The sequence below is a fragment of the Hibiscus syriacus genome, unplaced genomic scaffold (assembly GCF_006381635.1).
Source record: "Hibiscus syriacus cultivar Baekdansim isolate YM2019G1 unplaced genomic scaffold, ASM638163v2 tig00110387_pilon, whole genome shotgun sequence".
NCBI lineage: Eukaryota > Viridiplantae > Streptophyta > Magnoliopsida > Malvales > Malvaceae > Hibiscus > Hibiscus syriacus.
The window spans coordinates 3,725,218-3,797,306 of NW_024062717.1; the positions used below are offsets into that span (position 1 = coordinate 3,725,218).

The 72,089-nt window shown below is 33.9% G+C and overlaps 5 protein-coding genes and 2 pseudogenes across 9 annotated transcripts in view; 4 read left to right on the forward strand and 3 right to left on the reverse strand.

Annotated features, from left to right (window-relative positions):
* Positions 1-8,399: 8,399 nt before the first annotated feature.
* LOC120122428 (O-fucosyltransferase 39-like) lies at positions 8,400-12,094 on the forward strand. Its single transcript, XM_039141559.1, has 11 exons — positions 8,400-8,811; positions 9,419-9,481; positions 9,615-9,696; positions 9,791-9,861; positions 9,988-10,076; positions 10,193-10,396; positions 10,595-10,865; positions 10,965-11,192; positions 11,303-11,500; positions 11,648-11,878; positions 12,008-12,094. Exons 1-10 carry the CDS (start codon positions 8,671-8,673, stop codon positions 11,855-11,857), a joined length of 1,557 nt encoding a protein of 518 aa, XP_038997490.1. The 5' UTR covers positions 8,400-8,670; the 3' UTR covers positions 11,858-11,878; positions 12,008-12,094.
* Positions 12,095-13,045: 951 nt separating this feature from the next.
* LOC120122431 lies at positions 13,046-17,041 on the reverse strand (annotated as a pseudogene).
* Positions 17,042-22,928: 5,887 nt separating this feature from the next.
* LOC120122430 lies at positions 22,929-34,634 on the forward strand. Of its 2 annotated transcripts, XM_039141561.1 has the most exons (4): positions 22,936-23,242; positions 23,282-23,640; positions 24,623-24,691; positions 34,603-34,634. In XM_039141561.1, the coding sequence occupies exons 1-3, from the start codon at positions 23,130-23,132 to the stop codon at positions 24,670-24,672; spliced, it is 522 nt and encodes a 173-aa protein (XP_038997492.1). In that variant the 5' UTR covers positions 22,936-23,129; the 3' UTR covers positions 24,673-24,691; positions 34,603-34,634. The 2 variants fall into 2 exon arrangements, with proteins under 2 accessions (XP_038997491.1, XP_038997492.1); XM_039141560.1 differs by lacking the exon at positions 34,603-34,634 and having other exon boundaries at positions 22,929-23,242; positions 24,619-24,915.
* Positions 27,962-31,137, forward strand: LOC120122426 (protein NETWORKED 2D-like). Its single transcript, XM_039141556.1, has 2 exons — positions 27,962-28,086; positions 28,228-31,137. The coding sequence occupies exons 1-2, from the start codon at positions 27,993-27,995 to the stop codon at positions 30,987-30,989; spliced, it is 2,856 nt and encodes a 951-aa protein (XP_038997487.1). The 5' UTR covers positions 27,962-27,992; the 3' UTR covers positions 30,990-31,137.
* Positions 31,206-32,555, reverse strand: LOC120122432 (annotated as a pseudogene).
* Positions 33,758-37,061, reverse strand: LOC120122427 (protein ecdysoneless homolog). Of its 2 annotated transcripts, XM_039141558.1 has the most exons (6): positions 35,965-37,061; positions 35,878-35,934; positions 35,468-35,800; positions 35,235-35,362; positions 34,345-34,499; positions 33,758-34,059 (listed from the first exon to the last, which is right to left on the reverse strand). In XM_039141558.1, exons 1-6 carry the CDS (start codon positions 36,975-36,977, stop codon positions 33,880-33,882), a joined length of 1,866 nt encoding a protein of 621 aa, XP_038997489.1. In that variant the 5' UTR covers positions 36,978-37,061; the 3' UTR covers positions 33,758-33,879. The 2 variants fall into 2 exon arrangements, with proteins under 2 accessions (XP_038997489.1, XP_038997488.1); XM_039141557.1 differs by having other exon boundaries at positions 33,759-34,059; positions 35,878-37,060.
* Positions 37,062-70,605: 33,544 nt separating this feature from the next.
* The window catches only part of LOC120122667 (protein SKIP34-like), a 1,637-nt gene continuing 153 nt past the window's right edge, over positions 70,606-72,089 (forward strand). Inside the window, exons 1-2 of one of the 3 annotated variants that reach the window (XM_039141787.1) lie at positions 70,606-71,553; positions 71,865-72,089. The exon at positions 71,865-72,089 is cut by the window's right edge and continues 10 nt beyond it. In XM_039141787.1, the coding sequence (XP_038997718.1) occupies positions 70,680-70,952 (273 nt within the window). In that variant the 5' untranslated portion in view covers positions 70,606-70,679 and the 3' untranslated portion in view covers positions 70,953-71,553; positions 71,865-72,089. The other 2 variants (XM_039141788.1, XM_039141786.1) reach the window with 2 other exon arrangements.

The window sequence follows — 72,089 nt, forward strand, 5'->3', positions numbered from 1 at the left end:
GTAAAATCTGAGAAGACACTTGACCTGAAAATATTCGAATAATGAGTAAATACTTGAAGAGTAATTTATCGGGGGTATTCTGCTATCAGAATGGTTCGAAAGGACTGAAGTAAATGATAATATTGAATTAAATAATAAGACCAGATGGCAGGAAAAGATTGAAATACCGTAGATCTGTAAAATGACCAAAATACCCCTGTAATAGAAATGACCCAAGATTATCACCAAGCTCAGGAATGATTGGATATCCTCGAGCTCTGAAATAAATGGAATAAAACTAAATACCAAAATTACCAAAATACCCTCATGACCTATACCAAGTAAATGCCTTGGATTAATTAAGGAATCCAAATAAACATAGGTATTGGCATACCTTTAAAAGTAATGGAAAACAATTTAAGTGAGTAGATCAACCCTAAATCTATATCAATACCTGAATGGCATAGATATTACTGGAATGCGTGTTCGTCTTCTTAAGTTTGGCTCGATGATAATTTTGGAAGTATTCAACTCAACTCAACTCTAGATCGTATTCAGTACTTTGAATTGGACGTTTGTTAGTCAAATCAACCATGAAGACCAAATCGAATGGAATGGAAGTACAACATGTATCTAAATTTCAGTAACGTCTAAATTAATCTGAAAAACCCTGAAGTAACTGGAATGGATTTGACTGCTAAATAAGCTAAGTAACCTCAATGATCAAGGATTAAGTAAGTGAATTGGATAAGTCTGGAAATTCTGATGAGTTTATAAGATGTATTGTCCTTATGGAACATGAACTACAAATCAAGCACGTCAGTATTTCATGATATCGTGGAAGTTTGGAAATGAAATAAAGATCATTGGAAGATCTATTCAGCGATGATTCTGAAGGTGATCTATGAACAAGAATTTGTGGTATTAAAAAGTAAATACCCTGGAAGGGAAATGAATTGACCAGTGGATATAAATTGTTAAGGTTCTGAATCTTCGTTATCAAGTTGTTCGATTATCCGATCAATTGACATGGATACAAAGGATTCTGAATACCCTTCTGATTACGTACAACTTCTGAAAACTGTCCGAATAAGATATGATCCTGATAATTCACATTCTGAATAATTGATGATTCTGTCAGTTAATGAACTCTTCCAATAGTGATTCTAAATTTCAACATTCTATCGGTAAACAAAGATTTGTGTTTCTCTGCCCGATAAGATTATCCTGTATCTCTAAATAATATCTGGAAACTCTAGTGTGTTCCTTACTTATATGAATATTTTATCTAATTTCTGATTTGAATTATGTTTTGACATCTGATCTGAAATCTGTTCTGATTCCTAACCTGGATTCTGTTCTGATATCTGATCTGAATTATGTTTTGATTTCTGATATCTCCGTTTATCGACGAAGAAATGTTTTATCTGGGGGTTTATTGTTGGAGGAAGATTATCTGTAGACTCCTCAACTTTGTGCTCAGGGTCTAAATGGCATGTGCGGTTGGGTGTATGGTTCTGGGGAACCTATACATTTATGATGTGAATGGATGGGGTATATATATATATGTTTTAAAAGATCTGTATCTTTTTACTGAATTTTTCGGGAACACACTAGAAAACCTATTCTGAACTCCTGAACTCAATCATCCGAATTATTTATCTGAACTGAAAGCTCATTGTCCGTTAGCACCTGAAATATCAGTAGGATCCCTGCTCAGTATAAAAATCTGTAAATATCTGAACCGATAAGGAAAATATGTTTATCTGTATCTGCACGTTTTTCAGTATAATCTGGTAGTTCTGTATTACTGAGCTTTTCGAAGCTCATTCTATTACTCACCTTTTCAGGTTAAAAGAATTGTACCAGTGCATCTATCGACTTCAGTAAGGGAGTTCTTTCGGCGTTGTTGCAGAGTATGATACATGTGATTAGGGGGCATGTAATTGTATTTTGATTTATATATGAGTCTGAAAATCTGTTTTATTTTTAAATAGCGACAAATGATTTTACAAGTTTGCATGTTCTGATAAAAAGTTTTAAATTTTCTGCTATTTTTACAGTGGGTCACTCCGGTGGCCCTAATGTGACACCCCGGATCGGATTTGGTTACCCTTATCGGTCTGTGGGGTTACATTCAGTGGTATCAGAGCTATGGTTTGAGTTAAAATTTTTCAAGATAGACCGGCCGGTCGAATGTCAAAATATGTCTGGTCAGTATATGCCCCTAGACTGCAATCGTTCCTCTCTGAGCTGGATCTCCAAGGCTGAGTCCCTATCTATAACCAGTAAACCGAAGTTTCTATCCGTTAAGGCTATACTCGCACAAAAAGGAATACCAGTAACGTCTGTCTAAACGCTATGAAGTACCTCACGAGCCGTGTGAGGGTTATTCATCTGAGAAATTCTGACTCGACTCTGGAAATAAAATTGGGATATGCTACTACTCTATGAGCCTATTCACGTAGCCAAGGCTGAATTGATTTCACAAGGATAAAGTTGTTTTGATTATTTACTTGGACTGAGGGAGAATTCTGAAGAGATTGATTACTCGAGAAAATTTTCGTTCAGATTCTTTTATTGAAATGAGGAAAAGTTCTGATAAGAATATATACTCAACTGGTTAAGGATTAGTGAAGGATCTGTGTTTCTATAAAAGCAACATGAAAGATATGAAAGAACTGATGGAAGTTTCATTTCTACAATTATGTGACATTAATGAATTTCGAGGACGAAATTCTTTTAAGGAGGGGAGAATTGTAACACCCCAATTTAGGGGCTAAAATTTAGAAATTATAAAGTGGTGGATTTAATTTGGTATTTTAAAAGAAACAGGGGATTAAATTGTAAGATTTCAAAGTTGGCATACCATTTTAAGAAGTGTAGGAAATTCAGTGGCTAAACCTATGATTTAACCATTTTTATTTTGGAGAGAATTATAAATCTCTCCCCCGTATGTTTTCTGGAAATTTTCCAGTTTTCCCCTCTCCAACAACCCAACTTCCAACTCCGATCTACTCGCCGTCCGACCTCCAAACGTCGAGCTGAAACCACCATCGTGTTCGTTGTCAACCGAGGAACAAAACCCCTCAAACTTTTCGTCGTGAATCATCGCCGTTTGTCGTGAATTTCAGTCGGAAGTATCGTCGGTAATAACTCGATTTTAGTTGGTTTTTCATCGATTCACGACGATCGGGTCATCCGTTTATGACACCTCCCGCACCATCGTGTTCGTTACATCGTTCCGAGTTTGACGGTGTCATCCTTGGTCTCCGTCGACGGCGGCGCGTGAGGAGGTAAAGCGGTCAAAGTTTCATATTTGTTGAAATCGAGCTCTCTGCCGTTCAAAATTGTGAACCGAGCTTTGTAAGTATCTCGAAATCGCTCAAAATAATTTTTAGAAATTTTTTCGGGATTTTAGCACTGTTCACGCGCCGCCACTGCGCGTGGGGAAGGAAAAAGTGACCGGTTTGACCGGTTTTGGAACTGTTTTGACCGGTTTGACCGGTCACAACCCGACCCGACCCGTTGACCCGACCCGACCCGACCCGTTTACCCGACCTGTTGACCGTTGACCCGTTGACCGGAGTTGACCACTGTTGACCAAAACTTTGACCGGCTTTGACCGGGCATTAAACGACCTTTGACTTCGACCGAGTATACCTATCCTGACATTTTTCGACGTTCTAAATCCGATTCCACTGTCCGTTTTTCAAAATTCGAACTCGAAGGTCTCGAAATTACCGGTCAAACCCGTTGACTTTGATTTTGACCGAAAATTCCAAATTTCTGAAAGGTCATATTTTATGCTTTCGACGTCCTGAATCCGAATCTGAAGTCCGTTTCGCCAAATTCGAACCCGGTAAGCCATCTTTCACTGATTTATCACCCGATTCGATCCGTTTATCGCAATTAAGCTCCGTTTCTGATATAATTTATGGTGATATGTATCTGAGGTATTATTGGAAGTTGAATTGAAGATCAATGGCGTTCGAATGGAATTTTTATGGTCGATCAGTATTGCACGAAAATCGAGGTAATACTTTACTACCTCTTTATGCTTTATGAAACATGTAAATATTGGTAAATGCATGATTAAGATAACGTTGGTCTCATTTGTGTAGTTAATTAGTTTCTACACTCGATATGAATGTGGTAGAAATTCGGTATCTGAATACGGATCGAATGATTAATATAAGAGATTGAAGGGTTAGAATTAAATTATCAGTTATGTGCTTATTGATAAAGAACTCAACATGGATCTGTAATTTATAATTTATTTCATCAAAGGTCATATGTTAAAGGTACTTGGATGGGAAATTATGAGAATATTCCCGTATGGTAAAATTACGAAAATACCCTTATGTTATAAAAAGACAAGATTTGACTATGGAAGTTGAATAAGAGGGTTTTAAAGACATATTGATATGATGAAACTATTGATGTGCAAAAGAAATACTAGTTTTGCTTAGAAAATATAGATAACCGGTTTTTAACCCAAGAGGAGTTGAACAAGATGCTAGAAGTCTGTTAAGGAATCTTTTCAAGATCAGAGAATATTGGAGAAAGCAATTAACCATAGGATCTTTAATTATAATTATTTTCGTGAAGAGCTAATAGCGAAATTATTTGGTTAAGAAATAACGAAAATGCCCTTGAGAGATAAAATAGTCTGAATTGACCTTGAATGAGAAAGTACTTTGAGGATTTGTACTCAACTCGATTAAGTAAGAATTTAATTGTTAAGATCCTGTCTTTGTATAGAAAAATTCATGATATTCCGTTTGTAAAATCTGAGAAGACACTTGACCCGAAAATATTCAAATAATGAGTAAATACTTGAAGAGTAATTTATCGGGGGTATTCTGCTGTCAGAATTGTTCGAAATGACTGAAGTAAATGATAATATTGAATTAAATAATAAGACCAGATGGCAGGAAAAGATTGAAATACCGTAGATCTGTAAAATGACCAAAATACCCCTATAATGGAAATGACCCAAGATTATCACCAAGCTCAGGAATGATTGGATATCCTCGAGCTCTGAAATAAATGGAATAAAACTAAATACCAAAATTACCAAAATACCCTCATGACCTATACCAAGTAAATGTCTTGGATTAATTAAGGAATCCAAATAAACATAGGTATTGGCATACCTTTAAAAGAAATGGAAAACAATTTAAGTGAGTAGATCAACCCTAAATCTATGTCAATACCTGAATGGCATAGATATTACTGGAATGCGTGTTCGTCTTCTTAAGTTTGGCTCGATGATAATTTTGGAAGTATTCAACTCAACTCAACTCTAGATCGCATTCAGTACTATGAATTGGACGTTTGTTAGTCAAATCAACCATGAAGACCAAATCGAATGGAATGGAAGTACAACATGTATCTAAAATTCAGTAACGTCTAAATTAATCTGAAAAACCCCGAAGTAACTGGAATGGATTTGACTGCTAAATAAGCTAAGTAACCTCAATGATCGAGGATTAAGTAAGTGAATTGGATAAGTCTGGAAATTCTGATGAGTTTATAAGATGTACTGTCCTTATGGAACATGAACTACAAATCAAGCACGTCAGTATTTCATGATATCGTGGAAGTTTGGAAATGAAATAAAGATCATTGGAAGATCTATTCAGCGATGATTCTGAAGGTGATCTATGAACAAGAATTTGTGGTATTAAAAAGTAAATACCCTGGAAGGGAAATGAATTGACCAGTGGATATAAATTGTTAAGGTTCTGAATCTTCGTTATCAAGTTGTTCGATTATCCGATCAATTGACATGGATACAAAGGATTCTGAATACCCTTCTGATTACGTACAACTTCTGAAAACTGTCCGAATAAGATATGATCCTGATAATTCACATTCTGAATAATTGATGATTCTGTCAGTTAATGAACTCTTCCAATAGTGATTCTAAATTTCAACATTCTATCGGTAAACTAAAGATTTGTGTTTCTCTGCCCGATAAGATTATCATGTATCTCTAAATAATATCTGGAAACTCTAGTGTGTTCCTTACTTATATGAATATTTTATCTGATTTCTGATTTGAATTATGTTTTGACATCTGATCTGAAATCTGTTCTGATTCCTAACCTGGATTCTGTTCTGATATCTGATCTGAATTATGTTTTGATTTCTGATATCTCCGTTTACCGACGGAGAAATGTTTTATCTGGGGGTTTATTGTTGGAGGAAGATTATCTGCAGACTCCTCGGCTTTGTGCTCAGGGTCTAAATGGCATGTGCGGTTGGGTGTATGGTTCTGGGGAACCTACACATTTATGATGTGAACGGATGGGGGTATATATATATATATGTTTTAAAAGATCTGTATCTTTTTACTGAATTTTTCAGGAACACACTAGAAAACCTATTCTGAACTCCTGAACTCAATCATCCGAATTATTTATCTGAACTGAAAGCTCATTGTCCGTTAGCACCTGAAATATCAGTAGGATCCCTGCTCAGTATAAAAATCTGTAAATATCTGAACCAATAAGGAAAATATGTTTATCTGTATCTGCACGTTTTTCAGTATAATCTGGTAGTTCTGTATTACTGAGCTTTTCGAAGCTCATTCTATTACTCACCTTTTCAGGTTAAAAGAATTGTACTAGTGCATCTATCGACTTCAGTAAGGGAGTTCTTTCGGCGTTGTTGCAGAGTATGGTACATGTGATTAGGGGGCATGTAATTGTATTTTGATTTATATATGAGTCTGAAAATCTGTTTTATTTTTAAATAGCGACAAATGATTTTATAAGTTTGCATGTTCTGATAAAAAGTTTTAAATTTTCTGCTATTTTTACAGTGGGTCGCTCCGGTGGTCCTAATGTGACACCCCGGATCGGATTTGGTTACCCTTATCGGTCTGTGGGGTTACAGAGGATGAGAAATGTAATTTTATCATAGGATGATTAAAATGCTTTCCAATTAGTTATTAGAGAAAGCGAATGTGCCACTTTTAAACAACAAAATAAACACCCAGAGATAGAGGATGGCCAAAACGATGCTTCTTTTTTATCAATATACCACATATTTTTTTGGGTAAACTACACTTTTAGTACTCCAATTATGTTTGTTTCATGTTGGTCATTCAACTATATTTTTTGTTTCAAAATCATACTTAACTTTATGTTTTAGTTTCATTTTGATCACCCACCGTTAAAAAATTAAAGGTGATGATGTGTCACCATGAGATAAAGTCATGTCATCATTGAAAAAGTAAAAAAAAAATGCCATGTCAGTACTTATGTTACTCTTTTAACTACATGTAATTAAAAAAAATCAAAACGTAAAGTTAGATATGATTTTTTTAAAAAAAAACAATAGTTGAAAGATCAAAACGGAACAAAAGTGAAATTTGGGATACTAAACTTGTAGTTTACCCTATTTTTTCACTTCCATTTTAGACAAAACTGAAAATTTGATTTAGAGAAGCGTTGGGGACCAGATCATTATATCACAACCGCATTTATATATAAACCTTAAAGACTTCAACAGTTTCATCAGTGCCGGTGGTCTGCTTCTGATCACGTTATTTATCACCATTCAAAGATAAAAAAGATGGAAACTTTAATCGAAAGTATCAAAACCCCACCTCACCATACTGTATATTTTTTTTTTCACAAACCTTTAAAGGAAAAAATGTATAAAAAAAAAGATATTTACAATTTCTTTCACAGATTCCAATTATTATGTATAATGTCATACAACAAATTTACCATTTTTTGTTGGTTCTCTTGTTTTTACATGCACATGCATAGAAGCTTTATACTTTTATCTACGGTTTGTATATTTTTTTATAAGGACTCTATATAAAGGACACGGTTTTTCGGCAAAACTTTCGAGATAATATTCTGAAAGAAATTAATTCACGAGATAATGTACTCCCAAGATTAATTGCTCAAATAGGGTGAAATTCACAGTGTTGGCCGTAGGTCGCCATACACTCCTGGCGACCTATCGCCATGCACTCCGGGCGACCTACACTTGCTCAAACAGAGAGAAAACGTGTTGAATGGCACATGCACGTCCCAACACATAGGTCGCCATGCCCTCCGGACGACCTACCCTCGCTTGGCTTCCCTCGAATTCCCTCGCATAGCTCGCTCGGTTGCCCTCGGATGCCCTCGCATAGCTCGTTCGGATGGCCTCGGATGCTCTCAGATAGCCTCGGTCGGATGGCCTCAGATGCCCAGCGTGTTGGGGCGTGCATGGCACATGCAATCTCTTATAGCTCGCCGGGAAGACATAGCGACTTAATAGGTCGCCCGGAAGGCATGGCTACGGCCAATACTGTAGATTTCATCTTATTTAAACAATTAATCTTGAAAGTGCTTTATCTCGTGAATTAATTTATTTCATAACATTATCTCGAAAGTTTTGCCTAATTTTATTATCGAAGCTAATACAGGTGTCCAGAAAGTCAGAAAGTTAGAAAAGAGCAGGAAATAAAAGAGAATTCATGTGATGTTGGGTGCTTGAGTTGAGCTTCCTATTGGCTGTTGATTAAATTTTGTTTCCGTTGCTTGTTTTAGTGCTTATCACTATCGACCAATATCAAAGACAACTACAAAGAAGAAGCAAAAGGAAAAAAAAAGGAGAGATCAGAAAACTGGGGAAAGTGATCGTTTTGGAGATCTGGGTTTTCAAGGTTTAATAGGGAAAATGATGAGGTTTCAGCATCAGAATTATTATTATCAGCCTCTTAGAAGAGAAGCAATTGCTGGGTTATTTGTGTTGCTTTTCCCAGTTTTTTGGCTTTGTTTGTTTACTTCATTCAGCAATGCTTCCTCTTCTACGTTCTCGGTATGCTCCTCTCTCTCTCTCTCTCTCTCTATATATATATATATATGTATACATTCCTTAGCAGAATTTTCCTTTTTTTCAATTGAAAATGTTGGTTCTAATTTTCTTTGTGGAAAATTCATGGAAATGAAAAATGGGAAATTTGAGATTTTTCAATGAAAAGTTTGCAGTTCATTAAAAATGAAAAGTAAGGGTTAGTTTTAAGTTTGTTTTGCCGACAGAAGTTTATTGGGAAGCGGCAGGCTTATGCAGCTAAGTGTCTGGTAATCATATTGCATTATTGAAAATTATCCCAAATTATAATTCTCTGTCTTGGTAGTATATGGTTAGTTTGCTTGAACTGGAAATTTGTAAAATGGTGGCCTGCAATTCAGCTTTTCTTCCATTCTTGTAAATTTTCTTTAGCCTCTCCAAGTATTTCTATTCTCTTGATTAAATTCCCCCACAAAATTCACAAAAAATATAAAGGTAACATATTTTATTTATGCAGTTCTCTTGAGTGTTTAGCTTGATAAATGCTCGTACTTTGGGGAGGAAATGGAACTTCAGGTTTGTTTTAGTATTGCTTTGTTTGGGAAAGGTAATTAACCTTTGGTGCTCATTGCAGGAGTCGAATGTCATGAAACCTCGACATTTACCTTTACTCACAAGCGCCTTACAACGTGAAAGTGTGAGTGGATGTCCATCCTGCAGCATTTTTCGCTTCTGTGTGCCTCCATGTGCATATATATGTTATGCTTTCCTTTTATGACTGTATATTGACTTGTAATTTTGCTGCTTGATTTTGTATGTTTTGTATTCAGTCCAATGGAGAAGCATCTGATCTCTGGTCTCCTTTGGCTGACCAAGGGTGGAGACCATGTCTTGAATCCGTAAATGCCCCATGTGAGTGGTCTGCAATGCTATTTCCAGTTTTTGTTTCATTCCATTGTCAATACTTACATTTTCTTGGATTTTGCTCTTCAATTGGTTTGAGCAGCGTTGCCCCTGAAATCTGAAGGATATCTTCAGGTCTTTCTTGATGGTGGACTCAACCAGCAAAGAATGGGGGTAGGTCTCATTTTCATTTTACGTACTCTAGAGTTGTCGAAAATTGCAAAACATCCAACAATTCTACGTCTCTTGATTAAACATTCAACCTGATTGTCAGATATTAAATTCCTTTTTGCTTCATAGATATGTGATGCTGTTGCAGTTGCTAAAGTACTGAATGCAACACTTGTGATCCCACATCTTGAAGTAAATCTGGTTTGGCAAGATTCAAGGTACTTATGTGTGGAAAAAAAGATCATCCTTTCAAGTTCTTATTCTGAGTGGAAATTAGTTTTCGCCCCGGTTTAAGGAGGCATATTTTTCTCTGAAGTAACTGTTTTCCCTGCAGCTCATTCATGGATATATTTGATGTGGATCACTTTATCAATGTATTGAAGGATGATGTAATGATTGTCAAAGAGCTGCCTGATGAATTCTCTTGGAGCGCAAGAGAGTATTATGCCACTGCTATTCGAGCCACCAGAATTAAACGAGCACCTGTTCATGCATCTGCAAATTGGTACCTCGAGAACGTCTTGCCTGTACTTAAGAGGTTGGTTGCAACTCTAACGATTTGATTTGTATGCATATTTTCGATGCTTTTGATAGTTTTCAGACATACAAGTACTCTCTAGTGTCATTGGACATTAGACATAAACGTGCACTGTGTGATCTGTTTAAATTCATAGCCAGTGTGCGTACGGTGCAGATTTCACTGTACTCTAATAAAAATGTTCTGTTAATTTTACTGCTATGGGATTGCTGCAATTTCTCCATTCTCTCACCGTCTGTCTTTTGACAACTTGCCAAGTGAAATCCAGAAACTGCGTTGTAAAGTCAACTTTAAAGCAATTGTTTTTGTTCCACACATTCGTGCACTTGGAGATGCCCTTGTCTATCGCCTCAGGTACCCTCCGGTTGAGAGTCAAGCACTTGCCATTGACGATCTTACAGGAAACACTCGTCAAAATGACAAACAAAGACCACAGAAATTTGTAGTAGCACACCTTCGGTTTGATAAGGTATATAACTGGCTTGTACTGTAGATTAATATCCTAGTATCCGTGGCATTGTTTAGAAATACATTGAGCATATTAAAAGATATCATTGTTTCTATGCAGGATATGGCTGCTCATTCGGCCTGTGATTTTGGTGGAGGTAAAGCTGAAAAGTTAGCTCTGGCCAAGTACAGACAAACGATTTGGGGAGGGAGGGTTCTCAACTCTCAGTTTACTGATGAAGAGTTGAAAAGTCAGGGTCGTTGTCCATTGACTCCTGAAGAAATCGGACTGCTGCTAGCAGCTTTAGGTTTCGATAATAATTCCCGTCTTTATCTTGCTTCCCACAAGGTACTTCGGCTTAGGAATTCTGGTTTTGCAATGTTATCATTTCACTTGAAATATTTTTCAAATACATCAATTTATTTACGCTGCATTCATCAAATGGTCATATATTTCAGGTATACGGAGGCGAAGCCAGGATTGCCACCCTACGTGGGCTGTTTCCGTTGATGGAAAGCAAAAAGAACCTGGCCTCATCGGAGGAAAGAGTCTGTATAAAAGGAAAGGCTTCGTTGTTAGCAGCGGTTGATTACTATGTGGGTTTGCATAGTGACATCTTTGTCTCAGCTTCTCCTGGGAATATGCACAATGCGTTGGTGAGTATTTCTGGAAAAATGCGTTTATGAGTTTACATGCTTATTTTAAGTTTATTTACTTTTGAAATCTATAATGTTGAGTGAATCCTGCAACTGCAATGCTTTTGTAACTGTGGTCTTCTTTGTTTGGCAATGATATGTGAACAGATGGGACATCGAACGTTCAAGAACATGAAGACGATAAGGCCAAACATGGCTTTGTTGGGCCAACTCTTCCTTAATAAAAACATGACTTGGTTGGAATTCCGTCAGGCAGTGGTTGAAGGGCATCAAAATAGACAAGGGCAACTGCGGTTGAGGAAACTGAAACAGTCCATATATACATATCCGGCTCCCGATTGCATGTGCCCAGCTTAATCCCTATATCTCATTTTATTGGTATGCTTACCCTTACTACAACTATTATTTGTTGCCTGTATACTTGGTATCAGAAATAAGATTACAATCCCATTTCTCCCACTAATAAAAATATCAGATCTACTGTTCTTTGTTAGTATTGTGTAGTAGCTTGTTGCATCCACCATAGTATTTATATCGAGAATGGGGTTGTCAACATCAAATTGTCTCGTGTATGGACTGCGGAGTGGAGTATGCATAGCTCGATTCGTTTGTTGCATGGCTCTGCCAGTGAAGCTGTCTGTACAACTTTTATTTTTTCTTACAGGAAACAACTTTTTGTGCAAGTGTATTACACGAAACATCTATGTTTCGAGCAAAGAGATTTCAGTTTTTACTTTGCAGTTGACAACATTTTATCTGATTCAATATACTTATAATGAAAGTTATGTATAAGTCTTAAGACATAAGATCCATTCAAATATATCATGCTTAAGATTGATGCAAGCTGGGCTGGGTGATGGCTGATGAGATCTAAAAGTATAGCTTCCTGCATCATCAACAACAAATAAGATCCATTCAAATATATCATACTTATTGCGTAAAAAAGAACATTCAATTTCCTACTTTCATCCTCTTTCTTTTATTTTCTAAAATTGGCATGCAATTTGTTTTTTTTTTTTTGTTAATAAATTATCTATTGATTTGAACGGTCACTAAATTATCTATTGATTCAAGGAAGATGATTGACAGTGTTAAATTCTGTAGTAGTCTCTACATGTTGACGGGAAACTCTCCTCTAAATGAAGTTTATTCAAGTTGTGTTTCAAAGTTTGTTTCTCTACATCTTCTCTTAATTCTACTATTTTAGATCCAGTTATGTTATGACATTTTTACCTTGTCCAAACTTTGATTATCTTATAAAGATATTTCCTCATTTGTTTATTAAAAAAAACATTGATCATATGAATCAACTTACCTCAGTAATTAAAGAAATCATTATTATTCATAGAGGTCATAGGTTTGAGCACCAACGATTGCAAGGGTAATTGAAGTTCATTGTCAAATAGTTAAAAATACTTAGAACATATACTAATTTGTAATTACTTTTTTTTTTCAAAATAATAATTTTAAAATAAATAATGAATTTATATATATATTTTTTTGGAATACTGCTTAGAAACTTTTCTCCCAGTAAACTGTCCAGAGCCCTTATTATTCGGAATGTCTGAAGGGAATTACAAGAGAAACTTGTTGTCTGGCTATTCAAAATGAAACATTGAATCATATGTGGTAAACTTGTTCAATGGTCGTACAACAAATGCTAATGCAGATATGGTCTGTCAATATAAAGCTGAAAAGGATATGAACACCATGCTTCATGCACAAGCTTTAACAGAATAAATAAATAAAGAGGAAAATTAATAGCTTTCGTACTTGAGTAGCAGTTAGTTGAGTTGTGTTAATGGTGATCTTTCCTCGATAGCGAAATGGGGTATATTCGTTGATGGAGAAGAAAGAAGACTATTCTTGTTCTCTTTTAGAGAGTCAAAGAGTTCATCGCTTCCTTTAATGTCTGAAGGATTATTGTCAAAAGACTGCACTATCCTTCCCAAGAATACTATCAGCTGTGCATCTTCAGTGGTGTATTCGCTGATCCTTTCATTTAGGCCCTCAATGAATCCAAGTAAAAGTTCCCTATCCATTGACAACTTCATGATGTCTTCGAGCAAATTTGTTTTTTCACTCTTAAGCTCATCGATTGAAGCTTCTGATGCTTTCAGCCTTGCCTCCATATGATCACAGCCTTTAAAATCTGAAGGGTTATTATTATCAAAAGACTGCACTATCCTTTCCAAGAATCCCATCAGCTGCGCGTCTTCCCTGGAGAACTCACTGATCCTGTCACCTAGGCCCTCAATGAATCCAGACAGATTTTCCCTATGCATTGACAGCTTCATGATATCTTCGAGCAAATTTTTCTTTTCATTCTTAAGATTATCAACCAAATCCTCTGATGTTCTCAGCCTTGCCTCCATCTGATCAGTCAAATTCTTCATTTCCAGATGCTTTGCTTCCAGTTCAGCTTCGGTAGTCAATACTAGCTTTTTAGAATCAGAAAGGGACTTTTCCTGCAGTAACAGTTTCTCCTGTATATTATGAATGTCATCCTCCAACTCCTTAATCATTAATTTTTTCTCTTCCATTTCTAACTTCGCCAAAATATCATCTGTCACAATCTTCTCCCAAGCTTCATGGACCGTATTAATTTCTGTCTGCTTCTCAGCAAGCTGTGAGGAAAAGGAATTCAATGAGCTATTAAAATCTTCTTCCATTGACCTCACAACCTGCATGAGACCATTTATTCTATGATCTTTGTCCTTTACAAGCTGCAACAGATTGTCCTTCTCATGGTCAAATTTTCTCTCTGCACCTATATGCACAAATGCAACACCTTCCAGTTCCTGTCTCAATGATTCTTCTTCGAGCAACCCAATCTCTTTCTGAAGATCCTCTATGATCTTGTTATGTTCTCTTGCGATTTGAAGAATGCTCTCCTCTGCAAAACTCTTTGCTTCTAATTCCCTTGTTTTGAACTCTTTCTCTAGTGTCACTATCTGCTGTTGGAGAATAACTGTTCTCCGTTCTTTCTCTTGGATTATACGGACAAGTTCATCCTTCTCTTGCTTGGAAGTTTTTCCAACCTCCACTTGCGCAAGAAGAGAAGTTTCTAATTCTTTACACAATTCATGCCTTTCTTCTAAGTCTACTTTTAACTGTTCAGCAATAGATTTCCATATGCATAGTTCAAATTCAATTTCTTGTCCTTCACAAATTTTCACCTTCAATTCAGAATTTTCCTTTTCCAAAGCATTGCAATTCTTTTTCAGTTCACTGTTTTGCTCTTGTAATCGAAGTTGGCACCTAGATGACTCCTCAAACATTTCCTTGTACCTGTCTAGTTCTTCCTGCCTCAGGACACACTGTACTTCCAAGTGCTCTGATAATTCAAGCCTCTTAAATAAAGAAGTTGTCCTCTCACGTTCTTCAACCAGTTCAAGGTTAGCAGTTTCTAAAGCATCACATCTCTCTCGAAGTTTCTCCTCGAATTCATTTTTCATAAGTGCAGTTTGTTCTTCTAACCGACATTGGCTCATAGATGCTTCCTTGTACCTCTCAAGCTCTTTAAATGTCTGGAGCCACTGCTCTTCAATGCGATCCAAAGACTCAACCCTCTTAGTCAAAGAAGCTGTTCTCTCTCGTTCTTCAGTCAAGTCAGATTTTGTTTTATCTAAAGCTTTACAAACTTGATTAAGTTTCTCTCTAGATTTACTTTCCATCTTCAAAGTTTGCTCTTCCAAGTGTGCTTGATATCTAGATGCTTCCTCAAGCCTTTCTTTATAACTCTCAAGTTCTTTCTGTGTCATGAACCACTGTCTTTCAATCGAATCTAAGGATTCAATTCTGCTTAACAAAGATGCTACCTTCTCCCGTTCTTCTGCCAGTTCAGAATTGGTCACATCTAAAGCATCACATACTTCTCTAATTTTCTCTTTTGAATCATTGTCCACCTGCAAACAATGCTCTTTTAACCGGAGTTGACACCTAGATGATTCCTCAAGCATTTCTTTACATCTACTGAACTCTTTCTGTATAAACTGATGCTTATCCTCAAGTTGCTCTAAGGTTTCAACCCTCTTGGATACAACTGCCGTCCTCTCACGTTCTTCTGCGATGTCTCTCCGAGCCTTGGCCAGGGCAGTATTTTTCATTTCCAGCTGCTGCCTCAGGATAGAAATATTTTCTACCCTCTCTTTCTCATGGAGGCCGAGTTCAGCCTCAACATTTGCAAGTTTTGGTTGGGCCTCTGAGATTCCTGATTTTAACAGCAATAATATAACAGAAACCTCCTCATGCTGCAATTTCAACTGTACAGCTGAAGAAAGGTATTCTTCATGTTCCATCTCAAGAACTTTGAGATAAGCTTCTTTACTCTCTAACCGAGAGCTGTAATTGTTTAATTTCCTAGCCATTTCCTCCCGCTGAGACTTCCATTCAGCTTCTTTAGCCTGGAGATGTACTGAACACTCCTTGTGTATCTGCTCCACACTTTTGAGCTTGTTTTTTAGTTTCAAAAGTGAAGAGGAACTTCTAGCTTCCTGAATTCTAGCTTCCTGGAGTTCTTTGAGGGACGCCAACAACTCTTCATTTTCTTTCTCCAGTTTTCCTGCTCGATATTCCGTTTCCTTATAGAACGACTCCTTTGTTCCCAATAAATGTCTCAGAGTTGTGACTTCATTTTCTCTCTGCAAGTTCAAGCGATCCAATTGTGACTTTGCATCCTGGCATTCAGAAAAAATATTTCCAAATCGTGTTTTTGAACTCTGAAATTTCAGCTTCCAGGTACTTTCTTTGAATTTCTTCATGAACTAAGGCTTGGTTGCACATTTTTAGACGGTTTTCAAGATCTGTTGTAATTCGAATCTGAGAATCTAATCTTGTCTGCAGTGAAGAAACATCATCGAGCAACGTAGATTTTTCCTGTTCCCATTCATTCTTACTTATCTCGAACTGGTCCCGAAGCTTGTCATGGGCTTCTTCTAGGTGTTTGAACTGTTCCTTCTTCCATTTTAGCTGATCTTCAACTTTCCTCCTGCCTTCCTCTACCTTGGCGACCAAATCATCCGTTTCTTTTAGCTCTTCGGGATTTTTGGCCTTTTTTTCATCCTCTGAACACTTGCTCTGTGAAACTGTCAGGTGAGCTTTTAGACCTTTAATCTCTTCCCTGAGAACATTAATTTTTTGCTCTAGATCTACGTTCTTCTCATTTGCCTCATCTAAAGCCAGTACCAGGCGTCTATTTTCCAGTTCCGATTTCTGATTATTTTCGTCACGCTCGACTCTCATCTTATCGTTGGCCGCATTCAAATGCCTGACGATGGTTTCTTTGTCACACAGACTGTGTTTAAGATCTTCATTCGCTTGCTTCACCACCGAGATTTCTTCTTCTTTTTCAAGAAGTTGTTCCGCTTGCTTCTCGATTTTTGAACTCGCTTCTTGGATCCTTGTTGACAGCTCATTCTGGATGTTCTTCAAGTGCTCACATAATTCAGCTTTGCTTTTGATATCAGCCCTTAGCTTCTCGTTCTCAACTTTGACTTCATCTAGCTCTTCATAAACCTTCCCCATTGTCATTGCCATATTTCCCTGAAAATATGCTAAAAAAATTAGACCTATTTGTAAACTCTTGTATAAAGAAAGAATCGAGACCTATTTTCGATTTCACTTCTATGTTTTTTTTGGGGGGAAATTAACAAACGGACGGTCGCAAACACCAGATTTAACAAAACAAACAAAAGGTGAAAACATTAGTAAATAACTAAACTCTAAAGGCACAAAATAAAACATGAAAACTATATTCTTAAATGACGAATTGACAATGCAATGAATTAGTAATTAACGCAGGAAGCAAAAAAAAATATATATATCTAGTTATCAATTTTCTTGGAGTTCCTCAGTTAACAAGCAGAAAAATAAGGAGAAAGAGAAGAAAGATCCGGAAAAGTACCTGGTTTTCTGATGATCGGAAGGAACTCCTGCAAGAGAAAAATATGCAAAAATCTAAAAGGAAGAGAAGGAAACAAAGAGAAAATAAAGGAGGCCTGGGTTGTTGTTCGAAAAGGGAGAGCGGGGTAGTCGAAATTTTTAAAAATTTTAACTTGACGGCGTTAGCATTGGATCCATTATCCGTTTCTCTCTACTCCTCTCCCAAAAGTTCGGCCATGAAAGTTGGGCTAAGGTGGGTAATTTAATATGGGCCGAAAGCATTTAGCTGCTATATATAACCACTTTTTTAAAATAATAATATTCAAGATATTTAAAAGTAAGAATTATTGCATGACCCAAGCGACCTAAGTGATAAAAAAAATGTTATTGTTCCTTGAGGTTCCATATTCAAGCATTATGAATGTTAGGGATGTGATGTAAGTGTTCAATGTTAGATGGTTTAGAGTTATCTTCGAACAAATATTGTCATATACTTATCACAAGTTAATAAAAAATAACAAATAAACGCCATCTTTTACGAAGAAAATAAATTTTTTTATTGATATCAAATAATAATTACAGAACTAAATTATCATTTTTTTTATAATTTTTGTTTTCATATATCAAACAAATTATCATTTTTTTTATATATCAAACAATAATAATGCAACTAAATATTCATTTTTTATAATTTTTATTTTAAAATTATGATCCTTTATAAAGAAAATAAATTTGTTCTTTTCTCAGTACTTCCATTTTTATGAAGAAAGTTTGTGTGCTAATATCATATTTTTCCTCATAAGATATTTCGATTGGTTATGAAAAAATCTTATAATAAAAAAGTTGGAGATGTGATCTTTCTTTTAATTATATCTTTTCAGAAACTTTGAAGGTCTCATTCTTAAATCTCATAGACTATGATGATCATTGATTAAAGTTGTACCCTTTAGAATCTAAGGCTTTTAAATTTGGTACTATGTCTATTATTTTACTTTCATGACCATGTGAGTTCGTCTCTATAATAAGAATATGATGTAAGGGTCTATTGTTTATAAGTTTTTCTCCATATTTAAAAAATATATATATAATTAATACAACTAACATATATGTGTGCATTTATCAAAATATTTAAAATGTAATATTAGCACAAGAATATTACATTTCATAAGAAATATGTCGTAATGACATTCGCATTGATATTCTCAGACAATAAGTATTATTGATAATGTACCATTTTTCATCCGATAATAACATTAGAAAGTGAACATGACAATGATATTCCTCCAACAAGCCTCTTTGGGGTCGAGGAGGTTAAAGCAATGTTGGGATCGGTTTTGATTTTGTTCATGTGCTGGGACACGAGTAGTTTGAAACCACATGCTGTGGCTCTTTGCCACTTCGGAAACAAAAACGCTTGTTGTTTAGCTCATCTCGCTTGATATCGACACAAGAGTTTCTTGTGTTTCTTATAGACAAAAATCAAGTTTGGGAACAATGTACAAGTTAAGGTCGTTGCAAATTAATCGTCGCTTCCAACTCAATCCTCAAATTTCACCGCTTTATATTTTGGGTGCGATTCGTTCACGGAATGTAAGATTATCGGCGGGAATAAGATTATCGGAGGGAATAAGATTACTGGGAATGTTGTATTTTGTGTTTGGTTCGTTTAGTAAATGTAAGATTACAGTGTTTGGGTAAATGAATAAAAGATTATTAGAATGTATATTTTACCAAATTGTCCTTATTATATATTTGTTTTTTTAACAAGTTGAATTATACCATAATATTATTATAATTAATTTATATATATTCTTTAAAAATTTTAAATTCATAAAATTTATATAATTTTTTTACAAAATTAAAAAGATAAATATGTTTAATGAAAGGGTAAAATTTTATTTTAACCCCTGAACTTCATATAAAATTCTAATTATGGATTTTTTTGTAAATCTAAAATAGTTAAAGGATAAATTTGTAATTTAACATTCGTAGAATTTTTTTATTCAACGACAGAAGAATGATATTTTTGGGGAAAAAATTAAGGACATTTTATTTCAAAATGTCGGGAATGTAATAATATCTAAGGGAAGAAAGTAATCACGTTCCTGGTAATATACCCCAAAATACTACTGCTGGGAATAACTTATTACTGGGGGCTGAGAATGTTTGCCAACCAAACGGGGAATGACATTACATTTCTCCGGTAATGTGAGATACCCTGAACCAAATGCCCCCTTAGGGGTTCTGTTTGTTTTCTTTTTGAATAGTATGAGATGATTACAATGAAGTATATGTTTAAAAAAAAATTAACCTATTGACAACACACGTTCTATAGATACGACTACTCTAACCCAATACCTATAAGGATAATAACTTTTCTTTTGACCACCGAAAGCATTTGATGAGTTTAGAAGTCTTCGTCTCCTCATTTATAAAATAGAATACAAATATCTAAAAGCTTATTCAAATATTAGAACTGATTAATAGGAGGAGCATCCTTAACGATTGCTTAGGGCCTCAAATTTACTTTTGGGAAATCAGGTGGAGCATAGAGGCCTGATATCCAAATAAAACCCAAGGACATGTTTGATGATTGATAAATTTCATTATTACATGATCTCATCCTTTGCGGCGGAGAGGGGTAGCGATGTAAATGAAACGAGTTATATAGCGAGTTATTTGAGATTGATTCAATTAAAATTTGATAAATACTCGACTCTAATAGTCTCAACTCGAGCTCGAGTTTTTAACGAGCTGAAACGAGCTATTTCATATTAGACTCGAAAAGCTCACTAGCTACTCAAAAAATAATATACTCAAATTTTATTTTTTAAAAAATATAAAATATTAATATTTATGTGTTGATTTTTTAAAAAAATACAATATAAATGTATTTAAGATTTAGGTTGAATTCAAGTTTTAGTTTTAACCGGATTAATTTTAAGATTTTTTTATTTTGAGCCTTTTTGAGCTTCGATTCATGATTTTGAGTTCAAGTCGAACTTGAAAATTTTAGGCTCGCGAGTTTTCGAGTCGAGTCGAGCTTCATTTCAGAGTTTTCAAGTCGAGTCGAGTTCAGCAATACTCGAACTCGATTTGACTCGTTTACAAACCTAGAGAGGATATCAATATCTTCAACAAAAACATTGCATACAATTAGCGTAGTAAATAAGACAAGATAAATAGTGAGTTATTTGAAATTGATTCGATTAAAATTTGATCAATATTTGATTTGAATTAACTCAAGCTTGAAATCAACTCAAATTTTTAACGAGCTGAAACGAGTTATTTGATAGTCAATTCGAAAATCTCCAAATAATTAGAAAAATAATATATTAAATTTTTAGATTTTTATAGTTATTTTAAATAATAATATAATATGACAATAAGGGTGCGTTTAGTTCACGGAATGTAAGATTACCGGTGGGAATAAAAGATTACCAGAGAATAGGATTACTAGAATGTTGTATTTTGTGTTTGGTTGGTTTAACAGGAATGTAAGATTACCGTGTTTGGTTAAAGGAATAAAAGATTATTGAAATGTATATTTGACCAAATTGTCCTTATTATATATTTGTTTTTTTAACAAGTTGAATTCTACTATAATATTACTATAAAATATTTATATATTTTCTTTAAAAAATTTAAATTCATAAAATTTATATATATATATATTTTTTTTACAAAATTGAAAATATAAAAAAGGTTTAATGAGAGGGTAAAATTTTATTTTAACTTCTGAACTTCATATAAAATTTTAATTATAGATTTTTTTTGTAAATCTAAAATAGTTTAAGGATAAATTTGTAACGTAATATTCGTTGAATTTTTATTATTCAATGAAAGAATAATGATATTTTTGAAAAAAAATTAAAGGCATTTTAGTCAAAAACACCGGTAATCTAACAATACATAAGGGAATGAGGTAATGACATTTCCGATAATATACCTAAAAAAATTTACTGTTGGTAATAAAATATTATCGAGAATAAAATTATTGACAACCAAACGAGAGAAGGTGAATTTCATTCTTCCGGTGATCCCTAACTTGAATGTCATTGTGAATTTTAATGGTGTAATATTATTAAATTTGAAGTACGATGAAATTGATTAGGAAATACGGTTAAAGAGTAAAATTTAATTGAAAAAACAATAATCAAATTGATAAACGATGTAAGCTTTCATTATATACCTATTTAGTATTCGATAAACCCAGGGGATGAGCTGTTGGAAGCTTAAACACTCAATGATTGGAATTTACGGTACCCACGTCAGCAAATCTGGACATTCCTCACTCCACTTTTCGCTCAATCAACGTTCAAAATATATATTTTATATTTTAAGTTAAAAGTACACAAATGATCAATCGACTATAAGATATAATTTTATTGAGTATATAGACTATTAAAGTTATAATATGATCAATCGACTATAAAGAGTTGTTTTATTGAATCTCTCGATTATTAAAAGTTACAAAATGTTTATCAAATTATTCATTATGTTCCAACTCATTCTTTTCTGTTTAAAAATTAACGATCGTCTAAGTTAAACGTTAACATACGAATTGAGATATGATAATAATTTTAGTTTGAGATTATGAGATTATATTTTGTTATATATTAGTCAACAAGTTAACTTCCTACTTATACTGACGTTAATTTTTTTTAATAAAAATGATAAGTTTGAAACATAATAAATAGTCAGATAATCATTTTCTAACTTTTAATAATCGAGTGACTCAACAAAATAACTCTCTATAATTAAGAAGTTAATTTGTAATTTTTTAATAATTAAAAGACTTAATAAACTAGTATATAGTAGTATGTTTTACCCTATATTTTAATATATAAAAAAAACCTTTAATCATCAACTTCAATCATTGCATCTTGACCGTTGGATGCATTTTTCTATTTTTTTCACCATTTAAAATAGTATCTATGAACTCAAGGAGAAGACTACATTTATCGGTTAAGAGGAACCTTTTGAGGGAAAGAAATGGGAAAAAATGCAGATGAGTGAGAGACCGTAAAATTTAGGGTTTTCTATTTTCCCTTTTAGTTATTCATTGGTTAATGAAATCTCTCTCCTCCTCCGATATGTTTAATTCTACCTTTTTTTACCAGTGATTTTTACATGCTTTTCGAAAAGCTTCGGTTTTTCTTATCCACTCGATCAAAAGCCTAAGTTTTTTTCCGGTGAAATTCTTTTCTCCCAGTTCTTATTTCATTTGGCAATCATGGATTATTTCGATTTTCTTTGGAAGATCTTTTTTGAATCAAAATCGAACCACATGTTTTAAAAAATTTGAGCTTTGAACAATTTTTTTATATATAAAAAAACTAAAAGGAACTGTTTTTTTAAGGTGGAAGTTGTAAATTTGTGGTGTTCTGTGTTTTTGACGACTCTAGCTGAACACCTTTTGAGCTAAGAAAAATAAGGTTCATGAACGGTGGACTTTTAAGGGGAAAACAATTGGTGTTAGAAAAAGACCCGTTTCACTGGATAATTTTGTTTTGCTTTAAACAAAAGAAAAAAGAATCAGTAGAGCAGACAGTTTCCTAGAGCCATAATTACAAGTTTTTTACTTCAATTATGATTGAAAAAATATTGGATTCATTTAATATCTTTCCAAGTTTTGTTCTAATTTTGAACTAGATTGATGGCTTAATTGATTGTCTTACTCCAAGAAAGCTAACCATTTAAACTTTTAAAAAAAGTGATTATGGAGTTTTAATGTTGTTAAAAGATGGCAGTTTCTTTTCCCGGTTTTCCATGGTGGTTTTGGGGTGGTGGAAATAAGGAGAAACAGCCTGTTTCAAATGGTTCTTCTTTAAATCCTCTGAATTCTTCTTCTTCTTCTTCTTCTTCTTCTTCTTCTTCTTCTTCTTCTTCTTCTTGTGACTGGGGATTGGGCTTGAGAGAGTCTGAAACTGTTAAATTCCAAACAAAGATATCCCAAAGGAAAGGAAAGGCAAAGTGGCAAGGCAACGAGGAGAGGAGGGTGATAGATAAAGAATGCGATGTTGTGGTGATTCCATCAGATGGTGTACATTTGTCTGGATATGACTCAGAAGGTCCGGAATGGTCCATTGGGTGGGAAGAACCACATGGTCCTGGTTTTCAAAGCCACGATGAAGATGATGGTGGGTTTGCTGTTCTGGTTCCATCTTATAGATCTGGTTGCAAGGAACTCGTTGAAAGCCCCAATAACCAGCTCTTGAATGCAATCGAGAACCTCCCTACTGGATTCTCTTCTGGTGAGAACTTAATCCTGCACTTATCGTTCCTTATACCTGTTTGTGCTTTGACTGTAAGCTTTTGCTGTCTCTACTTCACAGTTATATCACTATTCTGTAGTTTGAAACAATTGAGAGAGCAGTTCGACCCGAAATTTTCTTTGTTTCTAGAACGTCGGGTTGCTTAAAACCTAGTTTACTAGGTAACATCATGAAATAAGTTCTACGTTTTTTTGCAGCCTGTGTAGCTGCTTGCATGGTCACAGCACATAATTCTTGCAGCATCCATTTTTCAATTTATTGAAAGCTGTGATGGAACATACATTCAAGTGGAATAAAAGCTTCACACAAGTTGTTTTGAACTTAGTGAATGGTGGAGAGCAGCCTCTAGTGTTAAAAGTGACTATTTTAGTTCCTTTAAATATGGGAAAAGTATAAACAGAAACTGTTGCATCCTTTATCCCCTTTTTTTATTGTTGGATGTCTTATTTGTTTGCATGTTAGAGTGAGATTTGGGGGGAAAGTGTTGGGATAGTATGAAGTATCTACAATTTTGAGATAATTGGTTGGTAATCATTGATGAACTTGTCCAAATGTCTCAAGTGAACTTTGCATTATCTCAATTTTCAGAGTGAATTATTAATGTTGCAGCCCTGCTGTCGTTCTTCCTTCCAATGTATTTGTTGCTAGCTTCAAACTTGAGTGACCTTTTATAGTTTAGGTGTCAATTAATGTTAGACCTTAATTCAGCTTGCATGCTTATAAGTATATCTAGAGCTGCTTGGTATTGTGCCTCTTAAACATTCATATTTAATTGCCTATATGAATAATTTTCTATGGCATAGAGTGAGGCTTTGAACTTATCATCTTATCTCCTCAATGTGGTGGATTCCATATTGCAGTTCTTGTTATTTGTGACTTGTGGATGTTTCTGAGCTGTTAAAAGATGTACATGTTCTCTTTCCTATAACATTTTTCTTTGCATTTTGGCTAAAACATGCAGAGGGAAGCAACTCGGTGCAGCCGTGGTTTTCATCCTTCCCGAACTTCTGAACTGACCAACAGTCTGATGGTGAAGTTTCTATAAATGATTCAGCGGAAGGTTAACAGCCATGGAGGATGGATATATTTCCATGATCTCACTCTGTTTTGGTTAGTCATCCTCCCTGCTTGCGGTTGAAATGACCCGCTGAAACACAAAAGATGAACTCCTGTTGTTTGTTCTGTAAATAATATTAATGTGAATACGCAAGAAATGATCCTTGCTATCACAGCTCACTTCTACTGTGTATAATTTTGATATTTCCCCTATAGTAATATATCATCATATCAATTTTGTAAATACTATTTTCTCTACTATGAACAGTTGAAATCCCTGCTTCACACATCTACTCATTTGCATGATTGACCTCCCTTCAATCTTTATATATCTTCCCTGCTACAATAGATAAAAATATTGGTGATGCTTGCACGAAGATCCTGCAGATGTTTTTGCCATAAAAAGCTTCGAGAATGAGTTGTTGAGAAGGTGCGTTTGGTATACGCTGATCTTATAAGTCTCAAGTTTTGACCCTCTCTAAACCCCACATAACGTTAGCATTGGCAATGACGCCCAATGGCTTTTAACCGAAGCAATGATCCAAAAAATGGCTGATAAAAAGTGATCTTTAAGTTAAAATTCTTGCTTTCGTATGCAAACAAAAGCTTTCCTTAGGGGTTGCCGGTTAAGGCTCCAAGCAACTTTCTATTGTTTGCGTGTTGTAGTAGCTGAATAAGTCTTGAGCTTTATTTCTTTTTTTAAAAGCGTTTATGCTAATGAATAGACGGCGGTGCTTCTGCGGTGATCATGTTGTAGAGGGCTTTGTTACTTAAGACTTGCATAGGAATGCTGTTCTAACCGTTATTTTGGCATGTATTAGATCTAGGTGAATGATTTGCGAACTAGGTGGAGTCATTTCTATGCTTGTGTATATTTTATTTTCAGCGGATGGTGCTCAATGTTTGTGAGATGTTTGAATAAACTCAAGGATGTGTGTGATGCCTCAGTATGTATTCCATGCTGAGGGTCTCAACGTTTTGGGGGATGTTTTAGTTAGTATGGTCGGAATCTTTTCTCTAATTATGTGTGTATATATATATATTTATAGAAGATTCTCAACGTTTTATCGACGATAGCCAACATAGGAGACAACTTAACACCTTCGGAGGAATCCGATTAATGGGCAAAAACTTCTTTGTCATGGTATGGGTAACAAGGGAGGTTTTTGTTTCCCCTTATTGTGGCAATTCTATCTCTATGCTTATAGTGGCAATCAAAATTTTCTTTTAGTTAGGCAGAGACATCCTATATTCTTTGGAAGTTCGATGAATTATGGGATAACTTATTCCTGGTATAACATCGTGAGTGATGCAGAGATGGCTCGACGCATTTCGGGTAGAGACAACTCTATGCCCTATGTAAGTGTCGCTAGAATAATTCGAATTACCAGGATAAAGACATCTTAGCTTTTTAGACCATTATTTTTAAGGAGAAGCAGCGAAGTAATTATCTTGAACCAGGAGAAAAGGCAACTTGACGTCTTCAGAGACATCTTTGCTCGACGGATGAAGGGTTTTTTTTCTTTTTTTTTGTAGGAGCAGTGAGGAATTGTTTACTCTTTAAGTGCTAGGACAAATGCATCTCAACGATCATAAATAAAGCAAGTCCTGATGCCAAGCGAAGGCATCCAACACTCTTAGACGAACTCGCAAGACTAAGATAATTAGAGTGCATGACAACTCCTTCCTGATACGAGTTAGACAAGTATTGTACTAGCTATTAGTCAACTAATGATTTTCATTTGACATAAATTATTTTTACTAAAATTTGAAATGTTAAAGACTAAGATGTCTTAAATTGTCACTTAAACCCCTATTTCTTCTTAGCACAATAGAATAATTAACTGCAAATGCTGAAAATTAGTTCTTCAAATAATTTCTAAAAATAATTAAATACCCGATACATCGTTTCCTAACTTTGATCTTAAACGCTATTAAAAGATCTTTTTCAAATTGAAATTATGCCTGTAAATAAATCGAATGTTAAGCAAATCGTTCGTGAACCGTTTGGTGGGAAGTTCGTTTATTTATTAAACGAACGAACATGAACAATATTTTATGCTCGTTTAATTAAATGAACGAACATAAACAGAAGGTTCGTTCGTTTATTTACGTTCGTAAACGTTCGGTAATATGTTCGTTCATTTATGTTCGTTCGTTTATGTGCATTCATTTATGTTTAGCTCAATCTCTCTAGACCCGTTTAAAATATTAAAGCCCAATAAATTTTAATCTGATACCCATAAATATTTTAAATTCAATTAATTTTAAATACAAATAAAAAAAAATTAAAAACAATTAAATAAAATATAATCCTACAATTGTTAGGAAAGAAAAAAAATCTATTTTCATTTATGTTCGTTTACGTTCATTTATGTTCATTATTGTGTTCGTTTACGTCCGTTCATTTGTGTTCGTTTACATACGTTCGTTTATGTCCGTTCATTTGTGTTTGTTTATCATTTAAATGAAAGAACACGAACAAGCTACATTCCTTAACGAACGATCACAAACAATAAATTTTTCGTTCGTTTATGTTCGTGTTCTTTCATTTGTTCAATTAAAGTTAAACGAACGAACATGAACATACCCCGTTCGTGTTCGTTCGATTCGGTGCCTAGTTGAAATTAATAAAGGAATTCAACCTTTTACCATCACATTCCAAGTCTGCGGTGGACTGATCAATATGCAAGTATTTGGTCAGCTCGGAAATATTTTTTTATAACTAAATGGGTCTTCTATTATCAAAATATGGAAGCATTAATATCTTACATGAAATAATTAATTTTTTAAAATTGAATTTTGAATAATTATGAACAGAACCAAATTGAATTAGTTCAAAACAAAAAGTTCCATTAATCGAGTGTAACCGAAGCCATTAATAGACTTAGTTTAGCTTAAACAACTTACATTTCTAATAAAATTGATTGTTTCTTCGACACTTCGGAAAACTAAATATCATAACTAAATTAGAAAAAATGGGTTAAATCGAGGCAAGCATGCCACGGGAGGTATGCTACTGGCTAAAACGTTTGAACTGATTTTTTATGGCACAATGCGGCTTATTTGAAAATAAATAAATAAAGAAGAAAGCTTCATTGCTTTCAGAATACAAAGATTCAATAAAAAGAACACAACTTGTAAGAGAAAAACACCGAGTTCTGCATACTTTTGGGGCTCTTATAACAGTTAGCAGAAACTCAGGAAAGACGATCTTTTTCTTGCATGCATTTTGGTGTTTTGAGACAGAAGAAAAGTAAGGAATTTGAAAAAAGATGTTGCAAAGAGCTGCTAGCAATGCATATTCATGGTGGTGGGCTAGCCATGTCAGAACAAAGCAGTCAAAATGGTTGGAACGTAATCTTCAAGGTATTTTATACGTTTATATTTCCCTTACCCTGCTTTAAATCATAAAGATTCCTGTTTTTTTTTTTTAAATTATGAAAATTTATATCAGTTGAATCTATATATAGTGGGAAAATCTCTGAGAAAATGCTATGAAATTTGCAGAGATGGAGGAAAAGGTAAAATCTGTGCTTAAACTCATTGAAGAAGACGGAGACACCTTTGCGATAAGAGCAGAAATGTACTTCAAAAAGAGGCCAGAATTGATTCGTTTCGTGGAAGAATCTTACAAAGCTTACCGTGCGTTGGCCGAGCGGTACGATCACTTATCAGCTGACCTGCAAACTGCCAACACCACAATTGCTTCCGTTTGTCCCGATCAAATCCAGTTCTCTATGGACTACGATGGCGAGTATGGCTCCTCGAGGTCCCCGGTCGAGTCTCCGGAAAACTTCATAGGCAATATCTCCATGGTTCCGGAGCTACCTGTCAAGGGTTTAATAACAGCAGCTACCAAGAAAATGCAACATAAGAAATCATCAAAAGATGCTACCATTGCAGTTGCTAAATCTGGATCGATGAAAGCGGAGGGAATCGAAGAGATTGATAGGCTTCATAAACAAGTCCTGGCATTGCAAACCGAGAAAGAGTTTGCCAAGAGTTGTTATGAGAGTGGATTGGCGAAGTATTGGGAATTAGATAATGAGATAAACCAAATGCAACAGAAAATTTGTGGTTTGGAAGATGAATTTGGTGAAGGTAGAGTCATTGAAGACAATGAGGCTCGAAATGTTATGGCCGAAACAGCTTTAAGATCATGCGAAGAGACATTGGTTCGGATGCAGGAGAAACATGAAAGATCGGTTACGGAAACCAAAGTGGAGAAGAAAAGGATTGAGGATGCCAGGGAGAAGTTGTTTGTACTCAAGAACAAGTTTGTCTTAAACGAATTCGGCCTGGAAAATCCATCTGCCGCAGAAGATGGGGAGTGTGAAGGTACCAAAAAGAGAATGGACATGGAGTCCTTAGTGGATAAGATGAAAGAGAAGTTTGAGGTTGGCCTCGGTGAATCTTTGAGTGTTGCAGAAATGGAGGACAAGATTGATGAACTTGTGAACAACGTGCTCAACTTAGAAACTGCGGTCTCATCTCAGTCGGCTCTTATCGAGAGACTAAGGGTAGAAACTGATGAACTTCAAGCCCAGATTCAGGCTTTAGATGTTGATAAATGCAGCCTTGCTGATGGAAAAATCCACTTGATGAACAAGTTAAGGAAGATGGAAGAGAAGTTGCATTGGGTTCAGGACTTGAAACAGATTGTAGAAGACCGAAACAATGAGCTCCAAACTCAATTTACTGAAGCACGTTGTAATATAGATCGCCTTTCGGTGCAAATGCATAATGTCAAAATCGACGAGATCGAATCATCAGAGAACAAGATCAATGATTGTGACAAGATGCCGAAGAAGGTGAATGCAGGCCAGGAGTCTGAGGTTGCTGATGTATCAGAAAGGGAGAACTCTCCAGCTGATGTCAAATCCGAATTGGATACTGAAAAGCAAAAGGACATGAACCAGCAAGCAAGTGATGGATGTGGAATTTTACCGATTGTGAAACTGGAGATGGCTGCGGTCTCTGTTCCATCACGAAAAGAAGAGGACACTCTTGTTTCTGCCAATGAAGGCAGTGTTAGTCATGAAACTTCTAAGCCTTCAGAGAAATATGAATACCAGATAAAAGAGCAAGCTTCTTCAATGACAGTGCGGACTCTTGCCGAAAATGAATCGAAAGAACCCAAACGAGGGCCCGAGGAGGAGCCATATTGGAAGCAGTTATTCTTGGAAAGTATGGACAACAGAGAGAAGAATATATTGATGGAACTCATTACAATGCTTAGGAACTACAAGGATACCAAGAAAAAGCTCATGGAAGTAGAGACGAATAGCCAGAAGAGCCTGTCTGATATTATGTTGCAGCTAAAGGAACTGAAGAACATTAATGCAATGAAAGACGAAGAGATTCTATCCTTGCGTCAGGAATTAAACCTTTCTCGAACAGGTCTCGGTGAAAACAACAATACTGATCAGTATGCTGAACCTAGAGTAAGTACTGAGAAATCGATGGTGGTTGAAACCTCACTGGTTTCACCATCCGAAGAGGAAGTAAGAGAAGACATTGGGGAGATGCTCCATAATCAATCTCAAACTCTTTCAGAAATAGAAGAAAAGTTCCGTATGAAAATCGATGAACTGCTAAATGAGAACTTGGATTGCTGGTTCAGATTCAACACTGCAGTCCAAGAGGTACTGAAGTTTGAGAATGGAGTGAAGCGTATACAGGTTGAGGTATTGAAACTCGATGAGCGAAAAAAGAAGGATGAAAGTGGCACAGTGAAGTCTCCATTAATATCGGACGTGCAACCATTGTACCAACACCTGACAGAAGTTCAGACAGAACTGAATACTTGGGTTGAAAGAAGCTTATTACTGAAAGATGAACTGAAGAACCGATTTTCATCTTTGTGTGACATTCAAGAAGAGATAACAAAGGAATCGAAAGCAAGTGCTGCAGATGATGATTTCAGGCTCACAAGTTACCAAGCGGCGAAATTCCTAGGAGAGATTTCGAACATGAAAAAAGAGAATAACAAAGTTGCTGAAGAACTCCAAGCTGGTTTAGATATTGCAAGAACACTGCAGCTTGAAGTTGAGAGGACTTTGGCAAAGTTGACTGAAGATTTGGAACTTCCAGGATCCAAGAACAATCGAAGTGGCCAACAACACTCGGATACTAGGAATAGAATTCCTTTGAGGTCATTTATCTTTGGTGTCAAACCGAAAAAGCAAAAGACATCGATATTCGACTGCGTACACCCTGCACTGCATCGAAAATACATTGGTCTAAGATCGTTTTATAGTAGCAAATAGGTAAGCTGTTTCATTGTGTTTGTTAGCTTCAAAGATGCTTTCTTCGCTTTTATCAATACTCTCGCAGAAGACCACACTTTTTCCTTTTCTCATTTTCTGTGTGAACTGGAAGAGCATGTTTTCTGTTGGCTAAATATGTCTATCTGTAATTACCAGCATGAGATGAATATTTGTATAATTTCACTGGTTATCTCAGTGCAAATTCACATATAATACACATGGAGTCTTATAGAGCAGCAAAAGAGACCTCAGATACAATCTTAGCTCCCCTACTTTTTTCCATGTATAGACCTATGTGATGCATCAGATCCTGCCGAAGAACAATATTTCAAGGAGTTTTTTTTTATCAATTTGAACCTAAAAATAAGGATTAAAGTCTCAAAACTTATAATCCATGGTTCTTTAAGTACCTGAGGATGAGCCAGGGCGTCACTGATATTTCTGGCTACATGAACAGGAAGATCGAAAGTTGCACAAGCACTGGAGTAGATGATCACATCCTCGAGAGGGGTCAGAATCTGACGATTTCGAGCAGACAATGTCGAAGATACGAAATCCAGTACACATATATCTGTGCATATTCCTACAACCAGTATCTTCAAGATCCAGAAAAAGGAAATGTGAGACTGAACTATAAAAAGAACAATCAAAACTTAACTGTCTGTTATGATCATGGGAAAAATATACTTACAGATTTAATCTGATTATTCTTAATCCAGCCTACAAACAAATTGGAACCATCTTTCTCAATAGAACCAAGGAAACCATCAATGCAGTCTTTGCATCTGAGGGTTGCATTCGGCTCATTTTCCTGCCACTGTAGAGCTAGTATGTATAAACATACATGTCATTGAATTCATCCAATGAAAAGGAACAAATTAATGAATAAATAAGAATCATAAGCAGTCATATAAAGTACCGGGGACCAATCTGGATTCATCAGTTCCAGCAATGCAATGAGGAGGGGATGGAGGCTCGGGAATATCAGGATGATGGGAATCAAGGAAAGCAAAAACAGGCCATTTTCTCTCACAGAATATCCTAGCTAGTCTCTCAGATTCCTCAACCATATCGGATATCTGTTTATCAGGTTTTATCGGAGCCTGTATAAACAAGAGAGAATACAAGAACCCAGATTACCATTTGTCCAAAATATAACAGAAGTTATTGATTTAGATCATTAAAAGCCTGAAGAAACTACATGTTGTTCAGGTTTATAAGCAGACAGCAATGGAAAGACGTGTTTGAGGGGGAAAGAAAGTTTGGTAGAGTTCAATTTACCAGATTTCCAGCTCCATTAGTACAGAAGCCATTAACAAAGAACAAGACCAGTCTTAACATCCTGAGAAAGAACCAAAGAGCCTTCTTCCAATGGAAGTTCTTCCTTCAAGTGGTCAATAGTCGTCTGCACCATCTCCTGTTCTTTGCTTAAAAACCCAAAAGAGAAAATGGAACAGGATTAAAAGAGTCACTAGTCAATGTAAAAGGACACAGATAATTAGTTCAAATGAATGTTTGCACGACTGATTCAATGAGAACAGTTGAATCAGACATGAACCTGTTTGTTATTAGACGACAACCGTTCCTTTGTTTCAAAGTTGGATTCCTTGGAGTACTAATTGATTGGTGGTGAACTGGTGACAGGGTTTCTAAGGATGAGTCAATGTCTTGAAGAATAAAATATAGAAATGAGCTCAAAATAGACAACAACAAGAATCACGAGACAGATCCCATTTTGTAGATCTCGGTCACACACAGACACTGACATCTTCTCCATGGATTTTTTTTAGTTTTTCTTATTCCATTAACAGCATTCGCCTTAAACGCATTTAGTAGTGTATGGGCTAATTTATGGGAATAACCCCATTTTAAATATAATTATCAAAATAATACTCCAAACAACATTAATCTTAAAAATTATATCACGACCAATAGATTACACCTTTACTCTGGTAACCAGACATGTCATACGAGTGTTTTCTGCATTGTTGGTGAGGGACGGTGTGTTGCTATTCGCTCCTCTCATTCAAGATATTTTCTAATCAAGATATATTCGATTTAAGTTATTTTTAATTCGATTCCATATAGATCCAGCTAAAATTCAAGTCAAATTTAAATTGATTCTCTTTGTTTTAAGTTTTAAATCATTTTGAATCATCATACTTGAACTTATATAAAGTATCAAATCATATAAATCAATTTAAATAATCAAATTCAAATCATATTTGTCAGATATACATTTATCAAATGAGCTTATGGAATTAAGGTTCCATTTAGGTCTATATTTATATTTGTTCTACATTTATATTTATTTTTAATTACGCAAAATAAAAATTAATAAACACCAACAATTAATTAGTTTAATGAAACAAGACATTACATTTCTTAAATATCATGAATTTGAGTTTTGGTAATTGCAAACAAAACAAACTAGATTGGAAAAGTCATTCTTATAATAGACCTCTACAAAATTTTGTTTGTTTGTCATTCTTTGTAGTTTTTGGATCAATGAAGCAAATTGCCCAAATTTTCACAAATAAGAAGACCTGCTCTCCTTCCTTGAGACATCACCCCATAAAGTGCTAAAAGCACATCGTCTGCTGCATTAGTTTATCGTTAAAAAGCTCCGACACCCAGCTTTGTTAAAACCGGATTCCATCTCTTTTAGAAAGGTGGGGTAACCCATAAACCCATGTTCAAGTCATATGCACCTTTTGAACTTGTCAAATTATACAGCGAAAAAATGAAGACTCTAATCCTACGACTGAAGCACAGGTTGAAAATTGCGGTGGATTCTAGATATAAAATTTTCATAGCTACTTGCTGCATTTTAGGTTAAGCGGCAACTACACATAAATACAATGGATATCTAATATTTCCGGGTACAATCTCATTTTCCCTTACTGTCATCCTTAGGAAGCTTTACGCCCATCAGCCCAAGCAAATTGGAAGTTGGACCAGGAAGTCCTTGTTGACAAGAAAATGAGTCTAGCAGATTTTTAACAAGGTTGACATCCACATCCACAGGACTAAACTCTTCCTCCATATCTTCTGTTGCATTGGATGTTCCCTGAAACAATATATACTCGCACATTAAGGACCATGCTGCAGTCAACAAACTGAGACCGAAATATGTTGGCCAACAGAAAACATAAGCAAAGCCTAGATTTACAATGTCTCTGTGTTTCAGTCGTCTAAAGCAAAGTCATTCACACTTCTGTCAAACATATAGTTCCAATCACAGATTCTCTATAGCAGCAGAATTCATGAATTACAAATGGTAAAACATTGGGAATTTGGGATGTGTCATGTTGAAGTCCAATATAGTATCCCTATGCAAAAGGCAAAAATATACCTCATTCTTATTGGAGGTCTGCTCATTTGCATGAACGAAGCTTTTCTTGAGGGTAGTACTCTTCAGTTCATCATTCATAACATCAGAATAAGAATGCATGAAGGAATCCTCTCCGTCCTCACGATCAGACATGTCACTTCCATCCTCAGATTCATCTGAAAGTTCCATTAATAAATTTCAATCAGTCCCTAAAATATTTAGAGAGGAACATTTAATTCCCTGATCATCTGCTAAAGCACTTCTGCACCTGTTTATTAGACTAATGTATATACAGTAGGGAAAGGGAAGTGAGAAGCCTCGATAAAAATGGCCAACAGCCCCCTCACCAACAAAGAAAAGGGACAACTTTTTGAGAAGTTGTTTTTAGGAGAAGACAAATGGTTGAATCTAAAAGCACTAAATTTTTTATAAAACGATTGCTTTAAACTATGAACTACAAAATATAAACCACTTTCCATATCCCAAGTCATAAAAAAATTGCCTTTCAACTTCAGTAATATAATTCCAAACGGGCAAATATAAAACAAGGAATCAAATTTCACCCATTCCCTAGTTGCACAAAGTGATGTCTCTCAGATATCTAAATCATATACATTCAGACATATGTTGAGAAAATTAAGGTGTTGTAGACATGAAAATAACCGAATCTAAATTATAAATGATAATCCAGAGTTTCAGGCCAAAAAAAGTGTAAGTATGCATATCACTGAAAATGGATGACTATTATTCAAGTAACTTATGGGAAATTAACTGTTTCACGAAGGTCATGAACAGAGCAATTATGTATGTGTCCTGTTTGCAAGAGATAATAGTTTTTGTGTGTGACATATTTAATTAGCCAATCCTATAATAATGCAAACTGTCACTTTCCAGTTACACAGAGTTCTTACCAAAGTCCATGTCTGAAGTTCCTTCCTCATCCACATCACCAGTCAAATTTTCATCACCTTGGTATTTTATTACCGATTCCACGTCCTTCATAAAGCTCTCTACATCAAGTTCCACTTCTTTAGGATCCCTGCAAATGGAGGTAAAAATATGATAATGAAAATTTATTATACACAGATCAAATTAGGAACAAATTTCATAAGCAGAATTAGCTTAGATTAAAAGGTCCACCAACCTGTCTACAGGAACCTCAGCTCCCTCATAGCTTGACACCTTATGGATAAAGCCCTGCATAGTTTTCACAAGCTCACTAAGATCAAAATCTTCACCTTTTGAGCTGGATGATGCATCAGTACCCTGCTGCTCTTTTGACTTCTTTTTGTGTTTAAGCTCATAAAGTTCCATCTCCTTTTGCCTATCCAGGAGAACAGAGTTCAACTCCTCCTCTCCACTGTAAAGCCAGGAATCATCATCGGAATGTGGAATATCCTTATTCTTAAAATCATCCGCTGAATATGGTAAAGAAAGAATCTCATCTATTTGTCTCACAGGAGCATTCAGCATTTCACTGCAACAATAATCACAGACACAGGCTCAGAACTGTAATACCGATTAGAAAAATGAGGTAAGAAACCAAAATCATACCCGGTATTGGGAAACAAAGAACTGTTCCTATAATATTCTTCAGCTTTCTCCATCAACCTATTATACTCTTTAGACCCAGGAATCAACCCTTTGAAATACCCACTCTTCTCCAAACTCTCTTTGTACATTTTCCAGTCACTCCCTTTCCCTTCTTCCCCTTCTTTCTTCTTTTCCTGATACATCATCTCAAACCCACACGCTATCTTCATCCCCAGCTCCGCCTCCAAATCACCCTTTTTCGGCGGCATCGGATAACACTTCGGCGCCTGAAACCTCTGCTGCATCAGCTGCGCGTACATCGCCCTCGACATCTTAACCGCCACTGAAACCATCTCCACGTCTTTCCCTCCCTTCAAAAACTGTTCCATCTTCGCCGCGTGTTTCATCGAATCCAGATCGCGGTCGTAAAACCCTTCCACGGCTAAAGAAATCAACGACGGCCTGTGTTTCAACACCTGCGCTACCGTCACCGGAACCCGAACCCTCACTGTATGAGTGTTCAGTTTCGCTTTCTCTGGATACCCTGCGATCCGGCTTTGTATGACGGATTGAATCGAATCCGGCGCGACAGCGGCTTGTCCGATTTCTGTTAGGAATTTTAGGGATTCGATTACGGTTGGGTTGGCGAGGGAGCTTTTGGGGATGATATGGAGTTTCCCGCGTCGGATAAACGTGCGGTTTTTAGAGTTTTCGGGGTTTAGCCAACGAGGGAGATGGTAAGCGGCTTCAATCAGGAGGAACTCGCCATCGGAATCGTGGACTTGGATGGAAAGGGAAGGGAAAGAGAGAGAGATTTGGAAGAGGAGGAAAACGGTGAACCATTCGTCGTTTAGATTGTCGCCGAAACGGAGGCGGCCTTGCAGATGAGGAAATGGGTGGAAGGAAATGGAGAGAGTGAAGGGTTCGTGCTGCCAAATGTAAGAGGAAACGAAAGGGGAAACGGAATTGAGGATTTGGAGGTGAAGGGATTGAAGGGAGTCTTGGGAAAAGGAATTGTCTGGGTAGATGGAGTAGAACACGGTGTCGTCTGGGAGGCGAGAGGAGGCTTGAGTTAAAGGGTTGGGGTTGATTGAGTGTAAGAATGGCGGTGTCGTCGCCATAGACGGCGGTTGAAGCGGCGGGCTTGAATTATTTGGTTATATAGACTTGAAGAAACCTGAATATTCTTGAAGTGGTTTGAAGTAGAGAATTCGAGAGACCTATATTTGTACTACGCGGGATAAAGCCACGTTTTCAGCCCTTTTTAGATAAAAATAGGCTTCATTTATAATCCAAACAACAAAATTTTTACTTTAGGGGCTATTTGGATAAGAAGATGTGAAATTTTTATTGGAATGTAATCTATATTCTCTCATTTAGTTGGTTGGGAATCTTTTTTTTGGTAATATTTTATTATTAATAGTAGATATTTTTTTGTATATTATCAAGAATGTCATTACCCCTTCTCTTAGGTATTGTTGGATTACCGACGTTTTATATTAAAATACCCTTAAATTTTTTTTTAAAAAAATATCATTATTCTCTCATTGAAAAATAAAAAATCTATGAAAGTTAAATTATAAATTTATCCTTAAACTATTTTAGATTTACAAAAAAAATCTATAATTAAAATTTTATATGAAGTTCAGAGGTTAAAATAAAATTTTACCCTTTCATTAAACCTTTTTATATTTTCAATTTTGTAAAAAATTTATATAAATTTTATGAATTTAAATTTTATAAAGAAAGCACATAAATATTTTCCAACTTGTTAAAAAATAAATATATAATAAGGATAATTTGGTCAAATATACATTCCAATAATCTTTTATTTCTTTAACCAAACAAGGTAATATTACATTCTTGCTAAACCAACCAAACACAAAATACAACATTCCTAGCTGGTAATCTTATATTCCGTTAACCAAACGCACTCTTAGATGTTTAAATTATTTTCTAACGGGATTTATGTGTTTAATATTACAAATGTTATTATTTTATGTGTTTTATCTGTAATGATTTTCAAAAAAATTTAATTAAGTGACACGTTTAGTATTATGATAATTTTAAATATTTTTTAATTTAAAAATAAATTATTATATTTTAAAAATATTTAAAAGAAAATTACATCTCGTCCTTCTTCATGTCTCCTCCCTCTCCTTCAACCACTAAATATTCAACACCATCAACTTTGGAGAAGTTTTGGTGTGAGGCGGTTAAAAAAAGGCTAAAAAAGACGTAACTGGTTAAACAAGTGTCCTGTTAAAAACGGCTAATAATGTAAACGGTAAAAAAAAAATAAGCGCTACTTATTATATTAAACTGCATACCGGTTTTTTTGAAGGTTGCTAATAATGTAAACAGTAAAAAAATAAGCGCTACCTATTACATTAAAATACCTACCGATTTGTTTAAAGATTGCTAATAATGTAAAAGATAAAATAAAATAGGTGTTACCTATTACATTAAAATACCTACCGGTTTTTTTAAGGTTGTTAATAATGTAAACGGTAAAAAAATAGGCGATACCTATTACATTAAACTACCTACCTGATATGTTGAAAGTATCAATTCCATTTAAATAAGTATCGGCACTTTTGGAATTTAAAAGAAAAGCAGTAATAACACCTATAAAGTATCAATAATTTATAAAAATGTATCGATACATAACAATATAACAGGTAAAAATATGACAAAACCAGTTTCATTATGACAAAACCGGTAAAGAGCTACCGGATATGTTGAAAGTATCGATACTTTATAAAAATATATCGATACATAACAATATAACAGGTAAAAATATGACAAAATCAGTTTCATTATGACAAAACCGATAAAGAGCTACAAGATATGTTGAAAGTATCGATACTTTATAAAAATGTATCAATACATATAAAATAACAGGTAAAAATATGACAAAACCAGTTTCATTATTACAAAACCTGTTGAAAACATTTTGATGTTTCGATATAACAAATAAAGTGTTAATGAATTTTAAGATTTTATATTGAATTTTAATTTATATATTCGATTAAATTATTCGAATATCAAAGTATTACTCCAAGTTTTCAAATGTCAATTTCAAACCTTACTTAAGTGTAAAATTGTGTTTTATACTTCAAATATGTTGATTTCGGCTCCAAGAAAAACAGAATGTCAAATGGGTACCGATACCCCTCATAGGGTACCGATACCCCTATGCAAAAATGTACTGATACCTAAACCAGAGGTACCGATACCTAAACCAGAGGTACCGATACCCTTGTGTTAACTTTGGCTCCGAGAAGAAAAGAATGCCCAATGGGTATCGATTCCCCCTAGAGGTACTGATACCTTTAGTCATTTAACGGTCGAAATATTTGAAATTTACACTGCAGATACCGATACCCATTGAAGGTGTACCGATACCCCACGCTCCCAATAGCCTTTTTCAAGAGGATTTCACACTACAACGGCTTTAACATCACCCAAATGATTCCCAACGGCTAGAATTAATCCAAGGTTTTAAGAGAGAAAGCATCAAACATCAAGTTTGTGCAATTCAAGCCAATTTTCATTCAATATTCATTTTGCTTTCAAGAACACATATTGTGCTCATTTGTAATCATCTTTGAGTGTTCTTTTCTTGTTCTAGAATTGTGCAAACATCTTGCCTTGTGAGGTTTTTCAGTAAGTTTGTGAAAGTTGTAATCTTTTCTTTGGGAGAGAGTGTTCTCAAGAATTTGGGGTATAATTCTTGAGGGAGTTGTAAGGTTACTCTTTGTCCTCAAAAGAAAGAACAAATTAGTGAATTTGTTGGAAAATCCTTAGTGTGGATAGCTAAGGTAGTGGACATAGACTTTGGTTGAGAAAGTCGAACCACTCTAAATCAATGTGCAAATATTTTCTATTTTCTGCAAAAGCTTCCACCAAAATTTTAATTGTCAATTCACCCCCTCTTGGCTATTTCATCGATTGATTAACTCAACAATTGGTATCAGAGCCTAACTCATTTGAAGGTTTAACTGCCTCTTGAGTCGATTCGGGAAGAGTTATATCGATAATCAAGTCATCAATGGCCTCAACTTCAAACTATGGCTTTATTCTTGATTCAATGCCTGTCAACAAGCCTTATTTATTCAATTGAGCTAATTATGCTTATTGGAATAATAGAATGAGATACTTCATTCAAGCAAGTGACATGGGAGCATGAAATATTATAGATGACGGATACATCATACCTTTCATTCATTCAAGATTGTGGAGTGAAGCAGAGACAAGAATGTTCAAGCTCAACTCAAAGGCTATCCATATTATATTTTGTGCTCTTGGACCAGATGAATACGGAAGAGTTTCATCTTGTACAACTGTCAAGGAAATATGGGATAAACTACAAGTCACTCATGAAGGCATAAACGAGGTAAAATAATTTAAAATTAGTCTTCTAACTCATAGCTATGAAAATTTCAGGATGAAACCGAATAAAGACATCAAAGATATGACGAATAGATTTTATGTGATTGTCAATGGTCTCAAATCATATGAAGAGATCGTTCCAAACGAGAAGGTTGTAAGGAAGTTACTTTACTCACTTCCAAAAGCTTGGCAATCAAAGAAGATAACGATTATCGAGGCTAAAAATTTAAAATCTTTAACCCTCGATGAGCTAATTGGTTCTCTCTTCACGCATGAAACGATGCTTCAAGATGAGGTAGACCTCGAAAAGATAAACGAAACAAAGAAGGAGATGAAGAAGAAGAACGCTAGAGTTGCTCTCAAATCTACAAAAAGATGAGAGTGATTCGGATGAAGATGGCGATGACAAGAAAATGACATTATTTGCCAAGCAGTTCAGAAAACTGATGAAGCCCAACCGAGGAAGAAAATTCAAATGAAATGAAGGCTTCAAAAATTAACCGAAGGAAAAAGACCATATCATTTGCTACGAATGTAAAAATCCAAGTCATGTCAAGTAAGATTGCCCATAATTGAAGAAGAAGGGCCAATCGAAAATAAAGCACAAGGCACACGTGGCTACATGGAGCGATGAAGAAGCTTCCAATGAAGAGGAACAAGAAGTAGTAAACTTGTGCTTGATGGCTATCAGGGAAAGCTCTCAGGTAACCTCTAACTCATCTGATTTTGAAGATTATTCATTTGATGAGTTAGTAGAGGAATATATTGGGTTGGCTTCGGATTATGAAAAATTATTTTCGAAATATAAGAAAGATATTTCAAAATTGAAAAACGAAAATAATCTCATGACCAAGACGAACAATGATATTGAAAGTAAAGTCAAAGATTTGCAAATCAAACTAGATGAGTTTGAAAAGAAATTTTCTTATTTACATAATTTACTTTTAAAGGTTAACGATGATCATAAAAAAGAAATTGATGATCTTAAAGCTTCTTTTAATAAAGTTGGACAAAACGTTTTGAAAAAATGAGAAAATTCAAAATCCAACTTCGTTAAAAAAAGTTTTAAAAACTACAATCATAGAGATCCTCAAAGAACCTTTAATGGTAAAATTGTTAGAAGTATATGGGTTCCTAAAGAACTCATTACTACTAAAGATAAGGATATCCTACACAAATGGATACCCAATGAGACTAGGATTTTAGAAACTAATGAATATGGACCCAAAAGAATTTGGGTACCAAAAATAAAAAATTAATCTATGTTTGTAGGGAAATGACCATTGCTACAAGGCATGAGAAACAAATTCAAACTCATGGTACCTTGATAGTGGATGCTCAAGACACATGATTAGAGATAAGAGCCGATTCATAGAGCTAAACGACAAAAATAGAGGAGAGGTGACTTTTGGTGATAATTCAAAATGTCACATTGAAGGTATAGGTACTATAGGTAATACCTCTTCCATACAAATTAAAAATGTGTTATATGTGAATGGGTTAAAGCATAATCTATTGAGTATTAGTCAATTATGCGATAAGGGATACAATGTCATGTTTGAAACTAATGGTTGTAAAGTCATTGACATTGCATCTAATCAGATTATGCTTGTTGGTCATAGAATAGGAAACATATACATGGTGCATTTAGATTCTATAAATATGACTAACTTATGCCTAGTTGCTAAGGATGAACATGATAGTTTGCTATGACATAGGAGACTAGTATATGCTAGTATGAGTGTTTTACAACGATTTATTCAAGGAGATTTAGTAAGAGGATTGCCAAAGCTAAAACTTGAAAATGATAAAATCTGTGATGCATGTGCTAAAGAAAAACATAGAAGAGAGTACTTTAAGTCTATTAATGATGTATTAACTAGTAGAGTATTACAATTGATCCATATAGATCTTTTTGGGCCAACTAGGACTACTAGATTGAGTGGAAAACAATATGCATTTGTCTTGGTAGATGACTATTCTAGATATACTTGAGTTCCATTCTTAAGTACTACAGATGAAGCATTAGAAAAATTCATCACGTTTTCAAACGTAATCCAAAATGAAAAAGGTTACTCCATCTCTAGTGTTATGAGTGATCATGGCACTGAATGTGAAAATCTTGGATTTACTGAATTTTGTAATTCTAATGGTATTAGCCATAATTTTTAGCACCTAGAACCCCTCAATAAAATGGAGTTGTTGAGAGGAAAAATTGAACTTTAGAAGAAATGGCTAGAACCATGCTTTGTGAAAACAATTTGCCAAAATATTTTTTGGCGGAAACCACAAATACCGTTTATTATATTATAAATCGAGTAATGATTTGGCCTATTTTAAATAAAACTCCATATGAAATTTTCAAAAATAAAATACCTAACATTAGCTATTTTCATCCTTTTGGATGTAAATGTTTTGTTTTAAACAACAGTAAAAACAATCTTGGCAAATTTGATGCTAAAAGTGATTAAGGAATTTTTATGGGTTATTCCTTAAATTCTAAAGCTTATTGAATATTTAATAAAAGAACTTTAGTGGTAGAAGAGTCTATACATGTTGTTTTCGATGATAATCCCCTTCCAAGGAAGGATTCTTGTGTGAATGATAATGTAGGTATTATAAACACAAATGACGTTAGACATGACATTGGAGAATCATCATCAAAGGAAGAAGCGAAAAATGAGGAAACTCACGATGTTCTCGAGAATCCAACCATTGAAGAAAGGGAAGTCTCTTACCTAAGAGAGTACAACTATGTCAAGAATGGTAAAATAATAGGCGATCCATCCAAAGGGGTAACAACTCGATCTTCTCTTAGAAATATATGTAATTATGTTACATTTATCTCATGCATAAAGCCTAAGAACATCAAAGAAGTATTAAATGATGAACATTGGATTATGGCTATGCAATAAAAGTTAAATCAATTTGAGAGAAATAAAGTATGGTCATTAATTGAAAGGCCTAGTAATAAATCTACTGTAGGTACTAGATGGGTATTTAGGAATAAGCTCGATGAAAGTGGTAATATAGTAAGGAACAAGTCTAGACTTGTTGCTCAAAGCTATACTCAAGAAGAATGATTAGACTATGATGAAACTTATGCTCCCTTAGCTAGGATGGAAGCAATTAGAATATTATTAGCATTTGCATGTTTCAATGAATTTAAATTATATCAAATGGATGTTAAAAGTGCATTTTTAAATGGTTTTATAAAAGAAGAAGTGTATGTGGAACAACCTCCAGGTTTTGAAGATTCAAAATTTCCAAATCATGTTTTTAAATTGACAAAAGCACTTTATGGTTTAAAACAGGCTCCTAGAGCTTGGTATGAAAGATTGTCAAATATTTTAATAGAAAAAGGTTTTTCAAAAGGGAAGGTTGACACTACATTGTTTTTAAAGAGAAAAGGTAAAGATTTATTAGTAATTCAAATTTATGTTGATGATATAATATTTGGTTCTACTAATGATGTTCTTTGCCAATAATTTTCAAAGCTAATGCAAGGTGAATTTGAGATGAGCATGATGAGGGAGCTCTCATATTTCTTGGGACTCCAATTCAAGCAAAGAAAATATGACATCTTCATCAATCAAGCAAAGTATGTCAAGGATATGCTCAAGAAGTTTGGATTGGAAAATAGAAAACCCCATGCCACTCTAATGAGCTCATCAATAAAGCTTGACAAAGATGAAGGAGGTAAATGTGTTGATGTTAAATTATATAGGTCAATGATTGATTATTTACTTTATCTAACCGCAAGTAGACCATACATTATATTTAGTGTTTGCTTTTGTGCTAGATTTCAATCATGCCCTAAGGAATCACATTTACTAGCAGTTAAGAGAATCTTTAGATACCTTAAGGATACTCCTAGTTTAGGACTTTGGTATACTAGAGACTCTAGCTTTAGCTTGTATGCCTTCTCTGATGCGGATTATGGAGGATGCAAAATAGATAGGAAAAACACCTATGATACTTGTCAATTCCTAGGAAATATGTTGATTTCTTGGTTTTCAAAGAAACAAAAGTATGTTGCATTATCTACCACTAAAGCGGAATAAATTTCAGCCGATAGTTGTTGTGCACAAGTTTTATGGATGAAACAACAAATTTTAGATTATGGAATTGAAGTAGGTACCATACCTATCAAGTGTGACAATACTAGTGTTATTTGTCTCACTAAAAATCCCATCCAACACTCTAGAACTAAGCACGTTGAAATTAGACATTATTTTCATTGGAGATCATGTCACTAAAGAAGATGTAGTTTTAGAATTTGTTGATACTTTGCACCAATTAGCGGATATTTTTACAAAACCTTTAGACAAAGAAAGATTTTGTACACTTATGAGAGAATTAGGTTTAACATACCTATATTCACTTAGTGTTTAACATGATTTTAGCACTTTTAATTAAAAGATGAAAAATTCTTATAAAAATAACATTTTTGAGTGCATTCTATGCTAATAGTTAGGGGGTTTATGATTCTTAGAGAAAATTAATAATTTGTTCAAATAAAATTTAAGAATAGATTTGATTGATTGAACATAGTTAATTTTCGTAATATGAGTTTCCAATACCACTAGGGCTCATTAATTTAGCATTCTAAGTGTTTAAATGCAGATTTTTGACATTTTTGTGCACAGTGTATCGATACCCCTAAAACAGGTATCGATACTCCTTCAACGTGTATCGATATCCTCTTTGAATGTGTATCAATACCCCTATAAGGGTATCGATACCCCATGTTGGGTTTACGCTTTAAATCCCTAAAAATCAAATTTTTGCTAAAATCCCAATATCAAAACACTCGATCGTTCCCTCTGTAAACACTCAAAAGCTCCACTCTACTTATTTTCAACGATTCAAGTCGGAATTCAACTTCTAATCATGTTACGATCATCAAAATCGTGCAAACTATAACGAATCTCATTCAAATCCAAAACTTTCAAGGTAATTTTTCTAAAAACTCTATTTTATTGATTTTTGAACTTAGGACTAGTTTTAATTAGTTCTAGGATGAATTAGATATCAGACATTTGTTAAATTATAGTTTAGAACTATAATCTACAACTAATTTAATCAAAAACACAATATTTTTCAAAATTTTCAAAATTTTCGAAATAAAAAAATGTTTTGTTTTAAAAAATTGTTGTTGTTTTTATTTAATTATGTTGTTTTGAAAACTATATAATGATTTTCAAACTTATTTTCAAAGAGTTTTTCAAAAATTGCTCATTAGGATTAGTTTTAGAAAACCTTGAAATATTGAGGACACATTTGAGTTTTGGGATTGATATTGTTGCATACATATGTTTTAAAATTGCAGGTATATATCATATTTCGTTTTCTTGAACCATGTCTCATAAATGCCCTAGGTCATCGTCTAGTCGTTCAAATCGACCTCCAAACCGACCTCCAAATCGACCTCCTATTCAACTACAAAATTCTAACCCTGATGACCACGAAATGACTATCCGAAATTCTTGTTTTAACGAACCTGGACGTCGAGAAAATCTCCACCATAGGTTTTTTTATCTCTTCGAGTCTTATAAAATTCGGGAAGAACGTATCTCTTCTCTTCAAGAAATGATAGATATGAAATTTAAATATATTCCTACCCTACAAACTTGGAAATTTGATAAACTTTTTCAACTCAAACTAGTAGTTTACCAACAACTTGTTTGAATTTTCTATTTCAATGTCGTATACATCCAATATGAGTCCCACACCTCCACAGTAAATATTAGGTCTTATCTCTCAAGCCAATACATTTATATTGACTCAGACTACATCGCTAAAGCATTTGGTTTAGATAATATTGGCTTAGATAATGAAAAAAAAACTAGTAGGTACTCCTTACAAAGCCAAGTCGAGTATGAGTGTGTTAGATCACCACGATCGTTTTCTTCACCTGACCATCTCTTGGTAGTTTAGACCATCCGGAGGCAAATACTCCACTCTTATAGCTTTAGACCTATGGTGGATACATTGTATCCAGAAAAATAGGAAAATAAACCTACCACAAATTATCTTTGTTGAACTCGTTGAAACCGTAAATAATTCCCCTAATAAAAAAACTTATTGAAGCTCTAGTTTACGTGTGTCTTCTGAGTAACTTGTTTATCAAAGCCAAGCTTAAGGTACGACTTGATGTAGTCATCTCTCTTAAAAACGAAATTAACTTGACATATTTAAAGAAATCGGGATGGAAAAGACAAAAGGACCAATGGGTTCGATCAACCGAGAAAACACCGAGTGCTAGTTCTTCACGACCAACACCAGCACCTGTAGCTGATGATAATCCAGAACTTTAAGATCTATTTCAAGATATCGACGATCTCGTACCCGAGAACGAGCCGGCATAGCAAGAAGATCAAATACCTCCATACTTTCGATCATTTTTGGAGTCATTTGATCTGAGGTTTGCATCCATAGAGTCTCATTTAACAGCTATGAGGGCTCAACAATTGGAAATTCAATGGGAGATGCGCGCAAATAATGAAGTTATGAACGAACGCTTAAATGCACTTACACTTGAGATGCGAGCTCATTATCCTCTTCTTCCCGATCCACCTATGGATAATTAGACCCTGCATTGCTTAGTTTTCTTGGATTCAACTTAGAACTTAATTGTTAAAACATTTTGGATGTTTTTGGATTGATGTGTTTTGGATGTATGAATATTTATATGTTTGAATGGTTTGAATTTGAATTTAATGTTTATATTGGTTTTATTACTTTTTGCATCATTTACATCTTAGTTGAAATATGACCAATTACCATTACACATCATTTATGAATATTGATTATGGACTAATGGCTAACATTTCTCTTGATTGTGATCTTAGCAGCTTAAACTTTTAATTTAAATCAATTGGCTAAATCTTGTTTAAAAACGTTTTATAGAGTCTTTTTGATTTAACAAAAAGGGGGAGAAGTGTTATAGTAAGGGGGTAATTTTCAAAAATTGATTTCAAAAATGATTTTCAATAAGAAAATCTTAAAATTACTAAAATGTTTTGTTATATCAAAAAGGGGGAGATTGTTGAAAACATTATGATGTTTCGATATAACAAATAAAGTAATGAATTTTAAGATTTTATATTGAATTTTAATTTATATATTCGATTAAATTATTCGAATATCAAAATATTACTTCAAGTTTTCAAATGTCAATTTCAAACCTTACTTAAGTGTAAAATTGTGTTTCATACTTCAAATATTTTTTGAAATAATTTTTACAAAGTATTTTGAGCCTTAATTGAGCTAAAAATGATTTTTAAATAAGGAGGTACCGATACCTAAGCCATAGGAACTGACACCTAAGCCATAGGTACCGATACCCTTATATTGATTTCGGCTCCAAGAAAAACAGAATGCCAAATAGGTACCGATACCCCTATGCAAAAAGGTACCGATACCTGAACCAGAGGTACCAATACCCTTGTGTTAACTTTGGCTCCGAGAAAAAACATAATGTCCAATGGGTATCAATACCTCCTAGAGGTACCGATACCCTTAGTCATTTAACGGTCAAAATATTTGAATTTTACACTGCAGGTATTGATACCCATTAAGGTGTACCGATTCCCCACGCTCCCAGCAGTCTTTTTCAAGAGGATTTTCACACTACAACGGCTCTAACATCATCCAAATGATTCCCAACGGCTAGAATCAATCCAAGGTGTATTTAAACAAGTTATGAAGCCATTGATAAAAAAGAAGTCATTGAGAAATAAGAGAAAAAACATCAAACATCAAGTTTGTGCAATTTAAGCCAATTTTCATTCAATTTTCATTTTTCTTTCAATAACACATATTGTGCTCATTTGTAATCATCTTTGAGTGTTCTTTTCTTGTTCTATAATTGTGCAAACATCTTGCCTTGTGAGGTTTTTCTGTAAGTTTGCGAAAGTTGTAATATTCTCTTTGGGAGAGAGTGTTCTCAAGAATTTGGGGTATAATTCTTGAGGGAGTTGTAAGGTTACTCTTTGTCCTCAACAGAAAGAATAAATTAGTGAATTTGTTGGAAAATCCTTAGTGTGGATAGCTAAGGCAGTGGACGTAGACTTTGGTTGAGAAAGTCGAACCACTCTAAATCACTGTGCAAATATTTTCTATTTTCTGCAAAAGCTTCCACCAAAATTTTAATTGTCAATTCACTCCCTCTTGGTTATTTCGTCGATCGATTAACTCAACAAAACCGGTAAAGAGCTACCGGATATGTAAAAAGTATTGATTCCATTTAAATAAGTATAAAAACTTTTGGAATTTAAAAGAAAAACAATAATGGCGCCTATAAAGTATTGATACTTTATAAAAATATATCGAAACATAACAATATAACAGGTAAAAATATGACAAAACCAATTTCATTATGACAAAACCGGTAAAGAGCTACCGTATATGTTGAAAGTATCGATACTGTATAAAAATGTATCGAAGCATAACAATATAACAGGTAAAAATATGAAAAAATCAGTTTCATTATGAAAAACCGGTAAAGAGCTACTGAATATGTTGAAAGTATCGATACTTTTTTTACATGTATCGATACTTTGTTGAAACTTATGTAATTTATGTTTCAAAATTTTTAAAAGTGTTTCATGTTTTCCACCTACAATATTAATTTAATAACTTCATTTATACAAAAATTATTTGATTGTTTAGATATTTTATAAAATATTATTTAGAATTTAAATTTAACAATTTTAACCAAATATAATAATAAATATGTAATATCTATGTTTATTATTTTTAATTTAATAATAATATATACCGTAACATAAAAACAAATCATTAGACGCCTATAATTACTAAATTAATATCTTATACTCACTCAAAATATAACCTTAAATTAATGTTTTCCACAGTGAAATAAGTATGGACACTTATTATTGAGTTAATCGATTGACGGAATAGGCCAAGAGGGGGGTGAATTGGCAATTAAAACTTTGTGGAAGCTTTTACAGAAAATTGAAAGTAATTGCACAATGATTTAGAGTGGTTCGACTTTATCAACCAAAGTCTACGTCCACTACCTTAGCTATCCACACTAAGGATTTTCCAACAAATTCACTAATTTGTTATTTCTTTTGAGGCCAAAGAGATAACCTTACAACTCCCTCAAGAATATACCCCAATTTTTGAGAACACTCTTTTCTCAAAGAGAAGATTACAAATTTGCAAACTCACAAGAAAACCTCACAAGGCAAATATGTTTGCACAATTCTAGAACAAAGAAAGAATACTCAAGAATAAATACAATTGAACATAAAGTATTCTTGAAAGCAAAATGAATATTAAATGAAAAATAGGCTTGAAATGCTCAAACTTGAGGTTTGATGCTTTCTCTTTGATTATCTCTTGATTCTAGTTGCTTGATGTTTCTTATTATTGATCAATGGCTTCTAAGCTTGCTTAAATACACCTTGAATCACTTCTGAACGTTGGGGATGATTATTGGATTCAATATAGCCGTTTAAGTGTGAAAACAATTAATAAATTCAGTTGGGAGCGTCAGTGCATCGATGCATACCCATGGTGCATCGGTGCATCTGTGTAAAATTCAAATATTTTGACCGTTGGACCCTTAGTGCATCGGTGCACTAAGAGTGCATCGATGCATCAAGTGCATTCGATGTTTCAAAATAGCCAGAGTGCATCGATGCATGGCTGGTGCATCGATGGATCAAATGCATTCGATATTTTCATAAAATCCTCAGTGCATCGGTGCATGGTATGTGCATCGATGCATGAAATGCATTCGATGTTCAATTTAATTCATGGTGCATCGATGCATGGATTGGTGCATCGGTGCATCACTCTGAAAAATTGATTTCAGGCTTGATTTTGGTTCAAAATACTTTGTGAAAATTGTTTCAAAAATATATTAAGTATAAAACACAATTTTACACATTTAGTAAGGTTTGAAGTTGATCTTAAAAGACTTGGAGTAATAATTTGATAATCGATTAATTGAATCGAATATACTTTAGAAAATCATTTGTAAAATCTTAAAATTCATTTAATTTAATTTGTTATATCGAAACATCAAAATGTTTTCAACAATCTCCCCCTTTTTGATATAACAAAACTCTTGAGTAATTTTAAGATTTTCTTTGAAAATAAGTTTTGAAATCAATTGAAAAATTATTCCAAATTACTCCCCCTTACTATAACACTTCTCCCCTTTAAAACTTTTAACACTTAACACTTCTCCCCCTTTTTGTTAAATCAAAAAGACTTAAAATCGATTTATACAAGGTTTTTAAAAACATAGCCAATTGATATATATATAGCTTAAGCTGCTAAGATAGCAATCAAAAGAGAGATTAGCCATTAGTTTCATAATCAATATTCATAATAAAATGTGAAATGGTAAATTGGTCATATTTCAACTAAAAGGTAAATTATGCATATATTGAAACAAACCAAAATATATTTATGAAATAAAAGTTCAAATATCCATCAAACAATCATCCAACAATCAAAGAAAGACAATCAAAAATGTTTTAACAATTCAAGTTCAACCCAAAAATAATCAAAGCAAGATAAGTCTATGCATCCATTGAAGGATCGGGAGGAGGAGGAGGGTAACGAGCTCTCATCTCAAGCGAGAGTGCATCCAAACGATCATTCATATCTTGTTGTCGAGCTCCCAAGGTAGAGAGCTGGGACTTAATGAATGTGAAGCGCGAATCCATGGACTCATACCGTAAATCAAATGTCTCCAAAAATGAACGAAAGTACAGAGGCATTTGTTCTTCTTGTGGAGCTGGTTCCGGTGCAGGCTCGTCATCAGGTACGTGATCATCGATGTCTTGCATAAGTTGTTGAAATTCAGGATCATCGTCATCAGTCGGAGCCGAAGGAGGAGGAGCACGAGAGGAGCTGGGAGCAGCTCGTGAGGAACTAGCTCCCGAAGTTTGTTTTCCGGGTCTAAAAACCCATTGACCGGTTACCTCATCTTGTTTCCAATCCACTTTCTTCAAGGATGTGAGATTGATTTGATTTTGAAGTGGGATAGGATTGTCAAGAGAGACGTCTAGACCAAGTTTGATAAATAGGTTACTAAGAAGACATCCATAAATCAATGTTTCAACATGTTTTGAAGGAACAATGTTTATGATGTCCACTAGTTGACTGAATATAATGTGGGGCAGATTTATTTTGATTTTATTTTTAAGACAATACATCCACCATAAATCCCTAGCACGAAGTGTGGAGTACCTACCTCCGGATGGTCTAAACCACCAAGAGATCATCAAATGGAGAAAACGATCGTGATGAGATCGTAGAGTACTAACACTTGAGTTAGGAACATAGGGATATTCAACATTTTCATTCTCATTATATACACCACTATCATCTAACCCAAACCGAAAAGCTATAGTCTCGGGGTCAATATTAATATATTGGCCTAAAAGATAGGATCTAATGGTTATAGTTCCACATTGAGTTTCATTTTGAATACACACCGCATTGGAATAGAAAATGCAGACCAATTGTTGATAGACGATAGGTTTAAGCTGAAACAATTTATCAAACTTCCAAGCTTTAAGAGTCGGAAGGTATTCGAAGTCAATGTCAACCATGGTTTGAAGCGAAGGAATACGCTCTTCGCGAATTCTATAAGTTTGGAAAGAATTTATGTACCTAGAGTACAATTCGTCTCTACGATGCTCAAGCATGTTAAAACAAAATACTAATAGAGATGAAGGTGGATGAGGAATGAGATTAGGAGGTTGGTTTGAACGAGAACGACTCGATGAAGTTCTAGGGCGTTTAGGATTTGACACTGTTTAAAGGAAATCAGAATAAGGAATATCACTTGCAATTTGACACACATGTATGCATAATCAATCCCAAAACTCAAATGAGTCCTCAATAATTCAAGGTTCTCTAAACCATATCCTAATGGGCATGTTTTGAAAACTATTTAATAATATTTGATAATCATAATATAGTTTTCATGAAAACAACATAATTAAATAAAAAATATTACTAATTTTTGAAATCAATATTTTTTTTTAATTTCGAAATTCAAAGAAAAATCTTGAAAAATTGTTTGTTTTTGATGAAATTGATAGTAAAATCTAGTTTAGAACCAACAAACAATCAATGCCCGATATAATGTTCATCCTAGAACTAATCAAAACTAGTTCTAAAATCTAAAATCAATAAAATAGATGTTTTTGAAATATTACCTTGAAAATTCGGATTGAGAGGGATGAGGAGTTGTTTTGCACGATTTAATGATATAAGCAGGTTTGAAATTTGAAAAACTTGAAGATTCCGATGAAAAACCGTTGATTTTGAGCAAGAATAGAGATTTTTAGAGAGAGAGGGACGAACGGCTAGAGAGAATACTTTTTAGGGTTTGAGATAAATGAGAAAAATAAGCCTATAAAACCCCAAAACCCGATGGATGCACGATGCATGACCCTGTGCATCGATGCACATTCAAGGCGTGCATCAGTGCATCAACATGATGAATCGATGCACATTCAAAGAGATGCATCGATGCATTGTTAAGTGCATCGGTGTATGAAGCACAAAAAGTCAAAAATCCGTTTTAAATACTTAAAATGCTAAATTAATTAGCTCTAGTGGTATTGCCAACTCATATATTAAAAAGTAATCATGTTCAATCAATTAAATTAATATTTATTTGAACATAAAATTAATTTTCATCAAGAATCATAAACTCCCCCTAACTAATAGTAATGAATGTAATCAGAAATTACTATTATAAGCATTTTTCAAATGCTAAAATTATTTTAAACACTAAGTGAAGACATGTCAGTTAAACCTAATTCTCTCCTAAGTGTCCAAAATGTTTCATTGTCTAAAGGTTTTGTAAAGATATCCGCTAATTGATGCAAAGTATCAACAAATTCTAGAACTACATCTTCCTTAGTGACATGGTCTCCAATGAAGTGATGTCTTATTTCAATGTGCTTAGTTCTAGAGTGTTGGATGGGATTTTTAGTGAGACAAATAGCGCTAGTATTATCACACTTGATAGGAATAGTACCTACTTCAATTCCATAATAAAAAATTTGTTGTTTCATCTATAAAACTTGTGCACAACAACTACCAGTTGAAATGTATTCGACTTCAGTGGTAGATAATGTAACACAATTTTGTTTCTTTGAAAACCAAGAAATCAACATATTTCCAAGGAATTGGCAAGTACCGGAGGTGCTTTTCCTATCTAATTTGTATCCTCCATAATCCGCATCAGAAAAGGCATGCAAGCTAAAGCTAGAGTCTCTAGGATACCAAAGTCCTAAGCTAGAAGTGTCCTTAAGGTATCTAAAGATTCTCTTAACAGCTAGTAAATGTGATTCCTTAGGGCATGATTGAAATCTAGCACATAAGCAAACACTAAACATAATGTCCGGTCTACTTGCAGTTAGATAAAGCAAAGAACCAATCATTGACCTATATAATTTAACATCCACACATTTACCTCATTCATCTAAGTCAAGCTTTGTAGAAGTGCTCATTGGAGTGTCATGAGGTTTCCCATTTTCCAGTCCAAACTTCTTGAGCATATCTTTGACGTACTTAGCTTGATTGATGAAGATGCCATCTTTTCTTTGCTTGATTTGGAGTCCCAAGAAAAATGAGAGCTCCCCCATCATGCTCATCTCAAACTCACTTTGTATTAGCTTAGAAAATTCTTGGCAAAGAACATCATTAGTAGAACCAAATATTATATCATCAACATAAATTTGAACTACTAATAAATATTTACCTTTATGCTTTAAAAATAATGTAGTGTTAACCTTCCCTTTTGAAAAACCTTTTTTAATTAAAAAGTTTGACAATATTTCATACCAAGCTCTAGGAGCTTGTTTTAAACTATAAAGCGCTTTTGTCAATTTAAGAACATTATCCGGAAATTTTGAATCTTCAAAACCTAGAGGTTGTTCCACATACACTTCTTCTTTTATAAAACCATTTAAAATGCACTTTTAACATCCATTTGGTATAATTTAAATTCATGAAAACATGCAAATGCTAATAACATTCTAATTGCTTCCATCCTAGCTACGGGAGCGTATGTTTCATAATAGTCTATGCCCTCTTCTTGAGTATACCCTTGAGCAACAAGTCTAGCCTTGTTTCTCACTATATTACCACTCTCATCAAGCTTATTCCTAAATACCCATCTAGTACCTACAATAGATTTATTACTAGGCCTTTCAACTAATGTCCATACTTTACTTCTCTCAAATTGATTTAATTCTTCTTGTATAGCCATAATCCAATGCTCATCTTTTAATGCTTCTTTAATATTCTTAGGCTCTATGCATAAAATAAATGCAACATAATTACAAATATTTCTAAGAGAAGATCGAGTTGTTACCCCTTTGGATGGATCACCTATAATCTCACCATCCTTGACATAGTTGTATTCTCTTGGATAAGATAATTCCCTTTCTTCAATGGTTGTATTCTCAAGAGGATCATGAGTTACCTCATCTTTTCTTTCTTTCTTTGATGATGGTTCTTCAACGTCATGTCTAACTTCATTTGTATTTATAATACCTACAACATCATTCACACAAGAATCCTTCCTCGGAAGGGGATTATCATCGAAAACAACATGTATAGACTCTTCTACAACTAAAGTTCTTTTATTAAATATTCGATAAGCTTTAGAATTTAAGGAATAACCCAAAAAAATTCCTTCATCACTTTTAGCATCAAATTTGCCAAGGTTTTCTTTACCGTTGTTCAAAACAAAACATTTACATCCAAAAGGATGAAAATAGCTAATGTTAGGCTTTTTAATTTTGAAAATTTCATATGGAGTTTTCTTTAAAATTGGCCTAATCATTACTCGATTTATAACATAACAAGCGGTATTTGTGGCTTCCGCCCAAAAATATTTTAGCAAATTATTTTCACAAAGCATGGTTCTAGCCATTTCTTCTAAAGTTCGATTTTTCCTCTCAACAACTCCATTTTGTTGAGGGGTTCTAGGTGCTAAAAAATTATGGCTAATGCCATTAGAATTACAAAACTCAATAAATCCAAGATTTTCAAATTCAGTGCCATGATCACTTCTAACACTAGTGATAGAGTAACCTTTTTCGTTTTGGATTACTTTTGAAAATGTGATGAAATTTTCTAATGCTTCATCTTTAGTACTTAAGAATAGAACCCAAGTATATCTAGAATAGTCATCTATCAAGAAAAATGCATATTGTTTTCCACCCAAGCTAGTAGTTCTAGTTGGCCCAAAAAGATCTATATGGGTCAATTGTAATACTCTACTAGTTGATACGTCATTAATGGATTTAAAAGAAACTCGTTTTTGTTTTCCTTTAGCACAAGCATCACAGATTTTATCATTATCAAATTTTAGTTTAGGCAGCCCTCGAACCAATTCTCCTTGAACTAACCGTTGTAAAACACTCATGCTAGCATGTCCTAGTCTCCTATTCCATAACCAACTATCATGCTCATCCTTTGCAACTAGGCATAAATTAGTCATTTCTATAGAGTCTAAATGAACCATGTATATGTTTCCTATTCTATGACCAACAAGCATAATCCTATTAGATGCAATGTCAATGACTTTACAACCATTAGTTCCAAATATGACATTGAATCCCTTAACACATAATTGACTAATACTCAAAAGATTATGCTTTAATCCATTCACATATAAAACATTATGCAGTGTTGATTATAGAGAATAAGAGCACAAGCATAAAGTTTTTGAAAATGTTATGCATTAAAACTTTATAATATTTAAACAAAAATCTATACATAAACATTAAGAAAAATTTCAGGTCAAAATTTTGCAAAACCAAAGTTCTTGAAAAATCGATATCAATTGTTAAAGAGATATCAATTACTTTTTAAAAACAATTTTGACCAAAAATTAATATGATGAACTAGAGTTTATAAAACATTACCAAAAATTACCATGTTCATCATACAATATTTTTCAACATACATGAGATAAAACATAATTCAATATTTTAAAACCTAATGCATGCATAAACTAAATGAGCAACCAAAAAATAAAAACATTAAGTTTAGAGGTTACCCTTTCCCTTTTTATGTGTGGCTAGAGCATCTTGAATATCATCATCTTTATCACCATTGCTCTCACACACCTATAAGAGACATTTAAGTAGATTTTGGTATCCAAATTGCTTTGGATCCTTGAACATTAGTTTAAATACCTCTTGTTTCTTTTGGAACCCATACTTGTCTAATTTTAAATCGTTTTCCTTTCTTTAAAGGACAAGTATGTTCCTTATGACCATGATAATGACAATGTGAACATATTTTCATTATTGAACTAGATGAATTATTTAGAATGATCTCTTTTTCTCTTGTTAAACATTCAAGTTTATCTTTCAAATTGAAAATTTCTTTTTCAATACTTTTAAATTTCATTTTTGAGAGTTCTAAATCCTTCTTCAAGATTTCATTTTGATTTTCAAATTCCATTTTCATTTCTAGAAGAAGTTTGTTTAATTTGAAAATTTCTTTTTCAAAGTTTTCAGATTTTATTTTTGAAAGCTCTAACTCCTTTCTGAACAATTCATTTTGATTTTCCAAGTCTGTTTTAGCTTTCAAAAGAAGATCATTTTTAGCAATAAATTTAGAAATCAATTTATTGTATTTGGAGTTCATGGTCTCAAACTCCGAAAATAATTTATCATAAGCATCTTGTAACTCATTAAAATATTTTGAATTTGATATATTTGAGTTAGAAGATACCTTTGGCTCTGTGAGAGCTAATAGAGACATCACTTTTATTGGTTCTTCTTCTTCCTTGTCTCTATAGATCTCCTCAAGCTTATCCCACATTTCCTTGGCACTTGAACAAGAAGAAACTCCTTTATATACATTAAGATCAATTGCACAACACAACATGTGCATAGCCTTTGAGTTTTGTTGAGCTTCCTTCCGTTCTTGAACACTCCACTTCTTTACCTTCTTAGTAGGAGAGGAATATCCTTTCTTGATTATCATCCAAGCTTCCATATCAAATGCTTTGATGAATATCATCATACACCTCTTCCAATGACGATAATTTGTTCCATTGAAGTGTGGAGGCACGTCAATAGGTCTGGATTCTTCTATGGAGAATGAACCGGAAGTAGACGACATCTTTATCAATTTAACTCTTCCCGGATCGACTCAAGAGGCTATTAAACTTTCAAATGAGTAAGGCTCTGATACAAATTGTTGAGTTAATCGATTGACGGAATAGGCCAAGAGGGGGGTGAATTGGCAATTAAAATTTTGTGGAAGCTTTTACAGAAAATTGAAAGTAATTGCACAGCGATTTAAAGTGGTTCGACTTTATCAACCAAAGTCTACGTCCACTACCTTAGCTATCCACACTAAGGATTTTCCAACAAATTCACTAATTTGTTCTTTCTTTTGAGGCCAAAGAGATAACCTTACAACTCCCTCAAGAATATACCCCAATTTTTTAGAACACTCTTTTCTCAAAGAGAAGATTACAAATTTGCAAACTCACAAGAAAAACCTCACAAGGTAAATATGTTTGCACAATTCTAGAACAAAGAAAGAACACTCAAGAATAAATACAATTGAGCACAATATGTGTTCTTGAAAGAAAAATGAATATTGAATGAAAAATAGGCTTGAAATGCTCAAACTTAAGGTTTGATGCTTTCTCTTTAATTCTCTCTTGATTCTAGTTGCTTGATGTTTCTTATTATTGAAGCTTGCTTAAATATACCTTGAATCACTTCTGAAGATTGGGGATGATTAGTGGAGTCAATATAGCCGTTTAAGTGTGAAAATAATTAATAAATTCAGTTGGGAGCGTCAATGCATCGATGCATACCCATGGTGCATCGGTGCATCAGTGTAAAATTCAAATATTTTGACCGTTGGACCCTTAGTGGATCGGTGCACTAAGAGTGCATCGATGCATCAAGTGCATTCGATGTTTCAAAATAGCCAGAGTGCATCGATGCATGGCTGGTGCATCGATGCATCAAATGCATTCGATGTTTTCATAAAATCATCAGTGCATTGGTGCATGGTATGTGCATCGATGCATGAAATGCATTCGATGTTCAATTTAATTCATGGTGCATCGATGCATGGATTGGTGCATCAGTGCATCACTCTGAAAAATTAATTTCAGGCTTGATTTTGGTTCAAAATACTTTGTGAAAATTGTTTCAAAAATATATTAAGTATAAAACACAATTTTACACATTTAGTAAGGTTTGAAATTGATCTTAAAAGACTTGGAGTAATAATTTGATATTTGATTAATTGAATCGAATATACTTTAGAAAATCATTTGTAAAATCTTAAAATTCATTTAACTTAATTTGTTATATCGAAACATCAAAATGTTTTCAACACTTATATATATGTATTGATACCTACCGATAACCAAAGTTTACCGGTTACCAAATTTTTTAATAGTTTTTCATGTTTTCTACCTACAACATTATGAGTCTGTCAACATAATAGGTAGCGTTTTACCGAATTTATTAATTATCTTATTAAGTTTTCGGTCACACTGTTTTTTAGCCGTATATTAGTCCACCTTTTTTAAGATAACCCCTCAACTTTGACCTTTGCAACTCTCTTCTTCTTCTCTATAATTCTGACACGCTTTCTCTACAAGGTCAAAGGAGTGACCAACCTCTGAATTTTTGGGAGTCTTAGGGGTTGTTTGATAAAATAAAATGATTAAGCGCTGAATGATTCAATGGCCTGAATGATTCAAAGGCTTTGTATGAATTAGCTCTGAATGTGACATTATGTTTGATAATGGTTCTGAATGTACAATCTGAATTATGAATATTTTGATTTTTACCTTCATAATGATTTATTATATTATAAGATATGATTGTTTAATAAGACAACATGTGAAAAAATAGGTATTATGGTAAAATATCAGGTGCTTAATGATTCAGAATGTACTTTAATGCTGAATCATTCAGCAGTGTTTTGTTGTTTCATTCAACATAGTCTTCATTCAGAGGTGAAAATCAAACGATCTGAATGTTGAACAGTTCAGCATTCAGCAGTAAACAAACGGCCCCTTACTTATCATATTTTTATTGTAAAGGTTCGGCGATATGTGTTAACATACTTTCTAACATCCTCCTCCTCTTTAGAACATAGGAACTAGGGAAGAAATGTCGTCCTTGCCAATGGTTTAAGGCGAAGAGGGGTTGGGATTTTTTTTAATATTTTTTAAATTAAAAAAAAGTATTCAAAATTATTAAAATACGACATGTGTCAGTTAAAGGAATTTTTTAACGATCATTATAATTGATGCACTTAAAATAATAATGTTTGTAATTTTAGTCACTAAAATTGACCGAAAAATAATTTAGATATTTAAATAAAAATAAAAATATAATTTTTACACTTACTTTTATATTAATCCATATAAATATTAATGACTTTTAAATTTCTTGTGTTTTAATCGGGATTGTTGGAGAAGTGATTGAATCTCGTGATTGATTTATTTTCTAAATTTGATTACATGAATTTCTTACAATATATTAAAGAATTCGATTTTTACTATAATTAAATTCGCTTAATAATGATAAAATCATGATCATTGATACTGCATTAAAGAACTCATATTAATTATTATCGAATCTATCCTCTATAAAAGTCATTTTAGAAAATTTTGCGATTTCAAAATATTTTAAGCATTAATTGTTCATTTGTTCTATCGACATTTAGAAAAACATATGATAAATAATTTAAAGGTTAACTATACAAATGATTTCTTGTATTTTCAGTCCGCCTGATTTTAATGATCGGATTAAAAAAAAGTGATTTTGATCCTCTATATTATTGATCCGTTCAGTTTTAATCTATTTACCATTAATTCTCATTAACTCATTAACAAAAACCTAACTTGTTAAAGAAATCGGTGGAAGAAGAAGAAGAAGAAGAAGGAGAAGGAGAAGGAGAAGGAGAAGGAGAAGGAGAAGGAGAAGGAGAAGGAGAAGAAGAGAAACGTTGATTATTTAAAAGAAGAGACACAATGATTTTTTTAAACAATTGAAGAAGAAGAAGAAGAAGAAGAGAAACGTTGATTATTTAAAAGAAGAGACACAATGATTTTTTTAAATAATTGCCGACTCAAACCTTTGCTAACGGGTTGGCTATGGATTAAAATCGAACGAACTAATAATGTAAGGGACCAAAACTATTATTTCTTTGAATCGATGATCAAAATCGAATGAATCAAAAATATAAAACATAATCTATGACTGTATAGTTTACCACCTACTTTAAATGAAATATATACATTTAAACAAAGCATTTGCTTGGTATTTTCCTATATAAATTTAAGAAAATATATATTGTTGCTTTTATTAAAAAGATACTTTACAATAATCTTTAAGAAATAAAATATTAAAATTCATTAATTAATTCGATAATAAAGGAGATGGTTATTTTCCTTATAGGTCTTGAGTTTAAGCACTTGCGTCTGTAAGGTGTGCGCGTCAATAACTAAGAAAGATTATGAACATATATTATCTTGTAATCACCCATATTATTTTTAAAAAATCAAATATTATTGGGTAAATTACACATTTAGTACATAAACTATTACTTTTACTCTGCTTTGGTACCCAAACTTATTTTTTTCAAAATCATATATAACGTTTATTTAGGTTTTAATTTGGTATCTCACTGTTAAAAAATTAACAGTGTATTGTTTCATTTTTTCAATGACGATATGACATTATCTTATGGTGACACATCAAGATCACCGTTAAGTACGAGTACCAAATCGAAACATAAGCTAAACATTAGATACGATTTTGAAAAAAATAAAGTTTAGGTACCAAAAAAGAATAAAAGTATAGTTTAGGTGCTAAATGTGTAGTTTATCCAAGTCTTTAACTTCCACGTGAAAACTATACTAATCCGATCATACAATATAATGATTGATTAATTACTTAACCTCGCCATTCAAGATTAATTTCCCTTCTATATAAACCCGCCATTACCCGCGTTATCACTCAGTCTAAACCCTAATCGTATTCTCTAAATTTCGAATCTTTCCCAAGGGAAGCAAAAGCAAAAGAAAGAAACCCCTCCAAGATTCTAGAGCTCAGGCTAGTTCAAGGTTCACTTCTAAAGAAAGTCTTGGAAGCGATTCAACGATGCGAAATTCGACTGTCTGGCCACGGGATTTTCGTTGCCGGTCATGGATTCCAGCCAGGTGGGGCTGGTGCGTAGTACTAAATTGCGGCCGCAATAACGCCCGCATCGTAACGTTTTTTAAGATTTTCATGACGTAATGTTGACGTAACGCGATAAGGGAACCACATTACGATTGTTGCAGTAAAAAATATTACGTAACACCGCAACACGCTATAAATTGCGCTGCAACGCCGCAATAAACTTTAAATTATCTGAAATATAAAATTATATAGATGAATTGTTCTAATTTAATTCTTAAAACTAGATTATAAATATATATCATTAATAATATCGTAATAGTTATGTTTAAAATTAGTTACTTAAATTTGAATTAATTAAATTATTTATTAGCTTTATTTTTGAAATTAAATTAATTTAAATTTAAATTGAATTTTTATCATATCTAAAATTGGCGTGATTAATTTTAAATCAAATTTTTATATTAACATTAAGTATCATAATTATATGTTTATTTATTATTATATTGAGAAATAATTGATAGACGATGAAGTAAACAACTTCATAATGATTTACATTTTGCTGGTACGTTATTAAACTTTTAAATTTAAATTGTGATATATTGTTTAGATATTTATTATGTTATTTTTTTATGTAGGATATTTTCTAAATCCACAATTTCTATACAGAAGCAATTCTACAAGTGAAGTGATTCGTGAACATATGAATGGAGTTAGAAATGTCATACAGAGGATAGAACCCAACTTGAATGATCAAATTCTTGCAATGAACCATATATGTATTTTATATACTAAATTGTTTGAAAAAACTCATAAATTATCATGTTTAAACTACTAATTCATTTAGTTTTTTAGGTGTTGCTATATTGAGACAAAATGGATTCTTTTGGATCACCATTAGCTCAAGCTACAATTTTGAAGACTAATCCTGGTAAACAAAAAGAAGTTATCCTCTATAGTTTTGTAGATAATAAAAATATTTGTATAAATACTTTATGAATTATATCTTAATATATATATTTTTTTGTAGATGAATGGTGGATTGATTATGGAAATTGTGCACCGCAACTTCAACGCATCGCTGTCAAAGTTTTGAGTCAAACAACTTCATCTTCAAATTGTCAGCGTAATTGGAATACTTTTAGTTTGATCCATACAAAGAAGAGAAATAAACTCAAGCGCATAAAAAGCTTCAAAAATTTATTTATGTCCATTATAATATGAGGTTGAAGCTGAGACACGTGCAAAGAAAAAGTGCACAAGAAATAGAAATGAGTTTTAATCCAATTAATCTTGAAAATATTTTTGAAGAAAATGACCTACTAAATGCATGGATTGAAGAAAGAGAAAATGCTACACTTGATAGTGAACAAAATTTCTCATGATTGCTTGAGGAGTTACTTAATAAAACTGATGAAGAAACTCAAGTTAAAGATATGAACAATTCACCTACTCCATCTAATGAGGAAAATGTTCAACTATAGACATCAAGTTATAATGATGATGATGATAATGATGACGATGACGATGAAGACGACGACGATGATGGTGGTTGTGATGATCATGGTGGTGATAATGAAGGTACATACCAACTAGAATATAGACACGTTTATTCTACTACTTTTCATGGAGATCAAGATACGTCTAAATATCCTTACGATGATAAATCAAGCTTATATAGAACAAATGCATCACAAAATAGAAGAGACGATGATGATAGAACTCATAGGAGGATGGGAGAACACTTTTATGATTCATTTACAGGTTCATCATCATATAGTTTAACTACAAATGATAATAAAATTAATGAATCATCTAATGGTTCTCATTCTTACCAACCAAATTCATGTTATCCACTTTACCTTGAAAAAATCCAAGTTATGGATTTTTTTTGTCATCATTTATCATACAACATGTTTCCTACCAATGACGCATCTTATGATGCACATAATGCAATATCTTTTCACATGGAATATGAATAAATCAAACCCAAGACAATGGCGAAGATGAAAATGCTTTAGATCCGCCACGCCATTCATTTTGGTGGTGAACTGTAAGATATACAATTTTTATGTTTGTAGTTATATATTTTTTTTCCTTTCTAAGTTATGTAAAATAAACATTTTTATGTTAGAATATAAAAATTTTGATATGATTTTAGTGATATTGTTTATATGGTATTCATTAACATTATAATTATTATTACCCATTATCCAATATGATAACACTTCTATGGTTTATATTTGTTTTTAATAATTTTTTATCTATGAAATTCAATTTTTATTTTTAAAATAAAATATTAAAAGAATATATTAATAGTAATATATTAAAAGATAATTGTAAAAATGTATAAATATAATATTTTAGACGTATTGTGGTTTTTGAGGAAAATATCACGCCCGCGACAGCCGCAACACGTTACATAACGTTCGCAGCATCCGCAACCGCGACACCGCAAGTCCTTAAACGCATCCGCAACAAAATCCGCAACCGCAATTTGATACTATGGGCTGGTATCTCTGCTGTTGAGATCGGAAGGGTTCGAGCACTATCGTTGCGATAGGAACATCTCCATGGGAATGAATCTCGGTAACATGTCCAAGATGCTCAAATGTGCCGGTAACGATGGCATCATCACAATCAAGGCCGATGACGGCAGCGATACTGTTACTTTCATGTTTGAGAGCCCCAGTAAGTCTTTACTTTCTTGCGTTTTTTTTTCCATGTTTCTTTGAGTTGGGTTTTGAGGGTTGTCTATGGTTCTTTTGTGGGTTTATGGATATGTGATTGACTGTAGATTTGTGTTTTTGAATGTCTAATTACGGTTATCTTCTGTTTGGGAAAAAATCATCTGTTTGATTTCTAAGAAATGATGGAAAACTGAAGGGAGCTGTATAAACTGTGGAAAGATTGTTTATGTTCAGTAGTTATGGTGACTGATAACCCTTGTTTGTCTCCTGGTTATGGTTAGATGAACAAAAGATTTCAATGTTTATATATATAAGTTGTCCGAACTCAAAAGCAAAATGATCAGGTTCATATACCATGGACGAGGGACTGAATTCTCTGCAACAGTCTGTAATATATCTCTCATTGAAGAAACTTCCTCTTTTGATGTTCATTATATAAATCTAAGAAACCATTGCCGTTTCTCCTTCAAAGAAGAATCTTGGGCTCTACGGAAACAATCAAAGCATATCATTTCGCCAACTTGTTTGTTTCGTTCCAATTGTGAGGCCTCCACGCACCATTGGATATCAAATGAATCCTCAGAACCATTTCTTTTTATGCTTTCATCGCAAAATCTCCATCCTCCTCGTCTTCAACTGCGGTGGCCGTATATCAACTCTTTCTCTCATATATATATATATATATATATATATATATATATTAAGATTCTTCTTTTACTAACCGTTTCTTTTAATATATATGTGTATATAGAGAGAGAGAGAGGGAGAAATACATGGCCAAAGCATTAGTGGACGAGGATTGTGGGGTTCTGCAACAACGCCATAGGAAGAATAGATTTTAAGAAATCATTTGATATTAAGTAGTGTTTGGATGTCTCACAGTTGGGATGGAACAAATAAATTTGAGGAAATGATCTTGATTGTTATATTTTGAAGATGGAGGCTTCAGTGACCAGTTGCTGTATTGGGATACAATCTAGTTGGTTTATGCGGATACAAGAAAATCAGTAGTTGAACATGTAGTTTCAATTTTGTATAGGTATGAATCAGTTAGTATATTGCATACTATATGATTAAGGGGGAAAACTTATTAGATTAATGTTTTCCTTAATTTATTTCAACTCATTATCATTTGTATTAATATGTCGGTCTGATTTGAGATATTACGACAGTTATCAATAAACTTTGAAGAGTACCGTCTCTCTTTGTTTAAGTTTTTTATTTTTCATCTCTTATTCTCTTTAGGGTTTATAACCCCCTCAGACCGATGTAGATAACTCGATTCAATCTGGAGTGTCACATTAGGGCCACCGAAGTGACCCACCGTAAAAATAGCGAAAAATTTAAAACTTTTGTCAAAATATGTAAATCATAAAATGATTTATTATTATTCAGAAATAAAACAAAATTTTCATACTCAGATATAAAACGAAATACAATCTACATGCCCCCTAATCACATGTACCATCCTCTGAAAGCAACGCCGAAAGAACTCCCTTATTGATATCGATAGCTGCACTAGTACAATTCTTTTATCCTGCAATGGTGAGTAATAGAGTGAGCTTCGGAAAGCTCAGTATTACAGAACTACCAGATGATGCTACATGACATGCAGATAAATGGAAAGCCATATAATTTCCTTATTGAATCAGACGTATACCTGTTGCGGAATAATCTAGGGTTCCATCAGTAGTTCATCAAGTTGAAGCCATGAAGATCACAATTCATACGAAGCATTCAAAGTATGACAAAAGGGGAGCCAACCTAAGGATATACCTTGGGGCCTACTCAAGGATATCCCTAGATCCGTAGGGTTACCTTAAGAACACAGCAAAAGAAACCAATCTAAGGATATACCTTGGGTCTACCCAAGGATATCCTTAGATCCGTAGGGTTACCTTAAGCACACAACAAAGGAAACCAACCTAAGGATATGCCTTGGGCCTACCCAAGATATCCTTACGTCCTTAAGGACTTACAACCGGATCAGGGTTGTGCCTCCATACTCCAGATTCCTATCCATATAAAAATCCAGTATAAATTAGTTCTATCCGTAAATCGTAATACCTGGATCGTGATCCAGTAATATGTCATATTCATGATCATGAAATAAATCGTATATCAAATTTTCACCTGTACACCATAAGTTGTCAAATGATTAACCCAAGGGAGTACCTTAGGTCCATGAGAAATTTCCAGCTTGATCAGAGCTGTGCCTCCAGTCTACCCATATAATATCCCAGTAAAACAGTTTGAATATAACCAGTGAAACATAAAACCATAATTCATAAATCAGTAGTTTCCATGATTCCATAAATCAGAAACAATTTATATTTTCGATAAAACCATAATCATAAATCACTTACCATGTTGCCATGGTTCATAAACCAGTAAATCAATACTTGCATTAAAACTCATTTCAAAACATATAAAACCATTATGTAGTGCATATGGAACACACTAGAGAATCCAAGTATTCTTTTCCAGAGGTATTTTTGTAGTTATCGGTATGGATAACATGAAACTTGTGCAATTTGATCGGATTCCAAGAACAAGGTCCTATTGAAGAGAATTAATTACTAACCGACCTAATCGAATATTTAAGGTTGATACTTTAGAATCCCACTATGATTTCATGTGCATCTAGAAGGCGTTCAGGAATATCCGGAGTGATTGGAGCTAATCAAGGAGAAACGAATATTCAATACATTTACAATCCATGTTGATCGATCGGTTTATCGAACAATTCAAACTGAACCACTCTCAAAACTAATGCATGTCGACCTGTCAATTTACCGCCTTTCCAGATAATCATCTTCATAATCACTCTCAAAACGAATATTCAAGTACTAAAAATTATTGTTCATAATCATCTTCATAATCATCGTTGAATAGATCTTCCAACGATCTTTATTTCATTTTCATGTTTCAATGATATCAAGAAATATGGATGTACTTGATTCACGGTTCATGACCCATAAGGACAATTCATCATATAAGTTCAACAATGCTTCCAGACTCATCCAAATCACTTATTTAATCCTCAGTCATTGAGGTAATTCAGTTCATTCAGCAATCAATTCTATCCCAGTTACTTTAGAGTTTTCCAGAGTAATTCAGACGTTTCTGAATTTCAAATACATATGGTATTTCCGTTAAATTCAATTTGGTCATATAATAAAGTCATTCTGGTATTCGTGGTTGATTTGTCTCTTGAATATCATTTCTTAGTACCGAATGCGCTGTAGAGTTGAGCTGAGCTAAGTACTTACAGAATTATCATCGATCCAAACTTGAGAAGACGAACACACATTCAATTGATATATATGCCATTCAAGTACTGACATAGCAGTAACATTGGTTAGCTCACTTAAGTTGAGTTCCATAACTTGTAAGAGTAGTACAACACCCATGCTTATTTGGATCCTTAATTAACCAAAGATATTTACTCAATCTAATACATAAGGGTATTTTGGTTATTTTGGCGCTCAATGTTTTTCCATTCATTTCAAAGCTTGAGGATAACCATTCATTCTTGGCTTGGTGATATTATTGGGTCATTTCCATCCTAGGGGTATTTTAGTCATTTTACAGATTTAAGGTATTTAAATCATTTCCTTCCATATGATCTTATTATCTAACTTAAACGTATAATCTTTTCCAAACCTTTCGAACAATTCTGACAAAAGAGCACCCTCAATAAATTATTCTCTAGATATTTACTCATAACTCGGAGATTTACGAATTATCAGGAATTTTCTGTATAAACGCATAACTTAACAGTAATTCAACGGTTTAAGCATGACTTCTTGAGTATTTTTCCATTCGGGGTCAATTCAGCTACTTTTCTCTCTCAAGGGTAATTTCGTAATTTCTTATCCAACTTCTAGGGTCAATTACTGTCTTTTTACAACATAAGGGTATTTTTGTAATTTTACCAAACCGGAGTATCCTCATAATTTCTCTCGTTTGTACCTTTAATCATTTAACCTTTGATGATATAAATTATAAGTTGCAGATCCAGGCTGATTCATTTATCACTAAACACAGAGCTTGTAATTTAATTCCAACAATCCCTCAATATCTTATAAAAGTCACTTGAACCATAATCAGTTACCATATTCGGATCGAGTGCAGAAATTAATTAACTACACAAATGATACCAACATTATCTTATTCATGCATTTACCAATATCAACATGCTCCATAAAGCATAAAGAGGTAGTAAAGTATTACCTCGATTTCCGTGTCATACTGATCGACCATAAAAATTACATTCGAGCACCCTCGATCTTTAATTTAACTTTCAATAATTCCTCAAATACATAACAATAAACATTTCATCAAAAATGGGGCTTAATTCCGAAAAACAGATCGAATTGAGTGATTAATCAGTGAAAACCAACTTACCAGGTTCGAATTTGGTGAAACAGACCCCAAAAACGGATTCAGAACGTCGAAAAACGTCATAATAGGTATACCCGATCAAAGTCAAAGGTCGTTCAACGCCCGGTTAACAGTGGTCAATGTCGGTCAACGGTCAATGCAAGTCAACATTCAACCATTTTACACAACTATCACTCTAATAGGAATTAATTACAAATTTAGCCACCTTCTTAAATATATTTACAAAACTAACACCTGAATTTTTACACAAATAGCACCCAAAAGAAATTAATTACAAAATTAACACCCTGCGGCCAGACGATGCCCACTCTCGAGGAGTGGCGCGTGGGGCGAGTGAACAGTGATAAGATGTCGAAAAATTTCCTGAAAAATTCCTAAAAATTATTTCAAGCGATTTTGAGGCACTTACAAAGCTCGGTTCACAATTTTGAACGGTGGAGAGCTCGATTTCAACAAATCCGAAACTTTGACCGCTTCACTCCTCACGCGCCGCTGCTTACGGAGACAAGGAGGACACCGGCAGACTCGGAACTGCACAAGGAACACGATGGTGCGGAAGGTGTCAAATACAAAGGTCGGATCATCGTGAATCGACGAAAAACCAACGAGAATCGAGTTAAAACTGACGATACTTCCGACTGAAATTAACGACGAACGGCGTCGATTCACAACGAGATGTTTGAGGGGTTTTGTTCATCGGTCGACAACGAACACGATGGTGGTTTCGGTTTGTCAATCAGAGGTCGGACGACGAGTAGATCGGAGTTGAAAGGAGGGTTGATGGAAGAGGAAAACTTAAAAAATTTCTGCTGAACCTGCACACGGGAGATAATTCATCATATAAAAAAATGGTTAAATCATGAGTTTAGTCACTGAACTTCCAGTACTTCTTAAAATGATCTACCAACTTTGAAATTTTACAATTTAATCCATCATTTCTTTCAAAATACCAATTAAATTCAATACTTTATAATTTCTAAAATTTAGCCCCTAAATTGGAGTGTTACAGGGTTTGTTGATTAATCCTCTTCTGGACTGCTACAAGTTTCGTCTTCCATTTTAGATTTCATTTTTTCTTTAGTAAATTTTACTTTTTTAGAGTTCTCATCAACATACTGCAAATGTGATACTGGAAGTATGATTGCTGGTTTTTCCGGTAGTTTACATGAGATTTGCAATTAATAAAAATCAAACAAAAATTCAACAGCCGAAGGAAACTATTTCTGCATGGAAACTAATTCAAGTGAGCACCTTTGATGTGCTAAGGTAATATTTCTTTAATATATAATAACTAATATTTCTTATTCATTTGGTCTCTCTTTCTTATAAAATGTATGAATGGTCACTATAGGGTTGAAATTGACTATCAGAATGAATGAGTGGTCATTACGGGGTTGAAATGTTGGATAAAGCGGTTGGACAATTTATAATGCATGGTATTAATACTAGGTTGGTAGATGTTAATGTTCAATACGGATAAATGATTAAATTTATTTAATTATTTTTAGTCAAGGTTAAATAAGTATGATGAATAAATTTTGAGAATTAAATATATTATTTTTAGATAAATATGATTTTTATTTATTTAGAAAAATAGTAGAATATATCAAAATAATCATATCAAAATAACGTTATTTTGATATGATATTGCAGTCATTGGCCACATCACTGTACCATTAATAATTTAACAAAGAAATAATATAATTAAAATGAAAATAAAAATTTAATATTATAATTGATAAATTTAAAAATTTAATAGTATAAAAAATACTTTATCTAAAGTTTGATTGCATTTAAATTAATTTTATGATTGATGGGGCCATATCATGTTCTCTCTGCAAGCCTTTTTGTCATTCTCCACCGCAAACCAAGATCCAATCATGGATGATGGATTGACATTGGGCTAATCAACCGACTCATCAAAAAGGTAAGACCGATTCCACTAATTTCATCCAACGGTCCAGATCAACGAGAATACGGCCACCATTGATCCCAGACGTGATGGAAACAACCTCTTTTGCTCGCATTAACTCTGCGAAAACAATGTCTTTCTCCACTCTTCGATCATTCGGAACGACAAACGGTTCCAATTCCACATAATAAAAAAATCTATTTTTTCTCTGAAGAGAAAATGTGTTACGGTCACCAACGGCGATCTCTCTCCCCGAACCGTCCGTCCCGCAACAACAATGGACTGGTGGTGGATACGCTTCGTGAACGGCTAGCCGAGACGGAGGCTCGGCTCGAGCGAGCCAGGGCTCGAGAGGCCGAACTCACTCGCAGGCTCGAAGAAATGAAGCGTTTCGTTTCCGTCATGGAAATCCTCGAGTCTTACCTCAAACAACGGTTTCACGAGCAACAAGAATACGTGGAGCGCATCTTCTCTTCGCTTCCTGCTAAATAAAACAAGAGATTTCCCCTCGTCGAATTTTACAAAATATCTTTTTGTTAATAATTCCTTTTACAATGCTTTGTCTTTGTTGTTTTTTTGTGTATGTATGTGTTATCTTGTTTAATAGATGGAAGGAATTACATTACTGCTGATTTGAAAATGTGAAAGGCTTGTTTCTTGCACTTAGGGTTTGAAGTGCTCTAAATTTGTTGGGATTTTATGGAAAATTAGTGAATTTTTTACTTTTTGTATTAAATTGTTTGATTCGATGTTAATTATCAGTTGAATGAGTTGTTCAAATTGGTGCTCCTTCATTGTGAGTAATCCTTTTCGATCTCAGTTTGTTGCTTAATTGATACTGATTTGAGAAGCCTCATATAAGGCGGAAGTTTCTTGCATTACAGGGCTAACTCGTATTCTTTGATTGAATATTTAAGTTGTGGTCTTTTAAGCATTAGCTAAGTGAGAAGAAAAAGGAGAAAGACAACGTGGATAGCGCGGTTAGGTGTTTGTTGCATTTCAATTTCTGGTTGTATTGACTTGAACGGATTCGTTGAAGGCATAAGAGGTACAAGGCCAAGATCTCAGCATAATACTCTTTGTAGTTTCTTAGGTGAGTGTGTTCAAGAAGTTGGTGTTTTGTCTTTGTGATTAGTCCTTTTAATCTCATTTTATTTGTTAATTTATATTGATTTGAGAAGCCTCGTTTTAAGTGGAAGTTTCTGGCATTAGCAGGCTAAATCATAATCTTCGACTATGTGTTTAAGTTGTGAGCATTCAACTGGAAAGTGTGCTGATGTGTTTGTTGCATTCTAGTTTGGGTTTGTATCGAATTGAACGGAGCCATTGAAGGCATAACACATAATAGTAACATGTGTAAAAGATCTCAGTATATTTGCAGTGTTTATTGCATTTTGGTTTCAGGTTGTATTAAGTTGAACAGGAATCATTGAAGGCATAAGAGTTTACCTGGAAAAAGATTATTTGCAGTATTTGTTTATTTTGTGAGCATTCAGGTGGCAAGTGTGCCGAGGTGTTTGTTGCATTCTAGTTTCAGGTTGTATTGAGTTGAACAGAGTCATGTAAGGCATAGCACATAATAGTAACATGTGTAAAAGATATCGGTATATTTGCAGTGTTTATTGCATT

What these genes read in the sequence shown, in the direction of transcription:
- LOC120122430 (XM_039141560.1), top strand. Translation starts at nt 23,130, where the DNA reads ATGGCAGTTTCTTTTCCCGGTTTTCCATGGTGGTTTTGGGGTGGTGGA. An exon ending in CTGAATTCTTCTTCTTCTTC is followed by an intron (nt 23,243 to 23,281) that starts TTCTTCTTCTTC and finishes TTCTTCTTCTTG; the next exon opens with TGACTGGGGATTGGGCTTGA. An exon ending in CCCTACTGGATTCTCTTCTG is followed by an intron (nt 23,641 to 24,618) that starts GTGAGAACTTAA and finishes TGGCTAAAACAT; the next exon opens with GCAGAGGGAAGCAACTCGGT.
- LOC120122427 (XM_039141557.1), bottom strand. Translation starts at nt 36,977, where the DNA reads ATGGCGACGACACCGCCATTCTTACACTCAATCAACCCCAACCCTTTA. An exon ending in TCTTTGTTTCCCAATACCGG is followed by an intron (nt 35,801 to 35,877) that starts GTATGATTTTGG and finishes TTATTGTTGCAG; the next exon opens with TGAAATGCTGAATGCTCCTG. An exon ending in GCTGAGGTTCCTGTAGACAG is followed by an intron (nt 35,363 to 35,467) that starts GTTGGTGGACCT and finishes CTCCATTTGCAG; the next exon opens with GGATCCTAAAGAAGTGGAAC.
- LOC120122428 (XM_039141559.1), top strand. Translation starts at nt 8,671, where the DNA reads ATGATGAGGTTTCAGCATCAGAATTATTATTATCAGCCTCTTAGAAGA. An exon ending in CTTCCTCTTCTACGTTCTCG is followed by an intron (nt 8,812 to 9,418) that starts GTATGCTCCTCT and finishes TGCTCATTGCAG; the next exon opens with GAGTCGAATGTCATGAAACC. An exon ending in TTTATCTTGCTTCCCACAAG is followed by an intron (nt 11,193 to 11,302) that starts GTACTTCGGCTT and finishes CATATATTTCAG; the next exon opens with GTATACGGAGGCGAAGCCAG.
- LOC120122426 (XM_039141556.1), top strand. Translation starts at nt 27,993, where the DNA reads ATGTTGCAAAGAGCTGCTAGCAATGCATATTCATGGTGGTGGGCTAGC. An exon ending in GTTGGAACGTAATCTTCAAG is followed by an intron (nt 28,087 to 28,227) that starts GTATTTTATACG and finishes TGAAATTTGCAG; the next exon opens with AGATGGAGGAAAAGGTAAAA.